The sequence below is a fragment of the Mesoplodon densirostris genome, chromosome 9 (assembly GCF_025265405.1).
Source record: "Mesoplodon densirostris isolate mMesDen1 chromosome 9, mMesDen1 primary haplotype, whole genome shotgun sequence".
Lineage (NCBI taxonomy): Eukaryota > Metazoa > Chordata > Mammalia > Artiodactyla > Ziphiidae > Mesoplodon > Mesoplodon densirostris.
The window spans coordinates 74,820,763-74,892,851 of record NC_082669.1 but is presented as its reverse complement, the minus strand read 5'-3'; positions in this window follow the sequence as shown (position 1 = coordinate 74,892,851).

Genomic DNA, 72,089 nt, shown 5'->3' with positions numbered 1-72,089 from the left:
ATGTTTCCTGTTTCAAGTGACTGAATCACCCAGTGAACCAGCTAAAATGGACAATGGGAAATTTATTGGCTCATATAACCCATCTGCTGAAAAGGCAGATGTGGACCTGACCTCTGGACCTGAAACGAAAGACTCAGACCTCTTTAGTTGGATGTTCTCCCTCTCAAATCTTTCTATCATTTTCCTTCCCTCAGATTATCTTCTCCATGTGGCAAAAACAACAACAACAACAAAAAACATAGCCCTGGGTTTATCTGACTCATGCTCCCAGAGCTTATGACTAGAGGGAAAAGGCTCCCTTTTCGCAACTTGACCTTGAAAAGTCCCCATAAAGGAATTGCATTGTCCCAGCTTGGATCACCTGCCCATTGCTTGGGTCAGTCACATGGACAAGAGGTGAAAAATTCTGTTAGACCCCCACTCCCTCAAGGTCAATGCCCACCACAATACCTAGGGCATTCATTTCTGCGGTAGAAGAGGAAGAGATCTAGATAAATACAAACAAGAGATATTCCATAGAGCAAAGATGACTTGGACAGTGTAAAAAAAGTCTTAACATATTATTGCTTATGATAATAGTGAACAATCATTAATGTTAGTAATAAGTTTTTTTTTTCTTTTTTGGTAACCATACTGAATTGGTTTGAGTCATCCACAAGGTTACTCTTTCCCACTTTCAAAGAGCACTGCTTTTAGGTGAGCTAAAAGAAATACAGGATTTTTCGTTTTCCTTTTTTGTAGATAATTTGCACCCAACATTATCATTGGCCTAATTAGAATTGTTTTCCAACCAACAGGGAAAAACTACAATCTTAACAACATTATAATGGTAACTTTTCCATCCATGAAGTGCCACATTAAACATTTAAAGATATTCTTTGTACAGATTGCAGCCAGTTTGCATGTGTTAAACTATTGCTCAGGCAAGTACACGTGTTTGGGATAATTATGCAGTTTTCCCTATTTATTTTTGAAGTGTCACATTGAAGTTTAAACCAAGATTTATCATTGAATATAGATACCCCATGCATAGCAAACAGTAGTTCCCTCTTCAAACTGGTTGTTGAGTGTTAAACAAGTTCAGCTTTCAAAACCAGCTGTTTAGTATTTAAAGACAAAACTAACCAAATTAAACATCACAGAGCTTGAAATGAATATAACTCACACTGGCTAAGAGCTTGAGGAGTGAAAATCCATTGAATAGTTAATAGGAGAATCATGTAAGTTATTCATGATAAAATGTAGGGTCTACTTTCATTATATTTCTATATTCTAGCATTTCTAATGCTGAGTCTTCTAATGTGAACTTTCTGGGTGGCTGGATTCTGCAATAATTTTTGAATTCATTGACATAGTTCATGAATTACGTGTAAAAGAAAAGTAAAAAAAAATTCAAAATTGAGATAATTAATTGCCAAAATATTCTATTTCATCCTTCACTAAATCTGCCAAATCACCTGTTATTTATTCTCAGCATGTAAGACTTGCAAAATTCAGCTTGGCTCATTAGAAAATCAAGCTGGAAAGAAACAGGAGGTACCTGGGTGGGCCTTCAGGGAAGGGAAGTGAATAGTTATTCCTACCCCCCTCAAGGGATGTTTTGGAAGTGCAGGTAATCATGCAAGCTCTTTTTTTTTTTTTTTTTTTTTTTTTTGCGGTACGCAGGCCTCTCACTGTTGTGGCCTCTCCCATTGCAGAGCACAGGCTCCGGACGCGCAGGCTCAGCGGCCATGGCTCACGGGCCCAGCCGCTCCGCGGCATGTGGGATCCTCCCGGACCAGGGCACGAACCCGTGTCCCCTGAATCGGCAGGCGGACTCTCAACCTCTGCGCCACCAGGGAAGCCCCATGCAAGTTCTTGATGCAAGGGAACACAGAGTACTCAGGATTGACCCAGGAAAGTGCTATCCAAGTGTGAATCTGAACTTAACAGCTGCAACCTGCCTCCCAAGCTCCAGACTCATTTATTCAACTGCTTACTTCTTTCACCAAGTATATATACTGAGTATGTGCCAAGAGGATAGGTGGTAAGGAAAACAGACATACATGATGCTGACAGTCTAGCTGAGGCACCACAGATAAATCAAATAGTCACACAAATGGGAATGCTTTGAAAGAAAACAAAACAGGATACTGGAGGAATACTGCACAAAAGCAGCTGGGACAGGGTGGTCCTAAAGGGAAACCTTCCCTGAGGAAGGGAGTGATTCAAGCTGAGAACCAAAGGATGAGGGAGGAGTCCCAAGGCAGAAGTGGAAAGGACAAGAAAGATCATATTAATGTTAAATCTTCCAGTAACAACATTTTTTTTAAAAAGGCAAAATTAATAATGTTTTATTTAACACAATATATCAAAATCATTTCAATCTGTAACCAATATTAAATATTATTAATGAGATATTTTATGTTCTCTTTTTGTATTAAGTTGTCAAAGTGTATTTTACACATACAGCATGTCCCAATTCAGACGAGCCATAGTCCAGGTGCTTGATAGCCTCATGTGACTAGTGGCTACCATCTTGAACAACACAGCCCTTGACAAAAAAACACATAATTATAACCTGTGCTAAGTGCTCAGGAGATCAAGGCCAGAGAGTGCAAAGGTGAGGAAAGCTAATATAAATTGGAAAAACTGAGAAAGTCTCTTCGATAAAATAACATTTAAGATGAAATCTAAAGTATGGCTGGGCATTAAGCTGGACAAGTAGGCACAAATGTTTCCCTTGAAGAGGGAGAAACACGTGCAAAAGCTCTGAGAAAGAGCCCAGTGCCTTAGAGAACCCAAGGAAAGGTTGGCCAGGCAGGGATGCACCAGATGAGGAAAGATCATGGGGAGCCTCAGGGGTCACCAAACAGATTTAGATCATATACCACATTCCGCTGGAAGCCAGAAAAGGGATTTTAGGAAGTTAACATTCCCTTCATCTACCCTCTCTCCATCCACCCCTGATACACTGAAACACTGGGTAATTATTAGCCAAATCCATGTCACCTGTCTTCACTAATCAAGTTATTTTTTAAAAATCTGATCCCTGCTCATATCTCTGCAGTCATTTTCTTTTCTTTGTTTTTAATATAAATTTATTTATTTATTTATTTTTGGCTGCATTGGGTCTTCGTTGCTGTGCACCAGCTTTCTCTAGTTGTGGCGAGGGGGGGCTACTCTTTGTTGCAGTGCTTGGGCTTCTCATAGCGGTGGCTTGTCTTTGTTGTGAAGCATGGGCTCTAGGCACGTGGGCTTCAGTAGTTGTGGCACACGAGCTCAGTAGTTGTGGCTCACTGGCTCTAGAGTGCAGGCTCAGTAGTTGTGGCGCAGGGGCTTAGTTGCTCCATGGCATAATCAAGGTTGTTTTAAGACTTGCATGTCCTCCAGGTGGTGTAGCCTAAACAATAAAATGTTTGCCAGAGTTGTTTTCCAAGAACTTGGAATCAGCTGTGTCTAGTTCAAGCTGAGCTAGCTAAGACTGGATAGGACCACTGACCTTCCAAGTAGGCATGAGCAAGGGTCCACTCGGTGATCCTTTGACCTCAGAGAGCCAAAAGCTCCACCCTCAGATATTCCTAAACACCTCCATTTTGAATGTGCAGAGGCCTGTATCTTAGTTACACTTGTGCAGAATGATGATTACCACACATTTTTCCAATCACATTTCCCCACGCTCCCCATGCTTTCCACACCTGCCCTGCTGCTTTATTCTTTATATCATAAGTACCCTGAGCCCCTTACTTTTGGGGAGGCAGATCTGAGACTAGTTCTCCTCTGTCCTTGCTTGGCTGCCTTGTGAGTAAACCCTTACTTTTCTGCAAACCTCATTGTCTCAGTGTTTTGGCTTGCTGTGCATCAGGCAAAAAGAACCTGGTTTGTTAACAACACCACCTGCACAAGCAGAATCAGGTCTCTCTTCTCTGGCCTCCCATTGCACAGGGTAGACCAGGGTAAGGGCAATTGGCTTGGTGATGGGTTAATGCCTGTCTTCCTCACTCATCTCAAACTTGCTTGAGACAAGAATGGCAGTTTTTCCCCTTGATTTCTCCAGTATCTAGCACAATGACTGACACAAAGTAGGTACTTAATATATTTTTTAAGGTAGAAAAGAAGGGAATAAAGGGGATTGGAAAAGAAGGCCTGGAGAATAAAGTAGAGCCAGGTGGGTGGCAACTTTGAAAGGTGGCCTCGAGGTAGTGCCTAGGGTGTTGGGTATTGTCCAGAAGAATAGCTCCTCCCTTACTTTGTCCAGAGTGGAGGGTTCACAAAGCTTATCAGTGGAGCAGCCCTTTGCAAGTCTTCAACTGAAGAGAGCTGGGCAAGGAAACTGCCCAGTTCCTTTTTAAGCACCCCTTTTAAGAACGGTTATACAATTATGCAGACTAGGCTGAAAGACAGGTCATGAGTAAAAGCAGGCTCCCTTTCAGTGAACATTCAGATGCTCAGGGCTCACCTCAATCACTCAGATAGTGGTTCCAACTCCACCTACTGCCTATCTGTCCTGATTAGTCAGGATGAGCTCAATTAAGGCAGCAGCTGCAGACAAAATCAATAATGATGCCAGCCGGAATGGACTGAAGAAGGTTTGGGTTAGTAGTAAGGGCACATGCATGCATAGTTGTCTCTTTCTCTCTTTCTTTGTCTCCTTCTTTCTGTCCCCTCCTCTCTTCCTTCCTTATCTTTCTGATAGTCAAAGGTGACAAGAATGCATTTAAAGGAAAATATAGCAGCAAGACTATGTATACGATTATCCAGAACAGATACATTTGATCAGTTCCTATACACAACCAGCTAATTCATCTCCACAACTAAACTAAGAAGGAGAGAAGATTTTGCAATAGAAATACTTGATTCTGGAACAACCTCTTAAATGTTTAGTGATATGGATCATGTACATTTCATATGTTCAGACTAGATAGGATTTGCTTTTGGGAACTTCATTTTCTCTACATATGAGGCAACCTTGATGAAAATCATGAAATATGGTTGACTCAGTTCAAAAGACCTAGAGTTGACCTACTACTTTGAAACATGGTCTCCTTCCACAAGCAAAATTAATTTTTTCAGAATATAATATGCAATAAAGCATTATAGTATATATAATGAATACATGATGTCACTACTGAATTAACTCCCAAGGGCATAGTAAAGATTTATAATTAGAGCTTCATTTTAATAACGAGAAACTAAAAGTATTAGATCACTTGATTTTGAAACTTAAACAATGAATTTTTGAAACGATGACAACCTTGTTTCTATACTATCCCTTCAGATCATGACTGGCTAGACTGCAATGTTTAAGCAGCATTTTCTTGACTGTACATAATAATTTGTTTACTTCTCTTACGTATCTAATTTTTCATTACTGTGCCAGTCTCACTTTTTAAGTTTAATATGTAATTTCAAAGCAGAAAATCAACTCTAGTTTCTATATTAATTATGGGAATTATCCAGTTTCTTTTTAAGCATTGACAGGGCCTGGAATATGCTAAACCTTTGGCTGAGTCCCCATTGACTTTGATTGTAATGAAAGGCTGTGGTTTTCCCGGGGTAGGTAATTATATAGCCACCTTTTGTCCATGAAACTAAAAACAGAAAGAAATGTGTTTGAACGAATGTAAGGGCAGGGTGATAGCTTCCTGTAAATACATTATTTTCTGCATTCTGTTAATGGAATATTAGATGAGTTAGACATACGTCCCTTTGAACGTTTATTTTCTCCATCCCTTTAAAAATATTTTGAATCCAAATTCTGACGTGAACTAGATGAGCTGAATTTACACACGAGGTATTCTGGGTCAGAGACAGATTTCTTATTACTTCACAGTAAATAACAAGTGCATCATCCCTTCCTTCCCTAGTCTTTACTCTGGAGCAATGCAATAAGAGTCAGGTCCATTGTCCTACATGAGTAGCTGGACATTCCATAGGTGAGGGATGAGGAAAAGTAATTTTTCTCTGCTTTTAAATGGAAAGAAGTCTCAGAAAGCTAGCTTTTTGGTTTTGCTTTTGTTTTTTTTTTACAAGATCACTGAGAAATCCAAGGAAGTTTTATTTCCCCATACTCATTCACATGGTTTTAATGAAGATCAAATGAGAATTATGGAAGACATTAATGCAGTCTGGCATTTTATTCTGTATAATACCCTAATTAATTTTGTAGTAAGGGTAAGTTGAACAAATATTTTCTATCCTGTATTACAGGTATTTCCATGAATGCCAGGACAATGATGTAATATTCTTTGAGGTATGTGATGTAATATACCTTGAAAACTTAGAAGAAGGTACCCTGACCTAGACGTTATATTAGATTTCTTTAAGAAATTATGTTCAAGTTTAATGAAATGAAGTAAGCCGGAGATGTTCTATCTCTGTCTTAACATGTTGAAGCTACTTTAAGTACATTTCATATGCTAAATGAGATAAATCACAGGATGAGGACAAGGTGATCTGAGCATGGTTAATACCACTGCAAAGCAGAAGTTAAATCATTTCTACAAAGATCAATCTCAACTTTATATCGAAATATAATTTGTTTTATTTTTAGGAATTAGATCTAAGGAAAATATGCAACTCTAAGATAAATATCATTTAGGAAAAAAAACATAGAATGGCAGAGAGACAAAGCACTCTTGCATAAATGTTCTTACTAATTAGTATACTTAGAACAGAATATTTAATTGAATCTCATAAAAATGTTGGAAGTGCTAATTACTTTGCCATTATATTGTTTTACATACTTATGGTGGTTTCTGATAAAAATGTAATACCATATAAAACATTTATTATTTATTTTATGTTAGTGTTATTAAAAACAAAAATCATCTTTGAGAGATTGAGGAAATGCTACTATGTATAGAATGTAAATTATAAAAGAGGCTTCTAAAAATGGATTGATGTTGATTTACTGTTTTTCTTGATCATCCAAGCATATGCCAGGCTGCAGCAGTAAAGGATGGTGCAGTGAACTGAGTCAGATCAGTGAGGTCTAGTGCTGTCTCTGTTTCAGCTGTCCTATAACCTTGGGCTGCAATTTCTCCAACACTAAGCCATATCACATACCTTTGCCCATCATGTCAGAAATTTATCAAAAAAAAATTAGTAAGAATCGTATCTTATTTGTCTCTTAAATCCTAATGCCTGGTGTGGAGTTTGTTCTCATTAAATGTTTTCTTAATGAATGAAGAAGAAGTAAAGGAAAGATAGAAGGAAAGGAGAAAGGAAAGAAAAAAAGAAGGGAGGGAGAAAGATAGAAAAAAGCAAAGGAAGGAAGGAAGGAAGGAAGGAAGGAAGGAAGAGAGGGAGGGAAGGACTTGCATAGTGTGTGAGGCAAAGCCCTATGGCAATATAGGGAACCTTAATATGGACTGACTTTTATGTCTCTTATGCTAAAGTATATCTAGGTCAATCAGCCCACCACCTGTATTTATTGGAACACTGCCACATCCATTCATTTATGTGTTGCCTATGGCTGCTTTCATATTACAACTAGAGTTAGTTAGTTTCACAAGAGACCATATACCACCAAATGTGAAATATTTACTATCTGGCCCTCTACAGAAAAGTTTACCAACCTTTGATCTAAATATTCCATGTAGTCCTGGCCTGCCCTAGAGGATGTGTTTCAGGTATTATAATATCAGAAGACTCCATCACTAACTTGGACACAGAGATTTAGGGTTATGAAGGACATTCCTCAAAAGACAGCTGCATAGGGCTTCCCTGGTGGCGCAGTGGTTGAGAGTTGGTCTGCTGATGCAGGGGACATGGGTTCGTGCCTCGGTCTGGGAAGATCCCACATGCAGCAGAGCGGCTAGGCCCGTGAGCCATGGCCACTGAGCCTGCGTGTCCAGAGCCTGTGCTCCACAATGGGAGAGGCCACAACAGTGAGAGACCCGCATACCACAAAAAAAAAAAAAAAAAAAGACAGCTGCATAGTGGAACTTTCAAAACTGTTACTGACTTAAAAACCCAATTCCTGGTAGTTCAGAAAGTAATAAGCTTTTTTTAAAAAAATTTTTTAACATCTTTATTGGAGTATAATTGCTTTACAATGGTGTGTTAGTTTCTGCTTTATAACAAAGTGAATCAGTTATACACATACATATGTCCCCATATCTCTTCCCTCTTGCATCTCCCTCTCTCCCACCCGCCCTATCCCACCCCTCTAGGTGTTCACAAAGCACCGAGCTGATCTCCCTGTGCTATGTGGCTGCTTCCCACTAGCTATCTATTTTACATTTGGTAGTGTATATATGTCCATGCCATTCTCTCACTTTGTCCCAGCTTACCCTTCCCCCTCCCCGTATCCTCAAGTCCATTCTCTAGTAGGTCTCCGTCTTTATTCCTGTCTTGCCCCTAGGTTCTTCATGACCATTTTTTTTCTTTAGATTCCATATATATGTGTTAGCATATGGTACTTGTTTTTCTCTTTCTGACTTACTTCACTCTGTATGACAGACTCTAGGTCCATCCACCTCACTACAAATAACTCAATTTCGTTTCTTTTTTATGGCTGAGTAATATTCCATTGTATATATGTGCCACATCTTCTTTACCCATTCATCTGTTGATGGACATTTAGATTGCTTCCATGTCCTGGCTATTGTAAATAGAGCTGCAATGAACATTTTGGTACATGACTCTTTTTGAATTATGGTTTTCTCAGGGTATATGCCCAGTAATGGGATTGCTGGATCATATGGTAGTTCTATTTTTAGTTTTTTAAGGAGCCTCCATACTGTTCTCCATAGTGGCTGTACCAATTTACATTCCCACCAACAGTGCAAGAGGGTTCCCTTTTCTCCACACCCTTTCCAGCATTTATTGTTTGTAGATTTTTTTGATGGCCATTCTGACTGGTGTGAGATGAAGTAATGAGTTTTTTAAGGGAACAAGGACATGTCCTACAGAACAGGACTGTCATACTACCGTCAAACAATTAATGTCGATCTAGAACACATTCTTCCAAAAAGTTAGGGTGATCATACATCTGTGTTTACTCAAAATAGTTCCAATTTCCACCTATATTCCCAGTGTAATTACTTAGAGTGCCGCTTCTCATTGTCAAAATGTCTAGGTTTGGAGAATTTTAATATGGTCACACTTTATATAGCTGATCCCAAATTTATTGTGTTTGCTCTTGTCAAACCAAAGTTTTCTTACTATCTTTTAAGTATCTTGCTGGACCTCAGGGTATTTAATCCATCTTTGTTTTTTTTTTTCATTCATGGCGTTTTTATATTCTGAAGTAGGCTTTGCTAAAAAGACCATAGCTTTTAAATTTTGACTCTGTTTTTGGGGAAAAGATGTAGTAACAAAGACCTACATTCAAATGCTCTCCATGTGTGACTTTCTCCCAAAGAAGACAAAAATGGAATTCTCTTGAAAATAATCTTTGACTACCAGGCTCAAATATTTCTTCCTTAGTTCCAGAAGACCAACGACCCTGTGGCATCACTGGAAAATCATTTAACTTCTTTTCACTTGTGGCTGTGTCTAAAAATTCATCTCAAAGTATTTTTTGAAGTCATATCTGAAAATCAGTGATCATTAAGATGCTTAAAATGTCTTCCCTGAACATGGAAGCTTTAGCTACAGAAAAACATCTCATCCCTGGTACATTTTCTTTGCTAACCCCCAATGGAAAAGTACTTGAAACCAATAAGCAGGTGTGTTAGTCTGCTCTGTGTAGATTATTTAAAAAAGGAATTGATGGCTATAGATAAAGAGTTTAACCTGAAGCCAATTTCACAACGTACATAGGCAGGCAGGTTCCATGTCTAAACGGTTTTAAGTATCCAAGGGGCCATGAAAACTTTGCTTTGCCCCTAAAAATATTTTTGTGACTTTCGTATAGCTCTGCACTATTTAATACAAGAATCACTAGCCATGTAGCTACTTAAATTTTAATTAATTAAAATTAAATAAAATTAGAAATTTAGTTCCTCAGTTGCACCAGCACCAGTTTTAGGTGCTCAGTAACCACAGGAAGCTAGTGATTGCGGCATTAGCACAGATATAGAACATTTCTATCATTTCAGACAGTCCCATTCATCAGCAGTAGATAGATGAATGAAGAGAAAAGGTGGTTAGGGTAATTCAGCTAATAGATCTATAAAAATACATCATCTTTCTTCTAATTAGCAAATGTTATACTGTAAAGTGGAATTATTGAATCATTGATATATTTGGACTCCATTTCTTTATTAGCAACTATTATATAATAGACTGTGCCAATTGCTGTTAAGAATTAAAGAAAGAAAAGTGTTGCAGTTCAGGATAGCTGACCTGAAGAGTGAGCTGCAGCCAAGCATGTTTCGGGCAGTGGAATGGGTATGAACAGCTAAGCATAAAGAGAATGGTTCAAGCACAAACAGATACCAGGAAGAATGAACCATATCCAGTCATCCAGGATTCTTAGAAATATCTCAGAGAGGAAAATATTCATTTATTCATTCATTCATATATTCACAACAACTCTTGAAAAGGGCAGAACAAATCTTCACAGTTTTATAGGATGCAGTTAGTGTCTTGCCCAAGATTAACCATCAGTAAGTGATAGTACCAAGATTAGAGCAAGGCTCCCAGTTGGGTGCCTTTTTTTTACTATATAGCAATCTTATAACCTAGAAGTTTTAGGTTTTAAAAAATTGAGAAAGGAACTGTACAGGGTAATAGAAAAACATTAGCTTTATAGGGTACTTTTTCATTAAAGGGAGATGTTTTTAGTAAGGACACAACTTGAAGTTTCAATTTTCTTCTATTCTAAAATGTCCATTAAGTCTAAAGGTTTGAGGAAAAATGTCATTTCCCAAAATGTTTATGATGCTTCTATAGGTAATGCAGTTATGAAAATGAGGTACATTTATGGACTAGTTCTGTGTATGTTCCAAAATAAGAAACCAAAAGAGTTACACTGTGCTGATTTTAATCTTCACCTAGAAAAGGGGTTGGATGTATTTAGAGGCACCATCATTTGGAGACCATCCTGTTTGGCATATGGCTGCATTGTCTTTCTGATCAGAAAGGGCAGCAGAAGGTTTAGCATCACTATGTACATTTTCATGAGTCACCTTTTAAAGACTTCACTTAATCTGATAGAGAATGTGGGAAGAAAACACACTTTGTAAATGCATATTTGTGGTAATATAATTTCTTTTGAAGGGCATTAGGCTATTTCTGTTTGAAAGGTTAAAGTAATTTTAAATTATTTATTTATTTTATTTTAGCTGTGTTGGGTTTTCGTTTCTGTGCGAGGGTTTTCTCTAGTTGTGGCAAGCGGGGCCACTCCTCATCGCGGTGCGCGGGCCTCTCACTATGGCGGTCTCTCTTGTTGTGGAGCACAGGCTCCAGACGCACAGGCTCCAGACGCGCAGGCTCAGTCATTGTGGCACATGGGCCTAGTTGCTCCATGGCATGTGGGATCCTCCCACACCAGGGCTCGAACCTGTGTCCCCTGCATTAGCAGGCAGATTCTCAACCACTGCACCACCAGGGAAGCCCTTAAAGTAATTTTAAAGCATACATATTTGAGTGCCAAATACAGAAGTAGAATAATAGTTCATTTTCCAAATATTTAGCAGTGTAGTGTAAACCCAAAATGACTCTCTTTACCATAAGACTCCTTAGCTGGCTCTCTGGTAGACACTCTGTAGTAATGGTTCTATAGTTCTGGTTTATAGCTTCAGGCTGTCTTTTTTTAGCGCTTTATCTTTTCTCTTCAGGCTGAGATATTTTTACCCTGTTGTATAAAGCACATAGCAAACAGTAGTTGTGGTCACAAAAAGACCAGAGATCTCTACAAAGAGGAGACAGAGAAAACTAAAGACCAGCTTCATAGAAGAAGATAATTAATATTCGCTCTGCCATCTAATCTTTGCTCTCTCTCAACTCATCTTTCACCACCCTCCCTGACCCCCCACCTCACTCAGCTCCAGTCACACTGACTTTCTTTTTTGCTGCTTGAACGTGACAAGCTCTTTACACTTAGAATCTTCATATTGGTTCATCCCTCATCCTGAAGTACTTTTCCTTTTTGATGGTTCATGTCAAAATGCACCTATTCAGTGAGATCTTCCCCCCACCATTGCATCCGTCTCTGCCCCTTTTCCCTGTACTTTCAAAGCACTTAGCACATCAGATTGTAATTTTGTTCTCTCTCTCCCCGCAGACTGAGAGCTGCATGAAGCCAGAGGCACGCTCTATTTCTTAGCTACATCCCCAGCAGCAAGAGCAGTACTCATGGTCCACGGTAAGCACATAATAAATATTTGTGGCATGAATGGATGGAATGAAAACTTTTTATTATATTCATTTTCTCATTTTATGTTCTAAGGTTAACATTTTATCTTTCCTATCTTGCATTATAAAATGACAACTCAGAAATGCAAGTTTAAGAGAGGAACTGGTAAAGGTGAGAGAATCTGTGCAGTTCTGTCTTTGATCTATTTAATTCAGATTGATGGTGAGAACTCCATACACCTAGGACCACGTAGAAGTGGACTGAGGGGGAAATTTGAGGATGAAGAGGGAAGATTATTTGTGCATAATGATCCATTTGAAGATGGAAGTTAGCGTCTCTTAAATTGGGAGGTTTAGCAACCATCTTGGCTTCTCCAGAAAGAGTAAAGGAAGTGTTTGAGAAGCTTAACTTTTTCATCCCTTCAGGGCACCTTTATGAGGCAGGCACTATGGAATTAGTCACAGATTCAATTGATATCAGAACACAGTGACATGATTCCCCACAGATATGAGTTCTAGGGCCCCAGATTATGAAGATTTCTGAATATCTTTTCCATTTGCCCTCAGACTATCAAGAATAAGGACATCTCATTATCTTTTGTTAAACAGTGCCTTGTCTTTAAACATACTCAAAGTCCTTAAGTGCTACCTATTCCTGACTTATTCTCCAGGAGCATTTTTATTTTTAGCTTTGCTTCTTGAAACTAAAAAGTTTAGTTCATTCCCCAAGGAAATGTAACAGCCTTTTCTCTGGGAATGATACCTAGAAACATTTGTCCTGAGTGATATACCTCCTGTTTGGGGTTTGCACACATATTCCACCAGACATTTCCAGGGTATTGCTTGACATTCAGAGGTAACATGTAAAATTGAGTATATGGTACCTTTGTCACACATTAAAGTGATATGAGCCATGCTTGAGCTAAGAGACACAAGATTTTTTTATTTCTCCCACAGCAAGAAGTTATACCCTGTAACATGTGCTTGGTAATTACAAATCTTTTTGTGGGCATCAGTGCCATATGTATAATATACCCTGGTGGCACCATTTCAAGGTTGCAGAGTCACATTTTGTAGGCAAATAATTTATAATCATCACTGCTACTGCAGCACTGACTGTCATGTTTTGCTCTGAATGGGTGTTTCTATAACAAATTTATAAAGTTGCTAAGAAGTGTTTCTTCTTAAAAATACAAGTTAATGTTAGTGTATTTGACATATTTCTTAAAGACCAGCACAAAATGTCACCATGTACCTTGAAAAAGGAGTTAGATAGACAGAAAAAAGAATGCTAACCAAATTTCTTTCACTAGTTATGTTATTAATCACTTATGCTAACAGTAGAACTACCTAGTAAAAGTCAGAAAGACACATGAATATTTTTGTACTTCTCTATCAGGGCTATTTACTTTTTGAATTATGAAGATTCTGATGAGGTGACGGGGCTCAAATATCTTTATTTGTTTAGTCCCACTTGGTCACATTATAAGACAAATGAGGATTCATTCACTCACTCATTCATTCATTCATTCATTCATTCATATTTTCCTTTATTTTAAAAATTTGATCCTTTTGCAACCTTGCAAAATATGTATTCTACTAAAAAGAGAATATCAAAGTGGTTAAGAGCATTGGCCCTCAGAGATTGAGAGTTTGACAGGCTTAGCTTAAAATCCTGGCTCTACTGATCCCTAGCTACTGTGACCCCCAAGTCACTTAACTTTCTGTACCTTGGTTTCCTCATCTGTAGAATGGGGATAATGACAGAACTTTCTCATTGAATTGTGTTTAGGATTAAATGAGATCATTAAAATCAGTATCTGACACATGATAATTGTTCAATATTAGACATTATTTCTATTATAATCATTTTACAGAGGAAATGATAGATTCAGAGAAGTAATATAATTCACCCACTGTTAGTAAGTGGTTGAAGTGGGATTTGAAACCAAATATCTCTGACTGTAGAGGTCACGTGCCTAAATTCCCATCATAGCTCAGAAATTAGGAGGCAAATAGAGGATTAGTTCACTCATAGAGGATGATTGTGAGGATCACCTGCAATACTGAATGCAAAACCATGTTGACAAGTATAAATAACTTTATGCAAAGGTGAGCTCTTTTGATTGTGTAGATTTTAAAAGTTTGGCAATCTATGCTTAGCCTAAAATAAGCCTGAGCATTGCTGTGACAGAAATTGACTAGCTATTCACCAAACCCATTTCCTCTTCCTCTTAGGCACACAGTCAGACTACAGTTGCCACCCTCTCTTGCATTAGGTGTGCCATGTGAGTTTTGGCCAGTGGAATATGGGCAAGAGTGTTGAGCATTACTTCCAGATATGGCACATAAAAACTTCCTAGGTGCAATATTCTTTGTATTCTTTTCACCTTTTGGTGGTTGGAGAGGAGATGATCTCCAGGGCAACCTTTGGACTACACACAGACAAGGAAAGAAAGGAAGGAAACTGAGTCCTTGAATCACTACTAGGGCAAGGGCCACCACCATGTAGGACCTCCCATTTTGGAAGTCATCTGAAGGAGAAATAAACTTCTGTTGTGTTTGAAAACTAATACAGTAAGTCCCCTACATACGAACATTTAAGTTGCACACTTTCAAAGATGTGAACATGTGTTCCATCCACGTCAGGCATGAGTGAAACTGCAGCTTGCCCTCCATCTCCTGTTGCTGACAATCCTCCAGCTGTACCATCTCCCACCTCTTCTCCCTCCTTCAGTCAGTAACTCTTCTTGCCTATTCACTTGATGCCAGCCCCTGTATGCCAGCTGTTGTATGGTACTACTGTACTTTTTCAAGGTACTGTACTGTAAAACTAAAAACACTTTCTTTACTTGTTGTTTGTTTTCTTATGTATTATTTGTGTGAAAAATATTATAAACCTATTACAGTACAGTACTATATAGCCAATTGTGTTAGCTGGGTACCTAGGCTAACTTTGTTGGACTTAACGAACAAATTGGACTTACAAACGTGCTCTCAGAACAGAACTCATTTGTATGTAGGGGACTTACTGTATTTTGAGATTTATCTGTTATAACAGCTAGTGTTACCTTTATTAGTACAGTTACCCAGTGCCCATCTCCGGGGCTGAATAAGTAAGGTGTTACAACTGCTAGGAAACATGAGATGTCAGTGTAACATCTTTTACCTCTGTGTTCAGTAGCATATAACACAATCCTTTTGGGAACTAAATAGGATACACATTTCACCTTGGTCATCCTATATTTTATAACTACTAGAAACATTTCTTTAAAAAATTACTCATAGGAAGGTTTCGACACACTGCAAGCCCCTTCGCGGGCGGAGACTGCAGGTGGCGGAGGGGGAAAGCTTCGGAGTAGCGGAGGAGAGCACAGCAACAGGGGTGTGGAGGGCAAAGCGGAGAGATTCCGGCACAGAGGATCGGTGCCCTCAGGCACACACCAGCCCGAGAGGCTTCTCTGCTCGGCCGCCGTGGCGGGCGGGGCTGGGAGCTGAGGCTTGGGTATCGGCTTTCAGTCGGAGCGCAGGGAGAGGACTGGGGCTGGCGGCAGGAAGAGAGCCTGAAGGGGTTAGAGCACCACGGCTAGCCCGGAGGGAGTCCGGGGAAAGGGTCTGGAGTTGCTGAAGAGGCAAGAGTCTTTTTTCACTTTCACTTTCGTTTCCTGGTGTGCGAGGAGAGGGCATTAAAAGGGCTGCTTAGGGAAGCGCCGGAGACAGGCGCGAGCCGCGGGTAAGGCGTGGACCTCGGAGACGGGCGTGGGCCGCCGCCGCCCGCCGCCGCCGCGGCCCGCCGCCGCCCACCGCCCGACGCCGCCCGCCGCCGCGGCGGCCCGCCCGCCGCCGCCCGCCGCGGCCCGCCGCCGCCGCCGCCGCCGCCGCCGCCGCCGCCGCCGCCGCGGCCCGCCGCCGCGGCCCGCCTGCCGCCGCCCGCCGCCGCCGCCGCCGAGGCCCGCTGCCGCCGCCGCCCCCGCGGCCCGCCACCGCCGCTGCCTGCCGCCGCCCGCTGCCGCCGCAGCCGCGGGGCCTGTGTGCGAGCGCGGGTCACTGTCCGCCCCGCCTTCCGGGGGACCTGTGCACCCCGCCACTGCCGGGGTCCCGAGACCCGTGGACGGCTTTCCCGGGAAAGCGCACGGAGCGCCACGGGCTGCTGCAACGTCACGCCGGCCTCTGCCGCCGCAGGCCCGCCCCACACTGCGCGCCCCTCCCTCCCCTCTGCATGAGTGAGCCAGAGCCCCCGAATCAGCGGCTCCTTTAAACCCGTCCTGTCTGAGCGAAGAACGGACGCCCTCCGGCGACCTACGCACAGAGGCGGGGCCAGGTCCAAGGCTGATACCCGGGAGCTGTGAGAGCAGAGTCAGGGAAATCTCTCTGTGCAGCCTCGGAGGCAGCGGATTAAAGCTCCACGGTCCATTTGATGTGCCCTGCGTCTGTGGAGTGCATGAATGGACAGCGAATCATCCCAAATTGAGGAAGTGGACTTTGAGGACAAGATTTAAGACTTTCCCCCCTTTTCCTCTTTTTACAACGAATTATTCCAAAGTAAGGAGGTGGACTTAGAGAGCAAGATTTCAGACTTCTTGCCCTTTTCCTCTTTTTACAACGAATTATCCCAAATTGAGGAGGTGGGCTTGGAGAGCAAGATTTTTGATTTTTCCCCCTGCTCTCTTTTTGTGAATGTGTATGTGTAATCTTCTGTGTAAGATTCTCTCTGTATAGCTTTGCTTCCACCATATGTCCCAGGGTTCTATCGGTCCGTCTTTTTTTTTTTTTTTTTTTTTTTTTTTTTTTTTTTTTTTTCAATAATTACTTTCTAATTTTAATAACGCTACTATATTTCATACTTTACTCTATTTTACTTTACCTGCTCTTTCTTTTGTTCCTACCTTCCCTTCCTCCCTCCCTCCCTCCGCTCTTCCTTTCCTTCTTTCTTTTTCTTTCCTCCCTCCCTCCCACCCTTCTTCTTTCCACTTTCTTTTTCTTTCCTTCCTCCCTCCCTCCCTCCTGTCTTTCTTTCTTTCTTTCCTTCCTCCCTCCCTCCTCCCTTCTTCCATTCACTCTTCCTTTTGCTTTCATTGCCCCCTCCCTCCCTCCTTTCTTTCCTTCTTTCTTTCCATCCTTCCTCACTCCCTCCCTCCTTTCTTTCTTTCTTCCTTCCTTCCTTCCTTTCTTCCCTTCTTCCTTTCTTTCCCTCTCTCTTTCTTTCTTCTACTAATTCTTTCTTTCTGCTTTTTCTCCCTGTTATTCTGAGCTGGGTGGATGAAAGGCTCTTGGTGCTGCAGCCAGGAGCCAGTGCTGTGCCTCTGAAGTGGGAGAGCCAACTTCAGGACACGGGTCCACAAGAGACCTCCCAGCTCCACATAATATCAAGCAGCGAAAATCTCCCAGAGATCTCCATCCCAACACCAGCACCCAGCTTCAGTCAACGACCAGCAAGCTACAGTGCTGGTCACCCTATGCCAAGCAACTAGCAAGGCAGGAACACAACTCCACCCATTAGCAGAGAAGCTACCTAAAAACATAATAAGGCCATAGGCACCCCAAAACACACCACCAGACGTGGACCTGTCCACCAGAAAGACAAGATCGAGCCTCAACCACCAGAACACAGGCATTACTCCCCCCCACCAGGAAGCCTATACAACCTACTGAAACAACCTTAGCCACTGGGGTCAGACACGAAAAACAACGGGAACTACGAATCTGCAGCCTGCAAAAAGGAGACCCCAAACACAGTAACATAAACAAAATGAGAAGACAGAAAAACACACAGCAGGTGAAGGAGCAAGATAAAAACCTACCAGACCTAACAAATGAAGAGGTAATAGGCAGTCTACCTGAAAAAGAATTCAGAATAATGATGGTAAAGATGATCCAAAATCTTGGAAATAGAATAGACAAAATGCAAGAAACAGTTAACAAGGACCTAGAAGAACTAAAGATGAATCAGGCATCGATTAAAAACACAATACATGAAATAAAAAATACTCTAGATGGGATCAATAGCAGAATAACTGAGGCAGAAGAACGGATAAGTGAGGTGGAAGATAAAATAGTGGAAATAACTGATGCAGAGCAAAATAAAGAAAAAAGAATGAAAAGAACAGAGGACAGTCTCAGAGACCTCTGGGACAACATTAAACACACCAACATTCGAATTATAGGGGTTCCAGAAGAAGAAGAGAAAAAGAAAGGGACTGAGAAAATATTTGAAGAGATTATAGTTGAAAACTTCCCCAATATGGGAAAGGAAATAGTTAATCAAGTCCAGGAGGCACAGAGAGTCCCATACAGAATAAATCCAAGGAGAAATACACCAAGACACATATTAATCAAACTGTCAAAAATTAAACACAAAGAAATCATATTAAAAGCAGCAAGGGAAAAACAACAAATAACACACAAGGGAATCCCCATCAGGTTAACAGCTGATCTCTCAGCAGAAACTCTACAAGCCAGAAGGGAGTGGCAGGACATAATTAAAGTGATGAAGGAGAGAAACCTGCAGCCAAGATTACTCTACCCAGCAAGGATCTCATTCAGATTTGATGGAGAAATTAAAACCTTTACAGACAAGCAAAAGCTGAGAGAGTTCAGCACCACCAAACCAGCTTTACAACAAATGCTAAAGGAACTTCTCTAGGCAAGAAACACAACAGAAGGAATATACCTACAATAACGAACCCAAAGCAATTAAGGAAATGGGAATAGGAACATACATATCAATAATTACCTTAAATGTAAATGGACTAAATGCTCCCACCAAAAGACACAGAGTGGCTGAATGGATACAAAAACAAGACCCATATATATGCTGTCTACAAGAGACCCACTTCAGACCTAGAGACACATACAGATTGAAAGTAAGGGGATGGAAAAAGATATTCCATGCAAATGGAAATCAAAAGAAAGCTGGAGTAGCAATTCTTATATCAGACAAAATAGACTTTAAAATAAAGACTATTAGAAGAGACAAAGAAGGACACTACATAATGATCAAGGGATCGATCCAAGAAGAAGATATAACAATTGTAAATATTTATGCACCCAACATAGGAGCACCTCAATACATAAGGCAAATACTAACAGCCATAAAAGGGGAAATCGACAGTAACACAATCATAGTAGGGGACTTTAACACCCCACTTTCACCAATGGACAGATCGTCCAAAATGAAAATAAATAAGGAAACACAAGCTTTAAATGATACATTAAACAAGATGGACTTAGTTGATATTTATAGGACATTTCATCCAAAAACAACAGAATACACATTTTTCTCAAGTGCTCATGGAACATTCTCCAGGATAGATCATATCTTGGGTCACAAATCAAGCCTTGGTAAATTTAAGAAAATTGAAATTGTATCAAGTATCTTTTCCGACCACAATGCTATGAGACTAGACATCAATTACAGGAAAAGATCTGTAAAAAATACAAACACATGGAGGCTAAACAATACACTACTCAATAACGAAGTGATCACTGAAGAAATCAGAGAGGAAATTAAAAAATACCTAGAAACAAATGACAATGGAGACACGACAACCCAAAACCTATGGGATGCAGCAAAAGCAGTTCTAAGGGGGAAGTTTATAGCAATACAATCCCACCTTAAGAAACAGGAAACATTTCGAGTAAACAACCTGACCCTGCACCTAAAGCAATTAGAGAAAGAAGAACATAAAACCCCCAAAGCTAGCAGAAGGAAAGAAATCATAAAGATCAGATCAGAAATAAATGAAAAAGAAATGAAGGAAACGATAGCAAAGATCAACCAAACTAAAAGCTGGTTCTTTGAGAAGATAAACAAAATTGACAAACCATTAGCCAGACTCATCAAGAAAAGAAGGGAGAAGACTCAAATCAATAGAATTAGAAATGAAAAAGGAGAAGTAACAACTGACACTGCAGAAATACAAAAGATCATGAGAGATTACTACAAGCAACTCTATGCCAATAAAATGGACAACCTGGAAGAAATGGACAAATTCTTAGAAATGCACAACCTGCCAAGACTGACTCAGGAAGAAATAGAAAATATGAATAGACCAATCACAAGCACTGAAATTGAAACTGTGATTAAAAATCTTCCATCAAACAAAAGCCCAGGACCAGATGGCTTCACAGGCGAATTCTATCAAACATTTAGAGAAGAGCTAACACCCATCCTTCTCAAACTCTTCCAAACAATTTCAGAGGAAGGAACACTCCCAAACTCATTCTACGAGGCCACCATCACCTTGATACCAAAACCAGGCAAGGATGTCACAAAGAAAGAAAACTACAGGCCAATATCACTGATGAACATAGATGCAAAAATCCTCAACAAAATACTAGCAAACAGAATCCAACAGCACATTAAAAGGATCATACACCATGATCAAGTGGGGTTTATTCCAGGAATGCAAGGATTCTTCAATATACGCAAATCAATCAATGTGATACACCATATTAACAAGTTGAAGGAGAAAAACCATATGATCATCTCAATAGATGCAGAGAAAGCTTTCGACAAAATTCAACACCCATTTATGATAAAAACCCTGCAGAAAGTAGGCATAGAGGGAACTTTCCTCAACATAATAAAGGCCATATATGACAAACCCACAGCCAACATTGTCCTCAATGGTGAAAAACTGAAACCATTTCCACTAAGATCAGGAACAAGACAAGGTTGCCCACTCTCACCACTCTTATTCAACCTAGTTTTGGAAGTTTTAGCCACAGCAATCAGAGAAGAAAAGGAAATAAAAGGAATCCAAATCGGAAAAGAAGAAGTAAAGCTGTCATTGTTTGCAGATGACATGATACTATACATAGAGAATCCTAAAGATGCTACCGAAAAACTACTAGAGCTAATCAATGAATTTGGTAAAGTAGCAGGTTACAAAATTAATGTACAGAAATCTCTGGCATTCCTGTACACTAATGATGAAAAATCTGAAAATGAAATCAAGAAAACACTCCCATTTACCATCGCAACAAAAAGAATAAAATATCTAGGAATAAACCTACCTAAGGAGACAAAAGACCTGTATGCAGAAAATTATAAGACACTGATGAAAGAAATTAAAGATGATACAAACAGATGGAGAGATATACCATGCTCCTGGATTGGAAGAATCAATATTGTGAAAATGACTCTACTACCCAAAGCAATCTACAGATTCAATGCAATCCCTATCAAACTACTACTGGCATTTTTCACAGAACTAGAACAAAAAATTTCAAAATTTGTTTGGAAAAACAAAAGACCCCGAATAGCCAAAGCAATCTTGAGAACGAAAAAAGGAGCTGGAGGAATCAGGCTCCCTGACTTCAGACTATACTACAAAGCTACAGTAATTAAGACAGTGTGGTACTGGCATAAAGACAGAAAGATAGATCAGTGGATCAGGATAGAAAGCCCAGAGATAAACCCACGCACATATGGCCAACTTATCTTTGATAAAGGAGGCAGGACTGTACAGTGGAGAAAGGACAGCCTCTTCAATAAGTGGTGCTGGGAAAACTGGACAGGGACATGTAAAAGTATGAGATTAGATCATTCCCTAACACCATACACAAAAATAAGCTCAAAATGGATTAAAGACTTAAATGTAAGGCCAGAAACTATCAAACTCTTAGAGGAAAACATAGGTAGAACACTCTATGACATAAATCACAGCAAGATCCTTTTGGACCCACCTCCTAGAGAAATGGAAATAAAAACAAAGATAAACACATGGGACCTAATGAAACTTCAAAGCTTTTGCACAGCAAAGGAAACCATAAACAAGACCAAAAGACAACCCTCAGAATGGGAGAAAATATTTGCAAATGAAGCAACTGACAAAGGATTAATCTCCAAAATTTATAAACAGCTCATGCAGCTCAATAACAAAAAAACAAACAACCCAATCCAAAAATGGGCAGAAGACTTAAATAGGCATTTCTCCAAAGAAGATATACAGACTGCCAACAAACACATGAAAGAATGCTCAACATCATTAATCATTAGAGAAATGCAAATCAAAACTACAATGAGATATCATCTCACACCAGTCAGAATGGCCATCATCAAGAAATCTAGAAACAATAAATGCTGGAGAGGGTGTGGAGAAAAGGGAACACTCTTGCACTGCTGGTGGGAATGTGAATTGGTACAGCCACTATGGAGAACAGTATGGAGGTTCCTTAAAAAACTAAAAATAGAACTACCATATGATCCAGCAATCCCACTACTAGGCATATACCCAGAGAAAACCATAATTCAAAAAGAGACATGTACCAAAATGTTCATTGCAGCTCTATTCACAATAGCCCGGAGCTGGAAACAACCTAAGTGTCCATCATCGGATGAATGGATAAAGAAGATGTGGCACATATATACAATGGAATATTACTCAGCCATAAAAAGAAACGAAACTGAGCTTTTTGTAATGAGGTGGATAGACCTAGAGTCTGTCATACAGAGTGAAGTAAGTCAGAAAGAGAAAGACAAATACCGTATGCTAACACATATATATGGAATATAAGAAAAAAAAATGTCATGAAGAACCTAGGGGTAAAACGGGAATAAAGACACAGACCTACTTGAGAATGGACTTGAGGTTATGGGGAGGGGGAAGGGTAAGCTGTGACAAAGCGAAAGAGAGGCATGGACATATATACACTACCAAACGTAGGCTAGATAGATAGTGGGAAGCAGCCGCAGAGCACAGGGAGATCAGCTCGGTGCTTTGTGACTGCCTGGAGGGGAGGGATAGGGAGGGTGGGAGGGAGGGAGATGCATGAGGGAGGGGATGTGGGAACAGATGTATATGTATGACTGATTCACTTTGTTATAAAGCAGAAACTAATAAAAAAAAAATTATATTAAAAAAAAAAAAAAATTACTCATAGGATTTTAGAGTCAGGAAAGTTTTAAAAGTCTCCTAATTCAATTCATTGTGAGTCTGTTACCTCATACAGCATCCCTACGTAGTTTAAGTACCTATAGCAACAGTAAACTCAATTTTAGACTGTTCTGCTATGGAGTAACATCTAGGCAGCATACAGTAGAAAACAGAGGTTCAGGACTCATGGTTCCAGTCCATTCATTCTCGGCAGCATATAGTAGAAGACAGAAATTCAAGACCCATGGTTCCAGTCCATATCCAAAGGCAAATATGTTTTCGCCCATCATTGTTTTTGTTTTATGTTAAATTTTAATTGATGCAGGTATTCTCCAATGTTCCACAGGCCCCACTATTCCCCACTGTCGCTCCCTGCTCCTTCACATATTTGTGTTATTTGTCTGGTCCCTAAACATTTGGATTTGTGTCTGCTAGTTGGCCTTGAGATCAAAGGACTTGGGTCCAGTTCCCAGCTCTCTACCTTTCCCAGTTTTGTGATCATAGACAAGCTCCTTAATCTTTTTGAGTTTTCTCATCTATAAAATGGATTTAAGTATTTTGGCACTTCTTATAGACATGAAGAATAAATGAGATAAGGTTCTGTAGAGATTTAAGGTATCAGAATTTTTAATGGGGTAACACAAAAATATTTTTATTACATCTTCCATGTAAAAGTATTCGAAATATTTGAGGAAAGTGATCATGTCATTCCTGTGGCTTCTTTTCTCTAGTCTAAAATTCCCCACCTCTTTCAGATATTCTTTGAATGGCATTATATCAGTTGCCATATGGTTCTAAGCTAGGCTGGTAATATAAATGTGTGAAGTAGGCTAAGTGTGGACTATGGTAGACAGAAAATGCCATGCCTGGTATAAAGAGGGAAGCCAATATGCTAGGTGGCAATATTCACTTGGACAGATCTTCCAATTTTTCAAATGAAGGAGGCAATCAGGATTTATATGTAAAATCTCTAAATTTGGCCTGGAGGTCTCTAGTTTATAAAACTCAGTCTCAAATTTTTAGGCCTTAATACATACACATTTTGGAGTCTATGTGCAGAAATCAATCCATATATAGACGGTCCAAATTTGACAAACCATTTATTAACTACCATGATCAAAATCTTTTGAAAGATAAATTCTATTAATTAAAATGAGTAATCTCTCTTTAATTTACATGAGACAGTTTCTATATATGAATCAAAATGTATAAGCATATAATACCTGTATGAATTACATGGTAATTACCCTAAGTGTTCAATTGCTGAAAGAGTTCACTAGACTCAGCTCACAGTCACAAAACAGCTTTATCACAGGCAAAAATTAAAGCATAGTAATAGCAGGAGGGTGTGCATTGAGAAAGGGGTCTGGATATCTCAGGTTCAGGTTTCTTTGTCTTCACATCCTGGCAAGCCAACATTCCTGGATTGCCAGTATGTGCTTTACTTCCAGGTCTGTAACCATCATATGCTTGAGAGCATATAAAGCACCTCTGTAACAAGAGTCCCTGTTTTTACTCATGGTGAGATCTATTACAGTGAGTTGGTCACAGAGGCATGTTATAGCTACATCACCAATTTTAACTGGCAAGAATTCCCAGGCTCCACCAGATAAATCACCTTGTTCACCCTGTCCTAAGACAATTGACATACGCATGGTTACAGATAAAGAAGAGCCATCTTATTGCTGGATTTTTTCAACAGCCAAAATCACCTTTTTGATGATTGACCAAGAGAGTATTACTGTTCCCCTCAGTTTGACTAAGCTTTAGACAGATTTCTTCCTGACTATAGGCCCCTAACTGCCCTTTTCTTAGAGCATTTATTTTAGCAAACTTGCAATTGTAAATTCTTTTTTCTATCTCTGAGATGTAAATCTTTTTCCAGCCTCTTGCCTGTTTTACAACCCAGCAATGTCTTTCTCAAGGACTTGGGAGCCATCCTTTGGAAATGTAATCATCAAGAAAGACTAGGTCCCTACATCTCAGTCTCTGTAGAAGGGTAAAAATCTAACTTCTATAAACACCAATGTTCAAACACAGATGGCCTAATCAGTTGATCAGCCTCCCTGTTAACCTCTGCCTGTATTTTTCCATAGCTCACCCCAATGCTTGAAAACGCTCCTGTGCTTTGTTTCAAAGAAGTTGAATTTAGTCTCTCTGTCCTATTGCAGTAGTGTTGACTCCTATTGCAATAGTCTTGAATAAAGTCTTTCTTGTACGTTTAACTCCGCTGTCACAATTTTTCTCTGATGTGACAATATGATTAAATAAACAAAGTGAGTTTAACCATATAATAGCACTTACTAAATATGAACATTATTTTAAAAAGTAAGTTTTGGGCTTCCCTGGTGGCGCAGTGGTTGAGAATCTGCCTGTTAATGCAGGGGACACGGGTTCGAGCCCTGGTCTGGGAGGATCCCACATGCCGCGGAGCGACTGGACCCGTGAGCCACGACTACTGAGCCTGCGCGTCTGGAGCCTGTGCTCCGCAACAAGAGGCCGCGATAGTGAGAGGCCCACGCACCGTGATGAAGAGTGGCCCCCGCTTGCCACAACTAGAGAAAGCCCTCACACAGAAATGAAGACGCAACACAGCAAAAATAAATAAATTAATTAATAAAAACTCCTACCCCCAACATCTTAAAAAAAAAAAAAGTAAGTTTTAGGAATTAGAATGAAGTACCTAGGTTTTCTATATTTTATTCTTCAAGAAACTACTTGATTCTTAGTCTTACTAAGGGCATAAATTTTCAATGATTTGGACACAATCTTTAATAATAAAAGGAAAATACTTTGAAATAACAGCTATTTCTGATACAGAGCATTTAATTTCAGCAAAGCTAACTTTGTCCTCAAGTCCTTTACATTTAGTTTTAACTTCTTAGTTTTGAATAAAGACTGTCCTTTTGGTAGAGTTTTTGTTTTCTTAATAGCACAATGTGCTTTTGAAGTGAGTAAAGAGGAATAAAGCCTTTTTGGAAAATAGTTTGGTACAATTTGAAAATGTCAATATATGTTTTTCAATATTAATATCATTGCCTATGACCAGAGTAATTTAGGAGATTTTAGGCAGAGTTGTTCTTCTCCTGATGACACAGCAGACAGATAAAAGTAAATACTGCTCAAATTGTTAAGTGGCTTTGTACTTTTTGGTAACATGTACATAAAAGTGGTGGTGGTTGATCCAGTGTCAGTGATTGTGATCATGGCAACTTTAAGGCTAAAATGATTAAAACATAGCAGTGCCAAAAATGGTAGCTATATTGTACACAATACCCTCTTCACTGAGTTTCTGACATGTCCTTGGATTAATTTTAAAATTAAATGCCTTTTCTTCTAAACAAGTATAAGTGTCTGGAGCATAGACCTTAAAGTTTCCATGAATTTTTTCTTCATTTAGTGCTATCACTAAACTTTAGCAAATACAACTGACCCTTGAACAACATGGGTTTGAATTCTGTGCTTGACTTACACATGGACTTTTTTCAATAAACACTACAGTTCTACATGATCCTTATTTGTTTGAATTCATGGATACAGAATCATGGATATGGAGGACTGACTATGGGACTTAATCATCTGCAGATTTTGGTATCTGTGGCAGGTCCTGGAACAAATTAACTGTGAATACTGAGGGATGACTGTACAGACAAAAAAATGATCCAGCAATCCCACTCCTGGGCATATATCTAGAAAAGACAAAAGCTCTAATTCAAAAGGATACACGCACCCCAATGTTCATAGCAGCACTATTTATAATAGCCAAGACATGGAAACAACCTAAGTGTTCATCAACAGATGAATGGATAAAGATATGATACACACACACACACACACATACACACACACACACACAATGGAACATTACTCAGCCATAAAAAGTAATGAAATAATGCCATTTGCAGCAACATGGATGAACCTAGATATTATCATTCTAAGTGAAATAAGTCAGACAGAGAAAGATAAACATTATATGATATCACTTACATGTGGAATCTTAAAAAATAGTACAAATGAACTTATTTACAAAATAGGAACAGACTCACAGACTTAGAAAACAAATCTATGGTTACCAAAGGGGAAGAGGAGGGGGAGGGATAAATCAAGAGTATGGGATTAACTGATGCACACTACCATATATAAAGTAGATAAACAAAAAGGATTTACTATATAGCACGGGGAACTATATTCAATATCTTGTAATAAATTATAATGGAAAAGAATCAAAAAAAGAATATAGATATATACATATATGTATGTATAACTGAATTACTTTGCTGTACATCTGAGACTAAAACAATATTTTGTCAACTAACTTCAATTTAAAAAGATGACTTGTATTATCATTTTTTAATTTCTTATAACTGTAGACTGTGGATTATAACAATTTTTTTCTGGGCTGTTTATTTATTATACCTATTATTCACGATTGAACTAAACAATATTTTAGAAATTTTCATAATTAAATTTTTTTGGAAACACATACTTTAATGAGCTATATAAGTTTTATTTTCATATATCTATGGAAAAATAATATTGGCAGAATGAGACATGTTTATCACCAATTAAATTTCTATTTTTCATTTTCATATATGTAGAGATTAAGAAACTTTTCTCACATAAATAAGTAGATAGAAATGAAAGATTTTTTACAAGAAGGAATTTAGTTCTTTGAACATGCAAGTTATAGGTAAAAAATGACACAATAACCTATCATTTAAAAATAACTGACAACTCAATTTTGTTGAAATCAAAGAATTGGAGATGACTACACTTGTAAAAATTTTTTTAACCTAGGTATAAAAGTCATTCACTTTATCAACACCTAACGTATTCCATTTTAAAAAATTCTTTGGTCTTAGATTTTATAGTGTGTGGGAAAGTACCATACTAAGATTGGGGATTGGTAAAGTATGCTTTTCTTCTGTGAGAGGGAATAAGGCAAACAGAGCAATTTTAGAAAATCTAGAATGGAAAATGATTCACCTAAAGCTACCTATGCCTCACACCTCCTGGAAAAATCTTAATGTTTTCCCAGGGGTAACCCAAGAATAAAGAAAGCATCTCCTAAAAACCCTGGAAAAGAGAACTCCTTGCTCCTGCCTCAACCATCTGTCTAGGCAAAGCCCACAGTTAAATTAGAATGCATGATTATTTGCATTGAAAAAAGTGACCCCCAGCAGATTGTGACAATGGTTCAAGTTGGAAAACCACCAAAATAAAGGAGAGACAATGTGCTTTAGGGCCAGATGGATGCTGGGTTCCAATCTTGGCCCTACACTTACTAGCTATGTGACGCTGGGCAAATCATTTAACTTCTCTGAGCCTCAGGCTTCTCAACTGTATAATAAGAATAGCAATCTACCTTTTAAAGTAAGTATTGTTGAGAAGATTTTATGATATAATTTATGTAAATCACTTAGTGTCTGATACATGGAAGGTATTCACTAAATTGTGGTTGCAGTCATTGTCATTTTTGTCATCATCATCATTTTATTGGCTGGAGTTATTCCCTGGGAAGGAATAGCACTCCATAGTGCCATAGTGTCAGAGAAAACAAGTGGATATTAGGGGCCCAATTCTTCTTCATTGTGCTCCACCATGGAGAAAATTATGGAGAAAAGATCACACTGATTGCATGAATATGAGAGAATTACATGAATATGAGAGAATTACATAGGAGAGAAGGCAACACTTTAGCAAACCTCAATACTTTTTCTCTCAAAGGGAAAATTAGAAGTAATGAGGAACCAAAACCTCAGATATAAAAAATGAAAATATTTAAATTATCTCATCCACTAGACATATGTCAGACCGTCATATAATTTCAGCAATTTGATCCCATTTAGGAGATTTAATGACCTTACTTTAAAAATCATCTAAAAATTAAATTCAATAAAAATTAATGTATACTCATATCTACCTGACTTAATGAGAAAAATTAGGTTTTGCTATAAAGGTCTCCAAATTTGATTTAAAGTATATGTGGCTGCCACAGGAAAATGGAGAAGATGTAAAAAATATCTTGGTTTTGGGATGATACAGGGACTTAAATTTAGAGACTAAATGAGAGCTAAGGGAAATCTATTTCTTTAATTATAATCTCATCAAAAGTACATTAGTCAAATGATAGCAGCACATGAAGGACTTAGATCTTTAAATGCCAAAACACAGGATTAATACATAAAACCACATGATTACTCAGTAACAATTTGTGTGAAGATGATATCCATGAGTGATCAAACAATAGCTAGGAAGAACTTTTCTGAAGGAAAAAGTAAAATTTGTCATTTGTTTCATTTATTATTAGTACAAGGGTATTGAATATCCAGCTAATAATGCAGAATAATCCCCTAAAATGTAAATTTCAAGTAGATTAAAAAATGTATAATTTTTATTCAATTAGAAACTAAACAGAGGTTTAGAAGAGAAAACTGCAGAATAATAATGGTAATCATGACATCAGGGGAAAACATGCTCATAACTCAGTCTGTCAGTGTTTTAAGCTGGAAAATTAAAATGGAAGACTTGGAAGCATCCATGTTCTGCAACTTGGTAGTGAGTATTTGAAGATAAGAGAGCAAGCATAGCTTATCAGATAAAGTTTGAATACTCCAAAATACAAAGAATAAATGACTTTCAAATTTATTCTGTCATGATATAATCCAGACTAAGTTTATGTGCTTTATTAATTCATACTTCTGCCAGACACTTTGAGATATTTTTGCGATATACCTTCATTGAAGACTAATTTATTAAGCAAGAGCCCTTAGTAAGTCTCTGAAAAGTGTCTCTAACTTTTATGGTAGAAGAACTAACATATTAAAAACTCTTTATTCAGTGAAATTTCGTTGAAATAATATTCCTAGACAAATAAAGAATAATATGTTGCTATGTATATTAGACTATAATGCAAGTATTAGAGTAGGCTCTGACATGAACGTTATAAAAGTATTTTATGCTATTAAAACTATACAAAAAACAAAGCTCATATCTTCTTTAGACTTCACCCTATGGAAATTTAGAGTTGTAATAAAGAGGAGAAGACTATAAATTGGCATGAAGACTGCTTGACACACGTGAGAATGGAGTGGATAACTTGGCAGTCTCTGAAAAGGAATGGAATCTGACTTGGTGAATAATAATGAGGAACGGAAAAAGAGAGTGGATAAGGTAAGATGATACAAGTACAATGGTTCATTGTGTAATACAAGCAGGAAGAGAAAAGTAGTTCATCTCTAGAAGTTCTTGTGAACATGCATGCATTGAAATAAATGACTTTTGCAAGGACTTCTGGGAAGATGCTGAAATGAAAGTGCCCAGAGTGCTGTCCAGCTACTACTCAGCACTATTTTTCTAAAAATCAATAGATTCCAGAATTCATTCCCTTTCTGTTAATAGAGTTGCTGTGATTTCTCTCCATTTGTGTTCGATTCACTTATTTAAATTTAATTTAAAAGAGGTTTTGATGTTCAATTTACAAAACAATAAATTTTTATCATTTAAAAATAAAATTAAAATTAAAAAATATCATTTGATATCTGTTAAAGGGAATTCAAAATGCATAAACTATTATTTAATATAGTATTTATATTTTCCATTGAAAGCAATATGAAAGCATTAATTTCCACCTTCCTCCTACCCCTCAAATCCACAAAACTACATTCTAAAATTTTGTGTAGTAAGGAGTATTTTGATTCTCTCTTTACTGTTAGAAAATAATTGATGAATTGGAATAAGCACCATAAAAAAATGATGGTCACACATAAATAAACAGTATTCAATTACTCAAATACCTTAATACAATGTTTCTACTATGGTTGCTCTAAATTTAATAGGAACTGTGGTAAGGAGGAATAGTGTTATAAGGATTATTTAGCTGCACAAATTAAATATATTAAATTTCAGCTTCTGCCTCTCTTTATCCCTCCTGACATTTCTCCCTGTGGTCTTAACTAACCATTATCTAGTAGAGTTTCTGGTATATAATAAGCATTCACATGTATCTTAAATGAATGACTACTTGATCTGATTTCACATGAAACCAAAGAGATACGGAATAGAATCAAATGCAGCATTAAGATGAATATTTGCCAAATACGATTCCTTTGATTATCTGGGAAGCTATAAAGATATATATTTATATATTTATATATATAGTGATTAATTTGAACATCACATTACATCTAAATTTGTATTGTTTTTATAACCAAGTAATATGCATTAGCTAAGACATAAACCAGTGACATATATTAAAGGCAAGATTACAAAAATTTTTTTCTGGATTGCAAAATTTCAGAAAGAGGTTTTAAAATGTTATGCCAGAATATCTAACCCTTGAGTTTAGATCTTGGAATAGCACAGCACCTTCTTTGCACCAAACTTCCTATCAACTATGACTAAAAATCTGAGCAATTTATTTTACTGAGCATTACCGAGGGCTTTCAGGGTCAAGAGTCTGAACATAAAAGAAACCAAGAGATGTGTTATGACATTTGGCTCATTCTTTTCCTTGAGGCATTTGCCAACCTGAATGCAGCAGCTGAGAGGCTTAGAAGCTAAGAAAATGTTTTGGCAGGCTCAAAAAGGAGGAGGGGCCCTGGTAAACAGTACAGATTGGGGACCAAAAGATCTACATCCTGGGCGTGTGTCCAGAAATAGAAATCTTCTTTAGTAAATGTTAATGTTCATCAAATTATCTGTATTATTATATATAAATGACCTCAAATTAGCTTTAAATTTTTAAAACATGTATTTTCAGACTGAAGTAAAAACATGTAAGTACACAAAATTGCAAGACTTGACCAAAATCCAAGATAAAAAATAGACAGCAGAAACAGACACATGAGAGATTCAAATATTGATGTGATTATATAGTTTAAAATTAAAATAATGATTATTAATGTTTTTAAGAAACACATGATAAAATGAGGAACATGACAGGAAACTGGGAACTATAAAGAGAATCAAAAGGAAATTCTATGACTGAAAAATATGATAATAGAAATTAGATGATTAATGTATAACTTAATAGCCATTTAGACACTGAAAGAATTAGTGAAGCAGAAGATAGGTCAGAAGAAAATATTCAGACTGAAGCAGAGAGAGAGAAAAAGGATTAAAATCAGAAAAAAAATAAAGGAGTCATATGGGACACAGTCAAAGACCTGATATTTAGAGGTTTTTTGTTTGTTTGTTTGTTTTTAAAGGAGGAAAGATAGAATAACATACAAAGAAAATTTGAGGAGATAATGGCTGAAAAATTTCCAAAACTGATGAGAGACATCTAGCATAGACTTAATCACTATGAACTGCAAGCAGAATAAATTAAAAGAAAATCATACTTAGGGCTCTGTTCTCTTTTTAGAAATATCATAGAATCCTGTATCAGACCAGCCCTCCTGCAGATAACAATTATAACTCTGGGCAACATATTTCAAAACTACTTAAAATCATTGGAGAATGACCAAAAGGAGGCAGAAACTGAAGTGCTAATCTTTTTTTTTTAAGTTGATGTAATATTGACATATAACATTATATTAGTTTCAGGTATACAACATAAGTATTCCATATTTGCATATATTGTGAAATAATCTCCATAGTAAGTCTAGTAAATGACTGTCACCACACAAATTTTTTTTTCTTGTGATGAGAGTTTTTAAGATTTTCTCTCTTGGCAACTTTCAAATATGCGATACAATATTAGTAACTATAGTCACCATGCTGCACATTACATCCCCAGCACTTATTTATTTTATAACTGTAAGTTTGTACTTTTCATCCATTCATTCACTCTCTTACTCTCCCCTACCTCTCCTCTGGCAACCACCAATCTGTTTTCTGTATCTATGAGCTCATTTTTTGTCTGTTTGTTTTGTTTTATTTTTGTTTTGCTGTATTTTGTCTTACTCTGTTTGACTTATTTCACCTAGCATAAGGCCTCAAGTTCCAACCATGTTGTCACAGATGGCAAGATTTTCTTATATTTTATGGTTTAATAATATTACATTATATAAATATACATTTTCTTTATCCATTCATCCACCGATGAACACTTAGGTGGTTGTTTTTGTGTCTTGGCTATTGTAAATAATGCTGCAATGAACAGAGGGTTGCATATATATTTTCAAGTTAGAGTTTTTATTTTCTTCAGATAAATACCCAGAAGAAGTGGAATTGCTGTATCATATGATAGCTATATTTTTAATTTTTTGAGGAGCCCCCACACTGTTTTCCATAGTGACTCCATCAAATTACATTCCCATCAGCAGCGTGCAAGTGTTCCCTTTTCTCCATATCCTCACCAATACTCATCATTTCTTGTGTGTGTGTGTTTGTGTGTTTTAAAATTAAAGCCTTTCTAACAAGTGTGAGGTGTATGGTTTTGATTTGCATTTCCCTGATGATGAGTGATGTTGTGCACCATTTCATGTACCTGTTGACCATCTGTACAGCTTCTTTGAAAAATGTCTATTCAGGTTCTCTGCCCATTTTTTAAGTGGATTGTTTGTTTGCTATTGAGTTGTATGAGTTCAGCGTCATCTTTTTGCAAGAAGGACAGACATCTGAAGTCATTCTAGCAAATACCTTGTAATTCACTTCATAAAGAGGAGTAGAACAACTGCCCTCTAGTATAATATGGTCTAATCATTGGAATCTATTTTCCACATTGTCATCAGAAAGACCATTTAACAAACATGAGTGTAGCTAATTTTTGCAAAATTACGGAAAGGGGCAAATATTGCAAAGTTGGAAGCAACGAAAATAGGTACTGTTAACTTATAAATTTCAAATGAGAAAAAAAGATGTAAAAAATGTTTCACATTCAAAAAGTAATATATTGTTCTATCATAATAATTAATATTTTTATTACTGCAGATTTTAGACTCAAAAAATCAGCTATTACAGTAAAGTTTAAGTGTCATTATTTTCACTCATAACCCAATATTAATCACTCTAAAGATTCTCTGAATTTTTCCGTTTGGTGGTATCATTTTAGGTTACTAACTTAAAGTCACTATTATAAATAAAATTATTTAATAGAGGATATTATTAAAATATGGGTTACCTCATGTTCTTCATAAGTCTGAGGAGCAAGCAAAAAGAAGAGCCGGATAAAGTACTTCCAAAATGAAATAGTTGAAAATTATGAAGTGTACAAGCTCCTTCCCAGGAGACGCCAGAACTCTGGAGCAAGGCAGAGGGAGAACGCAAAGATGGTGTCCACTGGCCTCCATCACGAGAGTGTATTGGTGGATCCCTAGATGTGTGCCAAACTAGATCCCTGTCCCACATGCCAAAGCTCCAGGACAAGCAAATTAGCCCCTTTCACAGAAACACTGGTGGTGTGTTATAGTCTTCTGTCTGGGCAGTGTCCTGGGGATGGTAGCCATCTAAGAACTGTCTCTGTGGTAGTTACAGTCCTTTGGGGCCCAGGAACACAAGCTCTCCTGGTCACCAGAGCCAGGTGATCGAGGGGTGTCTCCTGGGTGGCAGTTGCATAAATAAGGGAAACCAGATGCCCGTGTAAGCTCCCATACAGGCGATACTGGCGCTCTGGAGCACAGCAGAGGAAAAGCACGAAGACAGCACCTACCCTCAGAGGTCTCTGGAAAGGATTACAGTCAGCTCTTAGACTTCTGTTTAATTAGAAGCCTGTCCATCTGAGTACAGCTATGAAGACAAGCTCATAGACCTCTTTCAAGAAAGACTGGGCTCCCGGGTCTGTTGTCTTTTGCTGTGCCCTGTGGGTGGTAACTGGTTGAAAACTGTTTCTCTGTTGGTTACAGCCCGTGGGACCCGTGAGCATAAGCCCCACCTGCCACTAAAACCAGGTCATCTAGAGGTGTCCCTTAGCAGTTGCTGCAAAAATCAGGGTGCCAGATGAGGGTATAAACTCCTTTCTGGGAGACGCCAGCAAGGTTGGAGAGAGACACAGAGAACGTGTAAAATGATGCCTGCCAGCCTCTGTCCCAGAGCATACCCCAGCAGGCCCGTGTGTGTTTGTTAAATTAGATGCCTGTCCCTCAGTCTGACACTTTAAGATAAGCAAATAAGCCTGTTTCACATAAAGTCTGGGATCCTTTCAATCAGTTGCCTCTGCACTGGTTTTGGGGTGAGTGAGTCTGAGCATGCAAGCCCTTTAAGAGCCATTTCTCAGTTGCCTATAGCCTTGAGAGTCTCCGAATATGAGCCCTGTTGGCTTTCAAATATTGATGTTTTGGGGGCTCATCTCTCAGTTGCAGGACTTAAAAGTGGGAGTGCCCTGTGTGGAGTTCAAACCCTTTGCTTTTCCAGGAGAAGCTCTGGGTTTTTAGTTCCCTCCTAATTGTGTGTCACTGCACTGGCGGTGGGGTTTATGGTGACATTATATCTCAGCCTGTCCTACATACTTTAATGTTTGTTTTTTTTTCTTGCTTATCTATTGTGTAGGAGTTGATCATCTAGCTTTTAGCTTTTTTTTTTTTTTTTTTTTTTTCAAGGAAGTTGTTCCTTATTGTAGCTGTAGATTCAGGGTGTTCATGGGAGAAGGTGAGTTCAGGATCTTTCTATTTTTTTTTTAAGACTCATTTTATTTTATTTTATACAGCAGGTTCTTATTAGTTATCTATTTTATACATATTAGTGTATATATGTCAATCGCAGTCTCCCAATTCATCTGACCACCACCACCCTGCCCCCTGGCCTTCCCCCTTTGGTGTCCATATGCTTGTTCTCTACAACTGTGTCTCTATTTCTGCCTTGCAAACCGGTTCATCTGTACCATTTTTCTAGATTCCACATATATGCGTTAATATACGATATTTATTTTTCTCTTTCTGACTTTCTTCACTCTGTACAACAGTCTCTGGGTCCATCCACATCTCTACAAATGACTCAGTTTCGTTCCTTTTTTATGGCTGAGTAATATTCCATTGTATATATGTACTACATCTTCTTTTTTCATTTGTCTGTCGATGGGCATTTAGGTTGCTTCCATGACCTGGCTATTGTAAATAGTACTACAATGGAATTCAGGATCTTTCTAAGTTACTGTCTTGAACTGGAAAATGGGTGTCTCTAAATTCTTATCATAATACTTATGTCATGGCTTGTCCTTATATCTTTGACTTAAAAAGACAACATAGGGCTTCCCTGGTGGCGCAGTGGTTGAGAGTCCGCCTGCCGATGCAGGGGATACGGGTTCGTGCCCCGGTCTGGGAAGATCCCACATGCCGCGGAGAGGCTGGGCCCGTGAGCCATGGCCACTGGGCCTGTGCATCCGGAGCCTGTGCTCCGCAATGGGAAAAAAAAAAAAAAAAAAAAAAAAAAAAAAAAAGACAACATAGACTTGACTGAATGTTTTGGTGATTATGTATGTATATATGATGCTGTGTTCTAATGGTGAATTTGTATACACAGAGTGTGCATGTGCATTCATATGTGAAGCATTAGCATATACTCCAAATAGTTTTTCATCTGTTGTGAATTAAGACATGTATCAATCTAATCTCATAAAAGGGAATCACAATATATGTTCTGGGCCAATTTCTACTTTAAACTCCTTAACAAATAACAATTTAAATCCATATTAAATACTCCCAATTTAACACCTACAATTCTACAGACATTGGCTTTCATACTACCTTGCTGTGAATAAGAGATCATACATGAGAAAGATAGATACTCAGCTATCCCCCAAGTGATGTCTGAGATACTTCCTCCTAGGGCAGGGGTAGGGTTCCATTTTATTGTTCTATGCATAAGACAGAGAACTGGCTGTAATAATTCAGTCTACACATAAAACAATAACCAGTTCACAATAATCAATATAAAGTAAAATTTTAAATTTGGGGAATCCAAAGTAAACTCCTAAAATTTGGTTGAGGAAAGACCAGATTTTCTTACTGAGTATAAACAAGATTTTCCCAGATTATTTTTATATCCACCAATCTTCTTTCTCAAGAATTTAAAGAAAAACTCTTTAATAGCTAACTATTCACTCTGTCTAGAGTCATTATGCTTAAAGTTGTCCATACTGAATTTTACTGCCACACTAGACTGGTTATCTCCCAGACAATACGTTTTTATTTCCTGTGCTCCTGGGTGGTAACAAAGAAATTTAGGGATAGGTTTGTTCCTGAGCTTGTAGTTTAAACAGAGAATAGAAAATTGTATACTATTTAAGAATTGGGGGTGCATACTTTATCTTATTTAATTTACAGTAGACTCTTCGCTTTGTTGCCTCCCAGATAGAGTTTGTCATCTGCCTTTGCTGTGGGCAAGGAGACTTTAAGGTCTAAGAACTTATTTCGAAATCTAAAAGCAACTCTATCAATTCTTACTAACTCAGAAACTATGGCTATTGAACGGGTCCAAAGTGTCACAGAAACAAACAGCATATCAGATAATATTTGCCCCAGAATGTTTGATGGGAATATATTATGGGTAAGCATTCATATTCATGGGGATGCTTAGGGATTTTCTTATTCTAAATGTGGATTTTCACCTCTGCATGAGGAAAATGACCATCTTTTTAGTGGTATTTCCCATTGCTATGAAACATAAGGACAAGAGATTGCCAAGTAAGCAATCAACTGTCAGAAATACAGATTTTCTTTTAGGACCAGCTGAAAAGTCACTCAAGGAAGCAGCTGGGATTTCACAGCCTGATTATGAAATAGAGATTACATGAGGTAGGACAAATGTAAAAAAAGTTTTTATCTGGAAGGCAGGCTCAGTCTTCAAGAACATTTGACCCTTGAAAGCAGCAACATTTCATGGGTGAGTGGCATACTGAGGAGGATAGAAAGTGTGCTGAAGATACCAAAATTCCTGAAATATTATCTGAAAAACCAATTTTTAAAAAATAAATTTATTTCTTTTATTTTTGGCTGCGTTGGGTCTTCGTTCCTGCATACAGGCATTCTCTAATTGCACTGAGCAGTGGCAACTCTTCATTGCGGTGCACAGGCTTCTCACTGCGGTGGCTTCTCTTGTTGCAGAGCATGGGCTCTAGGCACGTGGGCTTCAGTAGTTGTGGCACGCAGGCTCTAGAGCGCAGGCTCAGTAGTTGTGGCACATGGGCTTAGTTGCTCCGCAGCACGTGGGATCTTCCTGGACCAGGGATCGAACCCGTGTCCCCTGCATTGGCAGGTGGATTCTTAACCGCTGCGCCACCAGAAAAGTCCCTGAAAAACCACTTTAAATTATATCTACTGAGAATCAGAGATGTTTAGATACAGAGTTGGAGGCATTGTGAGAGCATCAGTAATACCACTTCACATTTTCTGGGTCTTTCTGGTCTCTGTAGGTGATCGTGGCTTTGAAGTCAGCCCTTTTGGGGAGGCAGAATGGACCATTGCTTCATGAATGTCAATACTTCCTGTCTATTACAGGTTATCCTGAAGAATGCATATGCAGCTTACACATATACGAAGGATTTTCGGAAGCATCGTCAGGCCTATTGAATTTCACATAGCCTCATCCAAGGCTTTTGATGATGCTTTCTGCCTTCGTGAATAAATTCAGATGTGCTGAGAGAGAATGAGGACTGCTTAGTGGTCACATGACCAATTGGCTGCTTGTTGAAAGCAGTCGTGTTGGACTCTTTCATGATGGAATGGAAAAATAAATGACTTAACTCATCTCCCAATCTCTTTACTCTCTCTGGGAGAGGCTTTCACCATGTGCACTGCAGGAAGAGATTATTTGGAGAAGAGATAAGCAAGAGATAGTTGGGATACAATATTTCCTAGGCCTTTTTCACATGACACAAATAACTCAGGCCTTCAAGCTGATACCATAAGAGGTGGAACAGTTCATGGAGGCACTTTGCTGTGTGCAATGTCTCACAGCTGTAAAGAGGAGTATGATAATGAGCTTCGTGAATTGTGTACACATTTCCTTAAAGTATACTCTTTCTGTCTGAATTCAAGTAATCTGAAATGGTCCTGGACAATTTTAGTGACACATGGTCAATTGGCCTCCCTACTTGCCATGGTTGTTTTGATGGAATAATAATGGGTTGTTTCTCCCAATTTCCTAGTCGCTATGTGGGTGAGGCTTTGACATTTTTCATATCAACAATAGATTGCATGCAGGCAGCAACCACAAATGTCTGATACTAGCATTTCCCAGGCATTCCCAGGTGTCATAATATGCCCTGATCATGAAATTCCCCCGAAGTTGGCAAAATTACAAAGATCTTAAAAATTACAAGACCTATTGCAAGATCTTCTAGCACCTTATCACCTTATCTCTGTGAGTGTGAGAGCAAAGGGAACCTTCACTTATCAGATGTCACATGTAACCTACACAAAAAGCCTGTGGTACTGTTTCCACACCTCAGAGAATTTTTCCTGGTTTCACTTCCCGTTTTCCATCAGAAATTGCTTCATGTTTTCTGGGTTTCATGCTAAAACACATCCTGATTCTATCTCCCTACCTGACTTCTTGTTTTGATGGTTTGTCATACCCATTTCATTTTGCCTTTTGATGCTTTATCAAATCCTAATATCTTGATTTATTTGCCTCAGAATATTTGTACATACTAAAGCATTACAGGTAGTGCTAAAGTCCCCTCATGCATGTCTCTCTCATCCCAATTCCTTTCTCCTGAGCAGTAGTTGCTTTCTTGAATTTGGTATTTATCATTCTATCCATGTTTTATATCAATACTAAAATGAAATATATCCATAGACAGTTATATGACTTTGTTTTGCAGGTTTACTGAATTCATTGCTAGGCCATTTACTTTTTAAACTTAGCTTTTGGGGCTTCCCTGGTGGCGCAGTGGTTGAGAGTCTGCCTGCCAATGCAGGGGACATGGGTTCGTGCCCTGGTCTGGGGGGATCCCACATGCCACAGAGCAGCTGGGCCCGTGGGCCATGGCCGCTGAGCCTGCGTGTCCAGAGCCTGTGCTCCACAACGGGAGAGGCCACGGCAGTGAGAGGCCCGCGTACCACAAAAACAAAAAACAAAAAAACTTAGCTTTCAGTTTTTGAGATTTGTCCATGTTAAGTTATGTAACTATTTTAATTGTTGTATTCAGTATTACCACACCACTATTTATTTGTCCATTCTTCTGTTAATGGATATTTTAAAACATTTTTTTTGTTATTAAAAAACAATAAGACAATGAAAATTCTTGTAATAGGTTTCTGGCACAGACATGCAAAAATTATCTGCATTATGTACCCAGAAGTAGAGCTGCTTGATTGAAGGATACACACATTAATGCATATTTACTTTGCTTGTTGCTATCAAAATGCTCTATAGTATATTTGTCCCAATTTACAAACTCATAAGCACTACAGAGGATTTCCATTTCTCCATGGCTTCTCCAAAACTTTGTTTTGTCAGACTTAAAGACTTTTGCTAATCTGTGACCTGAAAAATTGTATATATATATTTAAACTATACATCCCTGATTCCTTGTGAAGTTTAGTTTTTTTCTTTTTGGATTTTTTGTGTGAATGGCCTGCTCTTATGCTTTTCAAATTTTTCTAATGGTCTGCTTTTCTTTTTTCTCATTAATTTTAGGAGTTCTTTATAAATTCTGAATACTAATCATTTGACAGTTGTATACTAATAGATATCTTCTCCAAGAACAAAGCTCTTTTAAATTTTTAAAAAATTTTCCCTGAGACTTTTGATGGATTGCTTTATTGTCTGCTAGCATCCAGTCTTTTTATTTTATTTTATTTTATTTTTTAAATTTATTTTTGGCTGCGTTGGGTCTTTGTTGTTGCACGCGGGTTTTCTCTAGTTGCGGTGCACAGGCTTCTCATTGCTGTGGCTTCTCTTGTTGTGGAGCATGGGCTCTAGGCGTGCGGGCTTCAGTAGCTGTGGCACACGGGCTCAGTAGCTGTGGCTCACAGGCTCTCGAGTGCAGGCTCAGTAGTTGTGGCGTGCAAGCTTAGTTGCTCCACGGCATGTGGGATCTTCCTGGGGCTCAAACCCACGTCCCCTGCATTGGCAGGCGGATTCTTAACCACTGCACCACCAGGGAAGACCCTTTAAATTTTTTGTGTGTATATTTTTAGAATATAAGATTAAGTTTTAAGGCAGTTAAATCTACTAACCTTTTTCCCTTGTAGAATTTATAATCTTTGTATCCTGTTTAAGAAGTTTTTTCTACCCAAGCATCATTAAAATAGGCTCTTATATTTTATTCTACAAGTTGTAAAGTTTTGCTTTGGTACATTTAAGTTATTGATTCATTAGAATTTCTTTTTGCACATAGTGTGACGCTGGGACATAGGTCTATTTATTTTTATATAGATAACCAGTTGTTCCACTGCAATGTATTGAAACCGGTTTATCTTTTCCACATAATTTGTAATGCCACCTGTGCCACACATTTTGTCACTTCTTCACACACAAGCCTATCTCTGTGTTCCAGAAGTGTGTTTGTTTCTGCCTACACCAATACCATACTTTCTTAACTAATATAACTTATAGTAAGTAAGCCTTGATACCTGATTGGATAGTTGTCCCAACAATGGAATCCTGTTCCCATAGGATTATTTTTACAATTCTTTGTCCTTTACACATCTATTCTTATTTAAGTATTGACTTCTAAATTCCTTAAATAACTGTTGGAATTTTGATTAGAATATCAGTTACATTTACAGGTTACTTTGGGAGATTATAATCTTTTACTTGCATTTCTCCATTTCTTCAAGCACCTTTTCTGTCCTTTGATGATCTTTACAATATATCTATGAAAGGACTTGTGTGGTTTTTGTTAGATTCATTCCTGAGTACTTTAGCATTTTTGTTGATTCTGAGAATGATTTCATTTCTACTGTATTTATTAATTACTTGGGTGTGGGAATGCTCTACATTTTTGTAGTTGATTTTGTACCCAGTGGTCTTGCTTAAGTTTCTTATCAATTTGTATATATTTTGCCACTGATTCACTTGGATTTTCAACATAAATACCCTCAACATCGGGAAATAAGGAAAAGTTTATATTCCTTTACAATTCTTAAGTCTTTAATTTTGTTTTCTAATCTTTTTGTATTGACTAGGACCTCTAGAAATTAAAGTATTGAGTAGGAATTAAAATAGCTGACATCCTTGTCTTGTCCCTCATTTAAAACAGAATGATACTAACACAATTTTGATAAAGAAGAATAAAGTAGGAGGAATAACTTTATCCAATGTTATGGCTTATTGTGTAGCTGTAGTAATGAAGACAGTGTGGTATTAGCTAAGTGATAGATATATATCAATGGAACAGAAATGAGTAATCAGAACAGGCCCACACAGATATGCCCAACAGATTCTTTTTTTATTATTTATTATTTTATTTTACTTATTTTTTTATACAGCAGGTTCTTATTAGTTATCCATTTTATACATATTAGTGTACATATGTCAATCCCAATCTCCCAATTCATCACACCACCACCCCCAGCCCAAGAGATTCTTGACAGTGGTACAAAACCAACTCAGTATGGGAAGGATAGCTTTTTCAAAAGGAAACTGGAGCAATTAGACATCCATAGAGGTTATATACATATATATATATATATATATATATATATATATATATATATATATATATATATTTCAGCATAAACTTCACACTTTATACAAAATTAAATGAAAATGGTTTATGGATTTAAATGTAAAATATAAACCTATAGAAAAATGTTAGAAAAAAATGCTAAAAATCCTTGGAATGCAAGGCAAGGTGAAGAGTTTATAGACTTGACACCAAATAATAATCCATTCATTTAAAAATTGCTAAATTGGATCCCACTGAGATAAAGTAAATTTTAAAATAATAAAATAATTGTAATATTCTTATTAATTGTTATAAAATGTTATTAGAACATTTATTTGTCCAGGTATAATAAAATAATTTAGATTTAAAGAGTGCTCAAAGATTTTTCAAAGAAAACAGTAAATACATGCAGCCACATAAAAATGAAAATATTTTATCACAAACAAAATATGGATACACAAGTGTTCTGTTTTAGGCTAGCAACATCTTCAGTCATCCAAAATGTCAACAATATTTTGGAAGAACATGTCAATTTAAATATATTCTTATATCAGTTTTATCTCCCTGGATCTTTGAGGATACTCGGGTGGAGAGAGGCATTTAAATCAATACATACCAATGTATAAAGTAACTCTAAATCTTTACTTAGTATGTATCTTATTCACAGTTACCTAGTGTGAAGATTAAGTTATAATCTTATTTTATTTTCTCATTAGAAAATATTATTACTGCATATGCTATTTTTTAAAATGGAATTCCGTCTTTTAATAAAACATATGCAATACATTTGTAAAAAAAAAAAAAAGAAAAAAAACACATCTTGATTTGAATCACTTTGACATTAACTCCAAAAGAGATGATACAAATTCAACCTATGGCTTTGAGAAACTTCTCAAGCAGTTTTTGAAATTTTCATGTCTATATATGCTCCTTTAGAAGAATATACTACTTGTCAAGATGTTTGCTTTTAAAATAAAACTTTAAAAAATAATTTAGCATTCATATAACGAGATTATGTAAAATGGAAAAACCACTTCTGATGTAGTAAAATGAAAACAGCCTGAAGAAAGAGGTTTTCAGGGACAGAGAAATCAGAACCAGAAAAAGTAAGGGAACATAAAAGTGGGATAATGGAGAAAATCTAAAGAACCTGCACAAAAGGATTAGAAGCAGGATTTAAGAAGGTGCCAGGAAAGTAATAACAGGGAAGAAAAGAAATTCAACAATAGTGAGGACTGAAAGAATGTGTTATGTACTTAGCTTGACATCGTTGCCAGCCTGAAAAACTAAAAATTTTTGTGGCTAGGTTTTAAATGTACGTGTTGTAATAGCCAAAGTTTTCTGTAATCTCCAGGGCAGGGCTGAGGTATTGCTGCAAACATTTTCAGAATGGAGTAGGTTTTGCTCTGAGGAGGCCAGTATGTGGAGACACAAGTGGGAGGGAAGATACTAGGTGACAAATTGTGTAAGAGAATCGGAGAATCACTGGAAGCAAACAATATAGAAAGATGATGTCAGAAGTAGAGACAATTCTAGTGAAGGAGGAGAAAAACAAGGGCCACTTTAATGAACTATTCTAAAGCTACATTTTAGAAGAGGCACCATTATTCAGTAAACTAGTCTAGAATGAGGGAGGGTGAAGAGGGTGCTCACATAGTTTGAGAAAAGGAAAAATGTATTTAGCTTCAAAGGAGCATGCTGTTATTCCTTCCTTCTCTTTTTGTGTGAATGCTGAAATGTACTCACCAGGAATTGTTACATTCTACTCTGTATATCGGATGCTAGATTCAAAGTCCTTTTTTTGTTTTGAGGATTTATTTAGTGATTGCATGCTTTTTCAATTCTTAAATGTAATCTCAATTTAGTTTTGGTTATGTGTTCTTTTATAAACTGAAACATTTTACTCAGGGTAGGGTTGATTAAAAGAATGTGGCATAGATGGTTACCTAAGATGTGAGATCTGAAGGGCAATGGAACCATCTCCTTCACTCACTAGCACTTTTTTCGCCTGGTGCCACAACCTGAAATTCCACCATTGACATTGCACTGCTTTGGACTATTGCTCATGAGTGTACTAATAGGGTAGTGTAGGTGAATTTACTAGACAATCTCTATAAGTTTAAAGGAAGAGAAATTGGGAGACATGATAGTATTGGCCTCATAGCTGGGATTCAAAATGATAGAAAAGAGTTGTTTTGTTTACCATTGCATGTATAGTGCTTAAGAGAGTTTACACTCCATAAATATTGGCTGAATGAATGAATGAAAGGGTAAATAAGTATATTTGTATAATATAATATTATATAGTGGTAAAAATGCATGAAACATGCAATAACATGAATTAAGCTTAGCTGTATAATATTAAAGAGAAATAGTAAGTACCCTGAATTGAGCATAGCATAATCACTTTTCAAAAAATTAAAACAAAGAACACACACAGACACACATGGACACCGACTCCTGTGCTCCACATTTTAGGAATACATATATTTGTAATAAGTTAAATAAAGGATACAGGATGTGCCCTTTATTTGGATATGGTTGATACAGCATTCAGGTTACAGGGGAGGCCGGAAGATGAGGTAGAGTTCATTCCATGAACTCTATGGTAAGATGAAATTTATTCTTAAGGTTCTAGACTCTATTTGGATACTGGCTTCAAGAGTGCTTGTTACAGTGTTACAAATAACTAACTAAATAGATAGAAATGCATGGATTAATGATGTGTTACTAACCCAAAGATTACTGGTACACTAGAAGTCCAAACTGATTAAATGCATGTGTACATAGAAGGAAAGAGAAAGAACTCAAAGTTTAGACTGAGGTCTGCTAAAAACAAAGAGCCCACACTACGATGCTTACCTCTGGGTCAGGGAATGTGGAATAGCAGACGGCCACTGAGGAATATGCCCCTCCATGGTTTTATACAGAGGCAAATATTTAGTCTTTCCCACTAGGGGACTTGAGAGGTATCTACTGAAAAAATCCTGAAATGGAGTTGGCTGCATAAAGAGCAAATCATCTGCCATCATAGAGGCTAATTAGAACTATGTAACTAACTGTTTTTCTTTTTGCTCTGGTTCTCAGGAAATGCAGATCTTAACATCATGATCAATCATTGGAAATCTTTGTTTTCATAGTTCTAAAATCTTCCACATTCTTTTCATGAACGTAATTTTATATTTTTAAAAATTACTTAACTGCTTTATGTACTATAAATACTTTAAATTATGTTTTTAATGAAGTGGGTTATAAGTAACAAAATGAAAACACATGCCACAAATGGCTAAAGCCTTTAGCTTAGAAATCGGGAAATCATTCACTGCAAAGACTAGCAGAAACCACTTGGATTTGCATGGGGGGCGATTCCCTTCTGCAACAATGTGTTATCTATTTCACTTCAATAAGGAAGGATGTCTAGAAAATAATATTTATAACACATTGAGCAAGCAACATATTCAGCTGAAATAACGGAAGAAGATAATTGACCTCACCTTTGGCTATATGTTTCAAAACTGTGTGTTTCAGTCTTGTGGTCAGGTTGAGGCAGCCTCTTAAATTTTCTGTTTCTAAATACCACTGTAAAAATGTTATGTGGGCTTCTGGTTTCAAGGTGACAGCAAGCAGAAATTTCTATTCCCTTCTGCTTTCTAAAATGACCCCGCAAAATAATAGAGTAAGCAAAAAAGAAACAGAAGAAATATAAAGTTGATCTTCAATAAAACTAGGAGACATCAGTATCCCCAACCACAGGATGTGAGAACCAGTGGAGTTACTGAGTGACTCAGCGAGCAGAATAAGGTACGACACAGCGTCTGTGAAGGAGGTTACCCGTGAAGCCTCAGGAAGACTTGTACTTGGAGTTATCAGACACTTGCGGGTCTGGTTTTTTGTGTCTGTTTTTTTGTTTGTTTGTGAAAGTCTGTATAACTACCCATCTTTAGTCTCTGCACAAGTCAGGAGGCAGACTTGGCAGAAATTGAAACAGAGCCAAGCACAGCTACACGACTTGTGGGGCCCAGTGCAAATAAAAATGTGGGACCCTTGTTCAAAAATGAAGAATTTCAACATGGCTACAGTAGAGAATTAAAGTACAGGGTCCTTCTAAGTGCAACTATATGGTGGTGCACCCATGAAGCTGGCTCTGCAGAGAGCCTCCAAACTCAGAAACACTAAGTAGAGAGGAGGGCAGGAGTGAGGTATGTTACTGAAAATGAAATTACATTAGTATCTATATACTCAATGGTGAGGTACCAATCCCACCATCATTAATGACAGCCTTACTGTCATTCAGGTAATCCACTCACTTAAGAAGTCTGGAGGACCCACCTAACAGAGAAACTGAACATTTAGAACATAGAGGAAGATACTGGCATTTGGTAGTTCCCAGCATAAAATCTATCTGGCTGCCCATATACTCACAGTGACAGACCACCTAAAAATAATCTCCATTCACCTGGAGACAAGTCCCATCCATGTACACAGAGCTTATGGAGGCTTTTAGTGTTTCACTAAGAAAGAGTTACCAAGGATTTGAGGAAATAAACAACAACAGCAACACTAAAAGAGCTATAAACAGAGAAAAATGATTAAAGAGAAAAAAGAGACAATGTAGGGGACAGAATAATATTTCAAAAGAAAATATTAATATTAAAAATATAGTCATATTCATAATAGTGCCACATTGCCTTTTTCCCTTTATACTTTCTCCTGTAACATAGGAGCTGGAAGCTGGGAAACCTCATTTCTCAAAATCTTTACCAGCAGATTCAATGCCAATGAGAGGCACTTTCATGATTCAGATTCAGAAGGCAGAAGAACAACTAAAGCTGTTACAGCTACTTCAGGATTGGAAAGCAAGAATGTGATTTTAAGAGGCAGCAGGTGTGCAGTTTTGCCAGTGACTTTCAAGCATTCTCTTGTGAAAATTGCTTTGGTGCTGCATACATCAATCATGGTTTTCTGAAATTCGTATATCTTCCTTATTTCCTGAAAGTTAGGGGTGGCTTTATCTAATCTATGTCTCATAGCCTTTCCATAATATTAAGAACCCATTTCTCTGAATTAAATACATTCCTATTTAAAGTATCTAGTGGAGTTTCTGTTTTCCAGATGGACCTCTGATAAAATAATAGGTAACTTTTATATAGTATTTGTTATGTAGCAAGAATTGCTTGTTATTGTATTTTATGTTTGAAGTTTATTTTATTTTTAACTATAATTTTTTATATCATTCAAATGTCAAACTATTAGAAGATACATACATGACACACACAATGCTATGTGTTTTGTCTTCCCATACTCCTTATTCCCTATTCCCATCCCAACAATATGTAACAATTTAAAATATATTTTTGTTTATCATTCTAGTTTTTCCTAGTTTTTCTAATTGAAAATATCAATACTTGGAATAAAGAACCAAAGAGATTAAAAAATAGAAGAGAAATAATATGATATTTATGGTATATGTTCAGGGGATTGAAAGTCCATCTAATGGGAGGTCTATAAAGAGAAAACTAAGAAAATGAATGGGGTATTATACAAAAACACCTCCCGCAAAGTTTCCTAGAACTGAAAATATACCTGTACATACTAAAAGTCTGAGTCCTCAGCACAAAGATCTATCTGAAGGTACTAGAGATAAACACCAGGGATACAGAGAAGATCTCATAAACTTCAGAAAGAAAAAACAAATCACGTACAAAGAACTAGGTATCAAAATGGCCTCAGAATTCTCAAAAGTAGTATTGGAAACTCTAAGACAAAGGAATAATGTCTTCAATATTCTGAGTAAAATGGTTTTAACCCAAATTTTTATACCCAGCCTAAGTATCAATCAAGTATGAAGGTAATATTGGGATATCTTATTGATAACACATTTTCAGAAATATTAAGCTTCTCTGCACTCCTACTTAAGAAGTCACTAGAGGATATGTTCCATCAAAATAAGGAAGAAAACAAAAACAGAGTAAAATACAAGATTCAGGAGATAAGGAATCCAACATACGGAAGAGAAGTAGGCATTCCAAGGACCCTAGTCTCAGTAGCAAACTAAAGTAGGCAATTAGGCCATATAAGAACATGAGGACAGAAGGAAAAAAATGGAACTGATAATGACTGTCTGTCTGAAGTTTGATGTCAGGAGCTATGTAAGGGACCTGAAGAAGAATAAGCAGATGGAAAATAAAGGGACAGTTATTTTCTTCGAGAAATATAAAACTTACATAGAAAGGAAGTATAATCATAGTGTACAAATTTGGGCCAACAATGAACCATATACACATAGCCATATTGATGAAAACATTAAATACAGGTTTAACAACAAGAATAAAAAGGTCATATTAACAAGAACAATAGGAGAAAGGAAAGGAGACAAGGGGGAAGTGGAGGACTGCTTGTTTCCATAATCACTATTTTGACAAAGGTTAATAAGAACTGATGGAGGATGAGATCAGATATAAACACTCTCATAAGTTATGCATTTATTTACTTCTCTAAATGATTCAGAAGATTATGAAGGTTGACACAGCTGCAGATTTTAGGTTTTTAAGATTCAGTTAAGAAGAATATATTATGAAAATAATGCCTGAGAAAGTGAGGGTCACATCAGACTCTCTGGAAACATGACTCTCACCCTGTAGGACAACCTTGTAGGTGTATCCTGCACTTAGGACTCTGTGGTTATGTGTTAGAACATATGCTGGGCCTGGAATTTCTCTTCAATATTAGAGTCTCATAAAAAATGCAATGCACTTAGTCATAAATATATTTTTCATTCATTACCTTCAGATTCTCCAGGATATTTCTTTCTATTCCAAGCACATTCCTAAATAAAATGCTACTTAGCCAGAATAAGGGTCAAACACCTCAAATTCTGTAAGTCTCCAGGGTTGAGATTTTAGATAATAATGAGTCTGTGAAGCCTTTTATCATTATTTTCCTTTATAAACTATGTACTGTACAGGTATTACTTTGACCATTATAAATAAAAAAATGATAATAAATTCAATGTTATTTTAAAAATAAACAAATTCTGATATTTCAAAATTAAGTGTAAGGATAAGGCTCTAATGCCTTTAATGCTTGGGATACATGGGTACACTGTTGCAGGTAGAAGATCAATACAATACTACTCTTTTGTCCAGATTTTTCACTAATAACTTGAAATACCTTTCAGCAGCCCCTTGACAAATGATTTGTACATGCTTCTGATACTCTGTTAAGGCTGCTTTTTCAGTCACAGAAAAAAAAAAAGATGAGAGAGAGAAAGAGAAATTTGAAGGAGACACTTAAATCTAGATCTGACCAGTGAATGGAAGATAAAAGTTAACCCTTTTCCATCTTCCTTCTTACATCTAAATTTTTGGTGGGACCCCAACTTACCAAAGAATAGGTTCTGCTAAAAAGACCACTGCATTTATTTCTAGCCTCCCAAATAATACCTCACATACATATCTTCCCAGATCAAATTTTCATTTTAATGTCCCTACAGTATGGGAATAGTGGTTTGGAATTGAAATGCTCTCCTTGCTTCCCCAAGAAACAATTTGGCTAGAATTTAACTGACTCAGTGGGAATTTTTCCATCATTCAGAAAGACCATAAATGAATCGTCTGAGCTGTTTGCTTAGCTGTTTGACGTTGCTTAGGGATAATGAAACTTGACAGTAATGTGCTAAAATCATTTCTCCCTGTGAAGGCTTTTAAATCTTACCCTGTAAACTACATTTGATGATCTTTAAAGAGTTTTTCAAAAATTTTGCATTAAATCCTTAATATTTCCTGTGCTTCTTCTCAGACATTTAAAATGTTTTTTCCTTCATTGTAGATTTAAGTAAATATTTCTTAAGAAGCTATGAACAGTTTGATGTGATTCAAGGATAAAGACCATGGCTTTTAAGCTGGTTTTAATACTGGTGGTGGCTTATGACTAAATATTAGCTTGTCTGAATTATCTATTTATCTCAAGATAAATCAGAAAACTTTAAAATCTTTTCTCCATATTTTTTCATTTTTCTTATGCAATCACAACTGTTTAAAATCACTTCAATTTATCCCAGAGTAACATAAATTTATACTCCTCCTAAGTGATTCTTTTCAATAAACACTATTTTCCTTCCTTGTTTTTAAATGCAAACATAAAGCAGCCTAACATTTGTCAAAGCTCTTATACCAGACAGGGGACCATAGCAAGTCATCTGGTTTATTCTGCAATTTTAAGGCAGGAACATACTGCTGATTATATTATCAAATGCAGCCAGCTGTAGTTTGAGATAGCCTATTAGTGAGAGAGGTTGATATAACCAATCAACAAATAAACGGGTTAAAAATCTTCTCATTTCATTTGATGTGATTCTGACAAATGAGAGGAACACGACCCTATTAGCATGAAGAACAATAAGGTAGAAAACCACTCACAAGAAAATAAGGGAGGCAAAATTAGATCATGGTCAAATTGCCTCCCTCCTTTAATAGACTTTTCACTCTGAAACCACCTGCCCTGGAATGTCTAAATTCTGCATCAGGCTGATGTAGTTATTGCTGTATTACTTTGACTTTCTCAGATAAGTTTGTCTTCAGATGCTGAATGCCCATCCTATAGATTACAGGAATATGGAGCAGTGACAGATATCAATAGAAGTTTGTCAAGCGGTTGCCTTTATTCATTAGAGCAATAGCTGGTGTTCTCTTGCTATTTCAGAATCCTTATAAAAGCTTTTATACCTAAAGCTGGCTGTGGAAGGGTATAGATGTGCAACTCTTCAGAGTTATCATATGCAAATCTGGACTGCTTTTTCATTTTCTGGAAAACTGTGTACAAAGCAAAATTGTTACAAAGAAATCTTGCTTTTAAGTTGCAATTAGAGAAACAATACATCTTAAGTGAAATAAATATTGAGAAGAGAGCAGCTATGCTTCTGTCTGGATGGATATGACCATCATTAGGAATCTGGACAAAACTTTAAAGTCTAGACAGATCTGAGCAGTCGTAAGCAGAAACAGATAAAGCTTCCAGAATAGAAGGGATACTGGTTATTCTTCTAGAGTCATGCCATGGCTCTGAGGTAGTGTGTATTCAGAGATTTACAGACACTTTAACAGATTCTGATCATTGGTTGAATGGTCAACAGTTGACCATTATGAGCACCTAAACTATACAAAACAACATACTGAACACCACAGATGATATAAGCATAAGTGGGCAAATTAGGGTAGATGCGAATCAAATTTCTGGGATTAGAAATGCCTAAACCTTCAGCATAACAGTATGTACAGGAATACAGGCAAGTTGGTCCAGGGCAATAGTGATCTATAATTCATTATTACTTCTTGTGGGCCAGTAATTCTCTTCTGGCTATTGATTTCTGTCCTGTTGTCAAGATTCAACCAGATTTATCATGCCTGAGCAGCCCTTCTGGCTCAGACTTTTCCTCTTTCCTCAGAGTCCTTTACTTGGCTTGGTTACAGTGAGTCAGCTTGATAAAGCAATATTTTCCAGGCTCACTATAACATAATAGTCATTGGGGCACTTGTTAAATGCAGATTCCCAGGGTCAATGTGTATAAATATTGAATCAGTATGACAGAAATTCTGTATTAAGGAAAAAAAAGTGTCCCTTAGTTGACTCCCATGCTCAGACCAATACAGGAAACATTATGATAAATGTTCCATCCTAGATAAAATATGTTTATTCCAAGGAATGAGTATTTTAAATAATATGTTAACACCCCCCCACCCCCCAAAAGTGTCAAGCAGTAGAGATTGTATGAAAGATTCAGTATTCTCTGTTATTCAATAATCATTCTCTATTCTAAGGTCTTTAGTTGTTGGAGATGTGTCTGTGAAAAGGCCACAACACAGTCCTTGGCCTCAAGGAGCTTAAGAGGTATGTTAATGGTTACAAGTGGCTTTATTATTATTTGTAAACTAAGTAAGAAAACATACAGGCAGACACCAGTTTACCTCATACATATTCTATGCAATACTTCTATTGACAATATTATGGTATCTATTCAATCAGATAATGTTGATAAACACACACTTATCAAGATAAGATGGGAGCAAAATTTATCTATCCAAGACCAGAGTGCTAGAATGTGCAGAGTTCCATGGCCATGCTGAGGAAGTTAATCCAAGGCACAGCTGCAACTGTTAGCATTTCAGAACGGGTTGGATATAGTTGTAATACAAGATGGATATCAAGATTGATAGGTAATACATTTCATAATTGGTAGATTTTTCTTCCTTTTACATTTCTGAGTCAAAGTATTTATTTTGATCTCCCACATTCATTATTAAGCTCATCATATACCTAACACCCATTCATTAAAAACTCTTTCTATTCATTGGATGAATTATTTCTGGGCCAATTGTAAATTTTGCACATCTACAGCACCAGATATTGCTTCACTCCCTACGCCAATATGGTGAAAATCACATGTAGTTAACAGCTTCTACCTGCTTTTTCTGGGAGCATAGAAAAGAAGTCTGAGTCTCTTGAAAAGTCAAGGAGTATTGTGTAGATATACACAAACTAGAAAAAGATTATGTCTTCCTCTCCTTCCTTTATTTTCCTTTATCAGTTTGGTGAAGATTAAAGTTTTCCTTCCCCAAGATTAAGGCAAGGATACTAGAAAAAAAATGTGTATGCTGTTAAGTAGAAAGAAAATTTTTGTTTTCTTTCATGAGAAGATGATAGGCTGAAGTTCTTAGTAGAGGCTCTGGTGATGGGATTAGGCTCAGGAAGGAATCTGTAGTGATTACCCTCTTTTCTTGGAAAGTTGATGACACTGAGGAGATGGCAGAGACATGATGCTGGGTGTTCCATTTAGCTTATTCCCAGAAGCACACCTCAGCCTCATGCACCCACAGTGATAAAGATGCCTATGAGTTTTTACTCTGCCTTTAAGAAGGTGGAGTTATTTTTTTCTGGTTTGGTGCTCACTCTATACCAAACACGGAGCAATGTCTGGCAAGTTTGTAATTATATATATATATATATATATTTTTTTTTTTTCTTTTTTTGCGGTATGCGGGCCTCTCACTGTTGTGGCCTCTCCCGTTGCGGAGCACAGGCTCCGGACGCGCAGGCCCAGCGGCCATGGCTCACGGGCCCAGCCGCTCCACGGCATATGGGATCCTCCCAGACCGGGGCACGAACCCGTATCCCCTGCATCGGCAGGCGGACTCTCAACCACTGCGCCACCAGGGAGGCCCTGTAATTATATTTTTAATAGTTAAAATTTTTTTTGTTTTAATTCTTTGCAGGCCTTGTTAGTCTAGGAGGACCTGTGGAAAAATCCCAGTTCACGTGTGGCAGCATGACATCTACACAGGTAGCAGTATTTATGCTGTGGGGGGGAAATGCTACAAATCAGGAATTTTTTTTTTTTTTCTGGAGAGCTTGTTGTTAACTATTTACCAGCCTATCACTGTCAGAGCAGAGTGTTCCTCATCTCCTGCACACAACTCGTGGCCATCTCTTCATCCTTATGGATTAGAGGCTCTCTTTGCACAGGCTTGCATTAGCCAGCAGGAGTGGCAGTGGACAACAACTCTGAGCATCGCCATTAACATCCAACTCTAGGTGTGATCTGGTCCTGGCTACAAATGGGGTGCAACCCACACTTCTGTCTGGCCATAGTTTGGGGGCCCCAACTTGATGGTTGCCAAGCCAGGTTCTCAGGACACAAGATGAGACAAAGAGGGCAATAGCTGTTTCTGGGATAGAAAAGATCGATAACCAATGGGTACCTGAAAGCAAATTCACAAGTCATAATACAACAGCTTACAAGCATCTTCTGCCAATCTGAATTTGGAAAGGAAGGAACAACATGAAATTTTAGCTTCCTCTTTCGACCAGGCACCACAGAGATGTTGGGGAGCTGACTTTGGTGAGGCTTCTCACCTTTTGCTGGCTTTCTGCAGTTTTCTCAGGATGCCATCTGCAGGTTCTGGAACAAGTGGGGGTGTTCCAGCAGGCCTCATCCTTGTCACCAGAAACCACAGAGGCAAAAAAAATAATTTCCCCTCTACCCTTTGCAGTGAATGCCTGGCTGAGCCCCTTTTACTCTAGGGCATCTCCTAAATGGATAAGCTTATCTAAGATGGTTGGAAGTTCTCCACCATGGCTGTGGTAATTCAAGATTATCTTTGGTAAGGCTAATGTTTTTTCAGGCTTAAAATAAAATTTTATTCACCTGAGTCCTCACACTGGACCCAGTCTAGTTTAAGTCAAATTCACTCTCACCCTGGACCCAGTCTAGTTTCTAAGTCAGACCCAATCCAGTTTTTTTAAGACCAACTTAGTTTGACTCTGGCTGGTTTCAGGACCAGTCTAGAAGAAGAAATGCTCAAATAAAGTCTGCAAGCTCATTATGCTAAAATTGCAGGCCTAGGATCCAAGAAGGACTTACTCACCACCTCCAGAGGCAGCAAAGAAGCAGCCAGCTCAAGGGGTATCTACTATATCTTGCTCTTGGGGGCTGTAAGAAGTCTCCTTCAGGTCCCTCTTCTGACATCAGAACTGTTAAAAGATAAAGTGATGAATATTAAAAACTTTGAGTTTATTTCAGCAAAAATTGATTCTAATCAGGCAGCATCTAACCTAGCAGATAGAAAGGCGCTCCAAGGAGCTCTACAAAATGAAAGACTCATAGCCATAAGGGAGCTGGAACAAGCAAGATCTACTAAGTAAAGAAGTGGGTTCTTTAGGGGATGGCAGGGGTCTACCAGGCACTTAACTAATCAGGTGATTCCTGATTGACTGTTTTAAGATTCCATTTCTGAGAGAGCTGAAACTGTAATCAAGTCTTCATTTGGTGACATAGGGCTTAGCAAAAGTGACTCTATTTTGGGTCTATTTTCTTGTTTTTAACACCCACTATTATTATTTCCATGGCTATAAGAAGCTAAATAGTATTAGCAAATATTTGCTAAGACTAGTGGCCAAGTACCCCAAATTAATTAGCTTCCAACCTTTGAGCAATTATAAAATTCAATCTAAAATTAAATTATATTTTTATTATTCTTAATGGTTTCATGGATAGAACCATTTTGCACAGTTTTGGTACTTTTATAAGTGTTTTCTTCCATTTCTGTAAAATGGACTATTACCTTTTTTTGACTATAAAATTGCAGGCTTCCATCCTAGGGTACTGCCCAGTTTTGTGTTAATGTATTTTCACAGGTAGCTGCACACGCTTGCTTTTTGCATGTTGTAAATAATTAAAAGTTTCTTTAAGCTCTGTGTAAATCTTCTTAGGTAGATTTAAATCATATTTTAGAGACAATACCACCATAATGGTGTCCTGCAGGGTAGGGTAAAATATCACAGGAAAGTGTTTCAAAAAGATTCTTAATGCTAATTACAAGCCTTTCCCTCTTACCAAAAAGTCAAAAGACTGCCGATGTTTGTAACTTTGCAGAAAATTTACCTCAAATGTTGGCTGATACTGTAGAGGGGCATATAGGTAATTGGTTAAAATCAAGTTTACATCTTCTAAAAATTTTGCTTTTGTCCTGTGTTTTTGAATATGAGTCATTGGTGGTGAAAAGAATTGTGTGTCCTGCTGAATGCTTGTTTGGCTCCTAGGACACCTCCAAGTTTGTGGAGAAGGACAATGTTTGAAATCTTATCTATCAGAACTCCTTCCTAGAGATGCAGCTTTGTAGTTTTAAGGAGAAAATTTAAATTCACATCAATTGATTTTTCACCTATTTTTTATCCAGTACGATGTTAAATTTCTTTTTCTTTATTGTTATTTTCTAATGTTTTTTTTTTTCTTTTTTTTTTTTTCTTTTTTTGCTGTATGCGGGCCTCTCACTGTTGTGGCCTCTCCCGTTGCGGAGCACAGGCTCCGGATGCGCAGGCCCAGCGGCCATGGCTCACGGGCCCAGCCGCTCCGCGGCATATGGGATCCTCCCAGACCGGGGCACGAACCCGTATCCCCTGCATCGGCAGGCGGACTCTTAACCACTGCGCCACCAGGGAGGCCCTTTTCTAATGTTTTAATCCATTTTACTTGTTATTCACTACCTTCTCTTAAAGAAAAAAATAATAATAAAATGAACACACTGGGTTATTCCAAGGCACTTTCTTTACCATGCCTTTTCTTACCTTCAGCCATGTACCCTGGGGATTGTTGGTGACAAATGAAAAGGAGGAACAAATATTTTATAAAAATCTTGTCCTAATAGTCTTTGAAAATGTTAGTGGTCAAAATCCAAAAATATGCAAGACTTAAGAAAATAGGCACATGCTACTTTTGCATGTGTGGATATGTTGTTTAGCAACACTGGTCTGGATTAGTTATTTTTATATTTTTCATTGGTTTACTGTTTATTTTTATTTCCTTAAAATTAGAAAGCCATCAATAGGTCCTCAATACTGAGTCCCATGTACATGAGACTATGGAGTCTCTTCAACTTTTTTTTTCCCCTTTTATACTTTGGACATTCCACCCTTTCCTTCTTTGTTGTTTTATTCTCTTCCCAGCTCCTGATGTATGCCTGACCCAGGTTCTATTATTGGTCTCCTTTATGTATGGTCCTGCATTCTCTGTCTCATAGGAATTTCATCCATTTCTACATCTACTACCTATTGCTTCTGTGCATATCATTACCATAACTCTAAGACTGGTCTAGACCTTGTTTCTAAATCTCAAACCAGCATGTTCAACCTTTCTGTTTGTTTGGAAAGCTTCTTAATATCAAGATATCAAAAACTGAACTTGTTGTTTTCACTTCACATATTTCCTCTTCCCCTTGCCACTAACATTCTTTCAGTAAGCCAGGCTCAAAACCTGGGGATCAGATTTGTTTCCACACTCTCCTTTGCTTTCTACATTTAAACCAGTTCCAAAGGTCATATACATTTGATCTATGCATCTTTCGTTCTTTTTTTTTCTAATTATGTCATCATCCTGGTTGATCTGTCTTGCCTCTACTGGATTCTTTGTGTTCTTTCTCTCTGCTCTATAATCCCATGCTATATATTATAATCAGTTCATGTCTTAAGTTTCAGATTCAATCATCTTGTTCTGATAAAATTCCTCCAATGATGTCTCAATTTCTGTATTATGTATAAATTTCCCTTTTTGTCACTCTGGTCCAGGTTATAATTTCCTTTTGGCTTAATATTTTACTGCACATATTGCTTTGATGGTCTTTCCATCAGACTATTTCCTTTGAAACCATTCTGCATTTTCTCTCCTCATTTCCTTACATTTTCCCATTGAGCCCAAACCTCCAACTTCACTACATATAGTTCTTGTTAAAGCCCTATCCTATACACAGCTTCTCTTAAAACTCAGCTCCTCTCAAACCTTTTCTGATGCTTTCAATACTGACCTTACCTAAGGTCATGACATTTTATATATGTATATATATATATATATATGGATGTGTGTGTGTATATATATTTAAATATATATATTTAAACTAAGTAGGATTTTTTAATATCAAACTTGTTTTATCCATTGCCTATTTGAAAACTATCTGAGGGTTCCTTTGTCATCTTTCAAGTACTAAGCACCTTGCATAGAGGTAGGACCAGATATTACTGATTTTTCTAGAACTCTTATGACATAATTCCTACATGACTGGCAGCAGGGGAATGGAAGAAGAGAATAGACTATAAAGTCGCTGCAGGTCTATTATCATTTTATTCCTCTTTCCTTCTCCTGCTTTCCTCTTAAATCTGTGGCCATGAAGCATGACAGACCTGATAGATTTTTGAAGGGAAAGACAAAAAAATGACATCAAGTATGTATAGAGCATTGATAATTTATAAGCTGCCATAGATAAGCTTTTCCCACAATTGAAAGTGGAGCGAGTCTCTCTGAGTTTTCGCCTGTCCAGAGGAACAACTGGGAGGTTGACAAACAACAATTCCCTCAGGACAGTGCTTACCTGGCTCTGTAATTTTGTTTCTTTCTCTCTGAAATGAATGTAGGTAATTTTCTTGCCCAGAAAATGTGTGTACTGGGAAGAATATTCCTTTAAGTATCCTGATAAAAACAAGCAAAAACCACAGGGCAGTGCTGCTTCTGCCCTCATCCTCTAGTTATTGTGTAACACAGGAAAAGGCTCTAAGATCTCAGGGTGCAGGGAGTGACATAAAGGAGAAGGAAAAGTATCCCAGAAAGGGACAGTGCGGCACTGTGCTCCCCTCTCTGTAATGTTTGTAACTACTTAGGTCATGTTTAAAGATCAAAGACTCAAAACACACAGATGGGAGACTTGTAGAGGTCTCTTGTTATTTCACCTTGAGTGAGCCAGTTCTATGCACACAAACCTAAAATGGTCTTCAGTATCTGGAAATGTGGTGGTAATTCTGGTCTCCTTATTGCTAACAATTCCCTAGCTTTGCTACAAGAATTCAGAGATTCTTTACCTTTGTATTCCAATTATGCAACCCAGAAGTTTCCATATCTACCAGCAACAGTTCTTATAGCCCAGCCGCTAATTAGAAAATTTGTCTTCTTGCTGGTGCTAATAGGAACCAAAAATAGTAGTGTTTTAATATGTAGCAATAAATGCTCTTTTCTTGTTTAAATCACTGTGCTTGTTATTTTCATACAACCAGATATTACCTTCTGAATATTGGTGTCAGCACAAGAGTTCAGGCACGTGAGAAAGTTCCAAATGCTAAGAGGCTCATTTTGTGGCTGTTAAGATTGTGGTGATTTTAATGATTCTATAAAAAGGACAAGCAGTCTGATCATTGTGGTTGCATGGGTTTTACATCTATTTCCACTCTAAGTGCTAGTATTCTTCTGCTTATATTCATTAAGCTTCCTAGAGTAGAAGATTTTCAGTAAAGTTTCCAGCAAAAGTTATTACATGGAAAACATTGGGTTTTTCTACAAGTTATGACTTACCATTCCCAATGACTACTTATTAGCAGGTATATTCATCAGCTGGAATAGTTTTTACTACTGAGTTTGAGTCTGTCTTAGACTTATTCCATAAAGCATATATGAGTATATTTCTTCTAAGAAGCTCCTTGGTTTGACCAAGTACTAGTGAAAAAGAATGTGTATATCAAGTGTCTCACTAGCCCAGATTCAAGTCATGGGTAGCTCTTGTGCCCAGAGCTAATGTACGACTCTTGCATTATCATCATGATTCTTGATTTGTGTTACAGCAGTTGGTTTGGGTGATAATTTGGTTAAAATGACAAATTGGTCAGTTTAAAATATTTTAAATCCCTGATATTTCATACGTAGTTGGGATTGGTAAGGGGGTGGTTTGGCAAAATGCACCTTTCAAATTTTGTGTGTTTTTAAGAATTTATGGTATATTTGACTTTTTCTTGTCTAATTCTATTTTATTTTCTGCCATGGACTACAGTTTTGTATTTTATGCAGAAAATCATAGGAAACAAATCAAACAGCTTTTAGCCAAATTATCTAATCACATTGCTGTTATACTTTTTCCTAATTTTTAATTCCTATAATGTTAGGTGCAGGGGTCTAATGTCTAAGGCATTAGAAAAAGAAGGAACAAAAGAATATAATCTAGAATATGAAGGCTTTTATTTCTCACAGGGACATGGACCTTTTAAGTAATAGAACCTTTATAAGTAAAAGAAATCTGAAGTGTTGTATAGCATTAGAATGTTGTTATAAGGACATGTGGGGAAATTATTATCTTTTCTGAAAACACATGGGGTATTAGTTTTCAAATTTATTATGCAAATGACCTATATATTGCAGTATCTCATTGCTTTGGAAGGCCTTTACTGCTGTAATTTTAGAATTAAAAACAAAAACAAAAACACCTTATCAGAAATGGAACTATGTAAAACTTTCAGCTTTACTTTATGTAGGGCTATGACTACTATGCAAAATAAGATGTTAGGTGTATTTTATTTTATTTTTCCTTTCAGTTTTATTGAGGTATAATTGACATACTGCACGGTGTAAGTTTAAGGTGTATCAGCATAATGATTTGACTTACGTACATCATGTAATGATTTCCACAATAAGTTTAACGAACATCCACTGTCTCAGATGGATACAACATAAAAGAAAAAGAAAAAAATATTTTTTTCTTTGTGATGAGAACTCAGGATTTACTCTCTTAGCAACTTTCATATATAACATACAGCAGTGTTCATTATATACTTATCATGTTGTACATTACATCCTTAGTACTTTTTTATCTTATAACTGGAGTTTGTACCTTTTGTACTAGGCATATTTTAATTCCTTGCCTCTTGAATGTAAACTTTGTAGGAAAAGGATATTGTTAGTTTGTTCTACTAGTAACATACTTATATCAACAGAATAGCAAATGTTCTCTCTAGATAAACATGTGGACAGAAAGCAAAAGTTAAAAACATATTAACCAAAGTTCTGTTATCAGCTTTCAATGTTATACAACTACTAGGTCAATCAATAGCTATAGATCTTTGAGATGGAACTTGCTCATTCATAGAATGTTTTTCACTTCATGTATTCCAGAATAGCATAAATTTTATTTCCTTACTTTCTATTTCTTTGTATTAGAACTTTAAAAATGTTAAATAAATGGAATAGTGCATGAATGAACTAAAATTTGCTACCTTCATAAACAAAATGAGTAGGAAGTTAAAATTTTTAGACCATATTACTTTAAAAAGGTGATGTGAATAACTCTTTAATAACCTTTCCTTTTTCTAGGATTCTTAAAGAATTTATTTTTTCAGGATTGAACATAGGTCTGCCTACTCCCACAGGCAAAATAATTTTCCATTAGGAAATAGGAGGTTTTAGAGTTTGGATCAGCTTCTTCCTAGCCAGACAACACTGAGCTATAAAAAAGCTGTGGGTTTGAGGCTTATTTCTTGCATTCATTCTGATCCTCAGTTTCCTCATCCCCGACACTGAGATTCATGTCTTAGGTCATGTTAGAGAGGAAACAGACACTAAACTGGGGGAGGTATATTGGACAGGGAGAGGTGCTTTCAGGAATGGCATCTGTGAAGAAGTGAGGGAAGCAGGGGAAGTTGAACTTCTACACATTTGAAATAAAGGCCTCTGCCAAGCCTGTGGTGGGCTCTAAAATAGAATATCCCTTGAATTAAGGTGTCTTGAATTGAGGTAAGTGGTTCAGGCCTCTGTAACGTTTCATCAACAAATCATTGGGTGCAGGTTGCCCTGAGAAAAAGGTATGTAATTTTGAGGGAGATCTCTTTGGCCAAAGGAAATTCCTAGGAAGTAGCTTAAAAGCCAACACTTTTGGCAGCTGGCAAATGAATGCCTTGTTCCTGAGAGGCGGGACTGGGTGGCATGCTACAGTGTGCACTACAGTTGTCTTAAAAAAACAGACCTGTGCGTATGCCTAGCATATGCTTTCTACATTGCAGTTATTAGGATTCATATAATTACGAGGATTATATAATTTTTCTGAGGCACCTATGGAACTACATACACATTATTTAACAATTATTAAATGCTATAAAATATAAAATGAGTGGTTCATTTTGAGGCCAATCTCTAGCAAGTTGTTTCCCTGCACACACTGAAAAAGAGCTGATTGATCATTTCAATCATTATTATAATCCCTTGCATCACACAGAGTCTATTCATTTCTGCTGGTGTTCCTAACATGGAATATACTACATGGAGGTTTAATTCAAAAGCCAAATACAGACATGCATGGTGGCTCAAAGTAACTGTTTAGGAGAGACTTCCTAAAGCATTAAATTTTTTCATTGGCCAGTTAACTGGCTTTGAATTATTTTTAATGGATAAAACATTTTAGCAGTGTTCTCTAGAGACTGTTCTGATTTCAAATGGAGCATTTCCAATTAATCTAAGAAAGACATTACATAAACACAAGTTAACAGTCTCATGGCAATAGATAACACAATATTGCTGTAAATTATTATAGCTTTATTCACTAGGCAATTCAAAGAGTTATTCTAGACATAATCAAACCCATCCTTGCGTCTCCACAGACTCTTTGGATGCAGGTATTACTGCCCATAATTAACCCTTAGGGGAGATGTTTAGGATGAACTACCTAATTTGCCTTTTCTAAGCCGTGAATTACTAAAATCCATTGACTACTTGTTGGAATTATTTGTCAGTTCTATGGTTATATGTGTATGAAGAGTGGCAGTGTAGTAAAAATGACTTTTGGAGAAATACATTATAACACCCCAAGAGGAATAAGTACTTTTCATGTACCATTTGACATTGGGTATTTCCTACTCTTATAACTCCTTCCATATATGCCAGATTCATGAGTATAAAAGTCTGACACTCCTGGTTCAGTAACTTCTTAATAACATTTGAATGGATTTCTGTTATAAGAGAAGTTTATCTTAAAGAAGGGCTTTGTTTAACTGAGTAATCTAAGTATATAGCGTCAAGATACTATTAAATGTTTCAATATAGGGCACAATGCCTTTCATTTTGTATGTACACTATTAAATACTTTTTGAAATTAATATCTACATATGTGTAAAGGTAGAATAGAATGGAATGGAAATGGCAAGACATAGAATAGTCATAGCCTGTGCACGCTGAGTTTCTTTTGCTATTTCATGAAATGTCATTTGCAAACATGGTTGCTAGTATAATTGGGATTATAAGTATCTAAATTGTGTGTCATTAATGAGTGCTTGTGGGGCTTTTCTACTCCAAGTGACACCCATGTAATTTTACTTTGCACAAAGTAAGATAATGTACACCAAGTACAGAGTCAGCCACAAAAACTACTGTAGGGATAGGTGGACCAATGGATAGCAATAAGAGATTGATCAGATAGCAATCAGATGCTGAAATACATTTGTCTATGCTAGTAAGCATCACATAGCAGCAGGTCATCAAAGACCAGTTTGAACATACTTCATATTTTCTCCTCATTAGCTGAGGTTTTTGAGCTATGGACAACACAATGCCTCTTAGGTTATTTTTTTTCCAGAAAATCTGACTCTGAATATAAGTAGTGCTTTGGTTTATGAGGATTATAGAACAGTTTCTTTCTTATAAGGGTTACCCATACTTTTGAGATGATGAGGCTCTGACATCTATGAGTGAGGAAGTGGTAGCTTACATCCTGAAGCAGCTGTTATGTTCACACAGTGTTAAGAACAATGGAAAACCCAACTGTTAAGATGCTTATCCAGGAATGTTAAGAAAGAAGTTCAGATGTATGATGTTCTAAAAGGAAAGCTTTTGTGCTTGAGGAAAATTATTTACATTACTTTCACCTGCTACAAAATAAATGGAATATGAGTTTCTAAATTCCCCTTCTCATAGAGGAAATAAGCATCAAATATTACACCAAAAGAATAAGTTCAGGGATAGGCTAGTGTAAACTAGTCAATAGTTCATTCATATAGCTTTCATTGAGAATCAATTCTATACTAAACTCTGCTATTCATATCCTAAAATTGTGGTCACTTTTAGTGTATATTACATGACCACATAATGTTAAAACAACACCATGAAAATCACAAAATTTGGGTCATATAAAATATTTTCTGCCAATCAAGACAATCACAAAGTAAAACTTTTGTATCATAATTCAGAATTCTGAATACTGAAATGGGGATTCTGATACTTTTGAGCCCAAATATTGCCCAGTCCTTTTCCAAATGTGGCTCTGTTATAGGTGGTATGAAGTAAGAAAAATAAGAGATGCTTTATTTCTGGGAGCATATGATCTACAACTTGATTGAACTGTGACTGAAAAAGTTCAATTTCTATTTGCTATAGTTTATTATTGTAGCCCTGCAAATAACAAACAAACAAAAAAGAAATACTGAACTCAAAAAACTATTTTTAAACCACGGCAAATCAGATAGATTAAATGTTGAGTGATAACTAATTTGCATCTCATTCAGCTGTATCCTATGATAGGTGGAATTATATTCAGGTGAACACTGATTTATTAAGAACCACAAGGGTTACAAGGATCTGTAAGACACTGAGTTCTCTGTCAAGCAACCTACTTTCTCATAGCAAGATACAACAAGAATATAAATAACTGTCATGTGTGGTAGATTTTGATAAATTCAACAGGAGAAATATAGATGAAAGACTATAGGTATTTTAAAGGAAATAAATACCACCAAGAACTGAGTGACTCCAAATTTGGAATAGTTAATAGAGGGCATGAATAGAAGGAAAAACACACAGAAGTGAGGGGCTGGAGGAGGGTGAAGTAATTGGGGGGAGGAAGGGTGGAAAAACACAGTGCAGTTGGTATTCACAAGAAAGGAACCACAGGAATCTATTCTGATGTGCATCTTTTTGGGAAGGAAGATTGTGAAATCAGAGTTAGGAAGCTAGGATTTTGGAACCAGCTCCCTTGAAACCTGTGTGACCTTAGGCAAGTTACTTGAGAAAATTGGTTAATGAGCCTAATGTGAAGAAAAGAATGATTGGACCTGCCCAGTAATCTATAAGTTCCTTTTAGCTTGGAAGTGGTTTGATTCTCTGGGTACTGGCACACAAAATTGTAAGGAATACCGTATATATGCTCACATAGTTAGGAACATGGGCTTATCAAGCAGGTGAAATATGAAGGATTTTTGACTGTACTTTATGACATTAAATGGAGACATCCTTATAGCATGTTACAACTGTGAAAGTTGGTATAGATATGGAATCAGGAAATACACGGTGTAGCAGGTTTGAAAGGCTTTTTCTGCTGGAAAAAATAAGTCACTACAAGACTGAGTGGGGTCATAGAACATGTGATCAAGACTTAATGTGACGACAAGGGGGAATGAAATCACTATGGACTGAGGTGTTCTGGGTAATGGATGTAATTAGATAGTGCTTGAGTGGGAAGATTTTGCTACTAAAGACTGGAAAACAAATGCAAAGGAGGAAGTGAGGATAGAGTTAGGAGGGTGTATGATGCTTGTGAGCAGAGAGAAAATGTATCACCCTCTAGAAGATCAACTGGCAGACCCTTCTGTACAAACACTTCAGTATGGTATGGGGAAGGTGAAAAGAGTTAATGCACTGTTTTTGAGTATGAGTAAGCCAAGGAAAGTTGATTTACAGAGAGTGAGAGACGACTGGGTAGGGAAGGTAGCACTCAATATTACTTAGTAATTAAATTTCTTATGACCAAACAAATGTGGTCACAGTGTTATATAATTTTAAATCTTAAGTTTTCATCATCTATTTTTATTAACCTACTTTATGGCATATTTTTTTATTTCCAGTTTTATTTCAGTTTTTTCTTGTTTTCTTATTCTTATTGGTAAGTGATTTGGAAACTGCACAATATAAAAAGTACTCAAGTACTCACTTGAGTTAGCACATTCTTTTTTTTTTTTTTTTTTTTTGCGGTAGGCGGGCCTCTCACTGTTGTGGCCTCTTCCCTTGCGGAGCACAGGCTCCGGACGCGCAGGCTCAGCGGCCATGGCTCACAGGCCTAGCCGCTCCACGGCATGTGGGATCTTCCCAGACCGGGGCACGAACCCGTGTCCCCTGCATCGGCAGGCGGACTCTCAACCACTGCACCACCAGGGAAGCCCTGAGTTAGCACATTCTTGACTTGGTGAGACCAAGAGTGGTAAATAGTGAATTAAGTTTTTAAAGATTTTCTTCATTACTAATCTTACAGATGTCCCAACAAGTGAGAGGTCTAGATAAATGTAAAATTAATGGGCAGCACAACACTTTAAAGCTTTGGTTTGTACATAAATAAGAAAAGCTATTCATGCTTGTGAATTAATTGGGGAAATCAGGATTTTATCATTTAGATGTTTTCAAAAAACGATAGGAAGCTTTACGCAGGAAAATCCATCTGTATTTCAACAATATTATGCTTAAGTTATATCCCATTTTAGGAACAAAATAAAATGACCTCAGGCAACCTTTTAACCCAAGATTGCTGATCTGCTAGTTAGATTATAAGCTCCTAAAAATCAACGGTCACAGTTTATAAACACATATGAATCTAGTACTTGCACACAGGAGTTCATCAATGTATATTTATGGAATTGAACCAAATACATATGTGTGTGTGCCATATATATCTCCACACACATTTTTTCATATCACTGTGAAAAAACATATTTTGTCTTTTATGTGAAATTCCTTTGAATTCACAGCAAATTATAATTAACCTAAGGCATAGGCTTCCAGAACTCCTCAAACTTCAGTTCTGTCTGACAGAGCTGCAGGGGAAGTGTGAGCCACTGGCCCAGAAATCTAGATAGAACTAGCCAAAAAGCCCGCTAACACTGCTGGAAACCACTGTTATACAAATTGGCCTGGGGTGTGTGTCTTTGATTACAGCAGGTTCTGGATATGAAAGATGGGCCCTGGAGGTGCAGAAACACCAATAGACCTTGGGAGAATGAAAATGGGCTGGTACACTATTTGGAAAAGCCAGAAGAGGACCTGGTTTGAGACAGCTGGGAAAAACACTGTACTAATTACAGTGTTAGAACAAAAAGAATAACAATCTTCAATTTTACTTTTAAGGGATTATTTTCTGTAAAGGTTTACTCTCAATCAAAAGATAATCTGAACTGGGTTCTATTCCTCACATCACATGAGGGGTATTCACTTTTGAGTCATGTAATATTGTCTCTTTCCTTTTCTATAGAATAAGAAATATTTCAGTGGTAATATTTAGTTTGCTTTCACAGAATTATTAAATTAGAAATAAAAGCTATGATGTGCCAGGACAATATACAGTTCTAACATGTTTAGATACCATTTCCAGTTTTTTAGGCAAAAATAGGTACGTAGTGGATATAAGATAATACATAATAATACATTGTTCATGTCCTTTCAGATATATGATATATAATTTCTATTATTATATATAATTGTATAAATATATAAAATATAGTATGTTGGTATGTGGTAGATATAAATGACTTTTAGCACTTCTTTATCTCATCGTAAGGAAAAAACATTTTATTCTTTTTTCTCTTTTTTTTGTGTGTTTATATGAGATGATTATGTTAACTAAACTCATTGTGGTAATCATTTCCCAATATATATAAGTTAAATCATCATGCTGTATACCTTACACTTCTACAGTGCTGATGTCAGTAAAACTGAACAAAAGGGAAGTTGTATGAAAATTTTAAATACATCTAGACCTGACAGCATTTAATATTTTAGTTTTTGCCACTACAGAAGATGAAAATTTCTTGAGGACAAAAAAGTAATCAATATTATATTTAAAGCATAGAAAGTATGCTATTGGGATTTCTTATATTCCAGGATGAGAAGCGGGCCCAGAAGGTAGCAGGAAAGAGCTGAAAAATTGCCCAAGTTCGTTGCATATCTCTATCCACATGGCACCCTGTTTTCTCAGTCTCATGTTCTGGTCTCTCTCCCCAAGAGGCTCCTGTTTCTTCTGTCCCTTCAGTTTCTTCACCTCTGTGAACCTCTAAGAATAAATATTTTTCCTGGGTTGACTTCCAAGTCAGTTTTTGGTTGTGTTTTGTTTTTACTGGGTAAATTTCCAAGCACAGATTCATTTTTTTTTTTTTTAGACTAGGAATCTTCCTTGCATGCACGTTGGCCATTTGAGACCAGTCACGTGGCCAAGGAGAACCACACCAGCCACTGCTTCCCCTACTTCATCCAGAAGCCCCATTCAAAGTCGGTTGGGTTCTTCTTTAATCCTCCAAATAAAGTTTCAGTCTCCAGGTCAAATTCTTGGTCCAGTTCCTCTTCATATTCTCTGGAGACTTTGTAAAGTTGTTAGAAAGAAAAGAAGTGGAAGCCTAGGGGGTAAAGAGACAGTTCCCATCGGGACAGCATTGCTCCCTGTGACAAAAGGTCCCAAGGCCAACAATGAGAGTTTCCTTGGGCTGGGTTCCTGCAATGAGCAGTGTGCAGATCTCTCCCACCCGTTTGCTAATTGCAGGTCTGGGGCTGCCAGCAAGTTTGGGAGTGGAAGAGACTTTCAGCACTTCTGAAATAACTCTGACAAAACATGCCACAGAAGATTTCAGCTAGGATAACCATGTAATATATAATCTCTGTATTGCATTCCTAGCCTATCTTGTTTCTATTGCAAAATAAAAATTAGAACTCTCCTGATAGCAGCAATCTAAATCCAAGCAATTCTGCAGCTGACAGGAGTTAGGGAATGTTTAAGCTTTCCAGTTTATTGATAAACAAACTGTTGCAGTTCATTGATAAATAGTGGCTAATTTATATAGATTTGTTCCTGTGAACGTCTGCCTCATATTTTCAATTCAGGGATTTAAAAATTAATGTCTTTAAAAATATAACTTCTACAATTTGAATGGAAGTGTGGCAAATTGAAAACCATTTGACACCATTTTGTAATTTAGCTCTGAAAACAGTTGATTTTTCCAGTGTATGCATTAATTTTGTTTTCATCCTTAAGTTTGGTTTGCTTTATTTTGGCTAAAGAAGCAACATCACATTCACCGCACCAGACAGGTTAGACAAGATCCAAGTGCTGAAACTTCCTGGGTAGATTGTTGTGAAGGCTTCTTTGACTCGGCAGCCTAGGAATCTGGCAGCTAGAGAGCTAGAAGACTGTGGTGCCCCACTCTGGTTGGGCTCTCTGGGTATCTTCCAAATACACCATGAGCCTGGCACACTTGCCCTGGAAGGATGAAGTCACTGGCAGTCCACTGTGCCAGTACACATCTGTCTTCGGCCAAGGGCTGTTCCACCGCCAGGCTGTCTTTCTGCTCGCTCTCTAGGTAGTAAGTAGGGAGAGATAGTCCTGTGTCTTCTCTCTGAATCTTCTGAATCTTCTTCATGTATAATTCATGGTCAGTGTAATTTCATGCCTTTAAGTGTTATTTTTTCCAGTAAATAACAATAACAACAATAATGATAATGTTCAATATCATGCAGCATCAATTTTTTTTGTTAAATGTAGATATTCTATTATTAATACTAAGCATTTGACAAATTCAGAGTTTATACTCTAAATTCTGGATTTTCTAGCCAAGATCAAGTAGAGAGCATTAAAAATAGGCAACAAAATTTCAAGAGAGATTTAGTCTACCTCTCTGCCTGTTCCTTCTTTTTCATCCCCTCAAACCAAATTTAGTGTTTGATTTTTTTTTCAATTTTTACAAGTAGTGAATGCCACAACATTCTTGTTGTGAAAGAATAAAAAGCATAGAGACATATTAAGTAAATTCTAAAGTTCTCTCCACTTAAAATGCTCACCTTTCCTCCTTCAGTCTAATCTCACTTTCTTCCCCAGAAGAGGTGACTATTGTCCATAGTTAGGTATCCAATGGTGCCACTGAACGTTTTTGGAAGATGGAAATGTTCTACATCTGTGCTACACAATATTTGAAGCATGGCTAGTATGATTAAGGAACTGAATTCTTAATTTTACTTCATTTCAATTTACATTTTTATAGCACATGTGACTAGGAGCTCCCATATTAGATAGCACTGGTTTTTCATCTGTCCCCAGGGCTATTGCAATAGACTCATCAGTGTCCCTGTACTTAGGCTCATATTCTTCTTTGCCAGCATGAGCCTTATACAAATTTGTTCATATTTCCCTGCTACTATGAATCCTTCAATGAGTCCCCTTTCACCATGATATCATTCTAAACCTATCTGCATGATACATAAGGCTCATTATGATCTGGCCTTTGCATACCTTCATCTCTTACCAATCTTTAAGTTCAAAGAAAATGTCATGCTTTCTCTTGCTTCAGTGTCTTTTCACATGCTGCTCCCTCATCTGTCCAACAAATTTCATCGTCTCAGGTAACCCCCATCCCCCCCAACCTTTTTTGCCCCATATATTTCCCCAGCAGCTGTAGACGATTTTCATCTCTGTATCCTCCAAGCCACAACACAGAAAACCAGTAGGTGCTGCATAAATGCCAATTCCTTTCTCCCACTCTCTCTGCTAGCACCCAGGATGGTTATTATGCTCTCATGTAAAACTTTGTTATAGTATAATTGAAGGAGTTAAAAAAAAATCCAGCAGGAAGTAATTTTACTATAGTGTAAATTTCACATGGGGGAGTGGGCAAAGATTAATCTTTTGTTCACAAATACTCTAATCTCTTAAAACAATGCATGGCACAGATTAGGAGCACAATAAATATGTGTAGAATGAAAAATTATCAAATTATATTTTCACATTTTTTCATGGTTATCCATTTTGACCCTTCTCAAGTATAATAGCTAAATTCTGGCAAACAACTGCCAGGTTAAAATAATTTTTGTGAATTTACAAAATATATAATTGAAAACAGCCATGAATCCCCAAATCTTCCCACTCTTTTGTGGTTGCTGCTTTCTTCAGGCAAAGAAAGTGACTGCTTTAGGAGAAAAACACATAAACAAAATGCCCAAATATCGTCTCACTGAGACAGAAACCCAAGCAATACTTGTCTAAATCACCTGTCCTCCACACCCTGACTTCTTTCCTGCTCAAGCCCAGCACAACACATTCTGTCATTTTTTACTACTCTTCCATTTTAATATAATCAGCAGATGTAATTAAAGCTCATTTTTTACCCATTAGTAAGTACTCAAATACTTTGTTTACCATTAAACCCAATGGCTTCCAACGCATAAGTTCACTGCTATGTGAGCTGATTGGACCCTTAACCAGTAGGCCCCATTAATATTAATTTGTGGTTAACTTTTACTTAATCTAAAAATCTGTTTCCTATCTACAGGATTATGTTCATATCCAAACCAATTTATATTAATTTTCGAAGTCAGGGGACATCATGTCAAAATTGTTAATGAATCCTTAATATAAAACATCTATTGTATTCTGCTCATAGTCACACTCTTCAACTGAGTAAAGCTATTAGTAAAAGAAAATCTATTAAATGTAACTTTGTCACATTACTGGCTTATTACTCTTGATTTCATTACCCACTCTCCAGATACTTGGATATATTATCTCAATATTTTTTTGTGCTATCTTGATTGAATGACCAATTTATATGAACAGGCATTTTATCTCTTAAAGGGAGATATGGATTTTATAAATGACTCAGTATTTTGGTCAGCCATGTTCTTTAAGATACAAAGCAAATAGTAGTGCTAACACGGATATTACTTATTCAAAGTTTTATATCAATTTTGTCATTAGTATCTAGTGTTTTAGTTTTTGAAATACTTTCCACTTGTCCATTTGTATTTTCCTTTCCTATTGGACATAGTTCAAAAACAAACATACTGAGAGATATTTAAAGAACACCAGTTGAACGTTTTTCAGTGTTATATTATTTGTTTAGGATATTGTTTTTATTGAAACTGTTTATAACCTGAAAACATAAAATGCCTTCATACACTATTTGTTTTTACCCCCTGAAAATTTCTCATTCTAGTATGTGAAGAAAGCATATTCTTTTTTATTCACTACACATATCCACTACAGATTTTTCTTTAGAGATTCACTCAGATTGGACTTTCATAAGCCCATCTCACAGCTTCCTTATTTTGTTTATGCTTGTCATTTCAAATATAAACTACAGACATTTTAATTATAACATCATAATATAGTCTCATTCATTAGTGA